At 40.5% G+C, this 54,151-nt stretch overlaps 4 protein-coding genes across 4 annotated transcripts; 2 read left to right on the top strand and 2 right to left on the bottom strand.

Annotated features, from left to right (window-relative positions):
* Positions 1–12,112: 12,112 nt before the first annotated feature.
* Positions 12,113–40,923, top strand: LOC134754621 (DNA-directed RNA polymerase I subunit RPA2). The gene is made up of 20 exons (XM_063690952.1): positions 12,113–12,295; positions 12,376–12,705; positions 14,232–14,324; positions 14,831–14,977; positions 15,312–15,484; positions 24,491–24,740; positions 25,586–25,741; positions 27,306–27,472; positions 28,687–28,834; positions 29,216–29,276; positions 29,539–29,738; positions 30,232–30,385; positions 30,653–30,743; positions 31,343–31,538; positions 32,055–32,269; positions 33,649–33,787; positions 35,368–35,574; positions 35,942–36,145; positions 36,758–36,922; positions 40,672–40,923. Exons 1-20 carry the CDS (start codon positions 12,173–12,175, stop codon positions 40,885–40,887), a joined length of 3,435 nt encoding a protein of 1,144 aa, XP_063547022.1. The 5' UTR covers positions 12,113–12,172; the 3' UTR covers positions 40,888–40,923.
* Positions 16,451–20,739, bottom strand: LOC134755001 (uncharacterized). The gene is made up of 3 exons (XM_063691481.1): positions 20,701–20,739; positions 16,971–20,623; positions 16,451–16,877 (listed from the first exon to the last, which is right to left on the bottom strand). The coding sequence occupies exons 1-3, from the start codon at positions 20,701–20,703 to the stop codon at positions 16,451–16,453; spliced, it is 4,083 nt and encodes a 1,360-aa protein (XP_063547551.1). The 5' UTR covers positions 20,704–20,739.
* A 551-nt stretch (positions 40,924–41,474) lies between the features above and the next one.
* On the top strand, positions 41,475–51,927 carry LOC134754623 (uncharacterized). The gene is made up of 7 exons (XM_063690955.1): positions 41,475–42,621; positions 43,565–43,738; positions 43,959–44,168; positions 44,610–44,849; positions 49,827–50,030; positions 51,516–51,633; positions 51,751–51,927. Exons 1-7 carry the CDS (start codon positions 41,611–41,613, stop codon positions 51,858–51,860), a joined length of 2,067 nt encoding a protein of 688 aa, XP_063547025.1. The 5' UTR covers positions 41,475–41,610; the 3' UTR covers positions 51,861–51,927.
* Positions 44,880–46,327, bottom strand: LOC134754631 (neuronal acetylcholine receptor subunit alpha-5-like). The gene has a single exon (XM_063690967.1). The coding sequence runs from the start codon at positions 46,310–46,312 to the stop codon at positions 44,963–44,965; it is 1,350 nt and encodes a 449-aa protein (XP_063547037.1). The 5' UTR covers positions 46,313–46,327; the 3' UTR covers positions 44,880–44,962.
* Positions 51,928–54,151: the final 2,224 nt, after the last annotated feature.

Raw genomic sequence — 54,151 nt, 5'->3', positions numbered from 1 at the left:
TTGAAAATTGAGACTGGTTTAGAGGGCTGGCGCGGCTGCATAGCTATTATTGAGAAATTGCGGCGCAGGTTTCTGTCATCTACCAACCGACGACGGCACATTTCAATCGCAGTCCAGCGGCGCGGGGGTGCATTCTGACGGCAGGTGGTTAACTTCATCGTTATGGAAAAAAGTCTTAGTACCGTCGCCCCATGGGTACTTTTTGGTGCGTCTACGCATATACTCGTATTCACGGCACTCTCCTTTAGGATGGGGACAATGCCCTAAGCAATTAATCGTATGGGCGATTATTGCAGGAAAAAGGAGAAGGAATAGGTACTTGTATTTTTTCCAGGTATCATGGCCATGGTGGAAATGTGGGCAGCAGGGGTTGGGCGCGATCTTGGAGGGGCGGCAGTCCCTCGGGGACGCGGGCTGGCGGCCGCCGCAGCCGCACTGGCCGGGCGGCGTGCGCGGCGGACAACTCAGGCTATAGGCCCGGTAGGTGCTCGCACTTTGCACCCGTCTTATTACATGTTGAGTTAAGTTCATTGCAAATTTTACTATTTTCTCTAATCAAAAAATCGTGCTAAAAGCTGTCATCTACTTTTATGACATACTGGATCATTTATTTGTTCCAAAGGTTTGTTTGCAGAATATAAACAACCAGTACAGACAGGACAAACAAAAAAGGTGACGGTTGGTTAATTTTTAGGGTTCCGTACCCAAAGGGTAAAAACGGGACCCTATTACTAAGACTCCGCTGTCCGTCTGTCCGTCCGTCTGTCCGTCTGTCTGTCTGTCTGTCACCAGGCTGTATCTCAAGAACCGTGATAGCAAGACAGTTGAAATTTTCACAGACGATGTATTTTTGTTGCCGCTATAACAACAAATACTAAAAATAGAATAATATAAATATTCAAGTGGGGCTCCCATACAACAAACGTGATTTTTTGCTATTTTTTCCGTAATGATACGGAACCCTTCGTGCGCGAATCCGACTCGCACTTGGCCGGTTTTTTTTAATTTTCATGACACATCAAATAAAAATATAAAAAATACACAAGTATAATAAACAAATAAAACGCCGACACGGCCAATCTCTCAATCATATGGAGATTCGGCCAGACAGACCACATATTTTTAAATGGCCGCTGACGATTTTAGAAAACAAGTCAAATAGGTAATAGGTATAGTATGACAAAAATTCGCTCTAAAAATTTTAATTGATTAAAATCTGAAGAGAAACGTCAAAGTAGGGCACCGGAAGTGACCCATGAAGTTATAAAATCTAAATCCGTGAATAAAACGAATGTCAACCACATTTTTTATTAGTTAATCACATATTTAAAAACAACACTTATAATACCTGACTCGAAAAACTCCTTAATTTACCTACTCATGTTCAAAGAAATAAATGGTGACAAAATTCAAAAAGATAGATTTAAAATTAGTATTTTCACCTTTCTTCGTCTCTCGGCAATGAAAAAAACGACAAACTTTCCTTTGTTTTTTTTGACTACTGAACAATAATTACGTGGTTTTGGCATTTCGAAGTGTAAGCACGGGAAACGTGCGGTGCGAGCGCTCAGGCAGGCGTTCGGCGGCCCTCTGTCGGTTGTATCGTCGACGATACGCCGAGCGGTAGGCATATAGCGCGTGGCCTTGAGCGAGTGACGGAGGCCTGCCTGAGTCACTTGGAAGAATAATCTAAGTTTTATCTTATTTGATTCACCCTAGAGTTACACGAGAAAGCATAGTTTCAGCTAGTTCTTAACAAAAAGATAAGAGAGTGTGGTATTGCTCTCGGCAGTAACCTAATTACAAAAAACCGGTCAAGTGCGTATCGACCCACGATATGGAGTTCCGTAGTCAACGTTACGAAGATGAAGCGTAGTCGTTATAATACATACCTACTCGTAAAATATAAAGTCAAATTTACGTGCCGTTGCTTAGCGCTACCTAGCTTGATATATGTTGAGTGCTTGAGTTGCTAAAAATACACATGGCCAGATGTTTATTATATTGATAAGGATGTTATATTCACACATGTGTTTGCGGTTCAAGGCGCACTAGTATTTTTGCGGAACTTACGTTCTTGTAGGTACTAAAAAGAGATATCCTCTGTACTCTCTTGATAGTAGCTAAGGGGAACAGCGCGCAAAACCAACAAAACTTCGTTAATTTTGATTCTCCATTACCGGATTGGAAGGTGCCACTGTTTATTTTTTATTTTTTTAAGTGCCTTAATTAAGTGGTTTTTTAAGTGGCTTTTGTTGAGTAACGGTTGCTATCTAAGATGTATTTTACGGGAACACCCAAATATTCCGAAATATGTTTTTCCGATTTTTATAACCACGATTTTAATAATCCCGATTTTTTATAAGTCCGAAATAACATAATTACGATTTTTAAAAACACGATGGAATAAAATCACGAATGTGCTATTTCTGAAAACTTAAAATCCGATTGTCACTTCACCGAAAGCTTAAAGTTCCGATTTTACCCTTTTCCAAAAATATTATTTTCCGAATTCCGAAATTCCGAAAAATCGTTGTCCGATCGGAAATAAAATAATTCGGTATTCAGAAGGTATTTGTAAGGTCGGAAAAATGAAATCCGTGATATTCAAATGAAGACTGCGAACATGCCAACCCGAACTGTTGCTAGAAATGGGTTAGGTTAGGTTAGAACTGCGACCCCCAAGAAAACGAACTGTTGCCAGAAGTGGGTTAGGTTAGGTTAGAACTGCGACCCCCAAGAAAACGAACTGTTGCCAGAAAAGTGTAAAGGTTAGGTTAGCACTGCGACCCTCAAGAAAACGAACTTTAACAATATATTTGGAATATCGTTATTCGCAAATTTAAAAATTGGGATTTTAAAATAGGAATCACATCAATTCGGAATAAGGGCAATTCGGAATTCGTGATTTCAAAAATCGTAATTGTTAAATTCGGTGTTTGCCACCATCGGAATTGTTATAATCGGAATTATGTAGTTCGGAATTTACAAAATTCGGCTTTTTGGGTTTTCGGAAATATAAATCTTCGTGATTTTCATCATTCGTAATTACGACAGTCGGAATTTTGATGGGTAAAGAAGTTAAAAATCGGAATGATAAAATTCGACATTCTAAAATTCGGAATAAAATTTTTCGGAATTATGTAGTGTACCCGTATTTTACACAACGACCAAGGGAGAAAATGTTTCACCACACCAACACAAGGAAAATACTAACTGTAAAATATAAAACAAAATCAAAGCAAATCGTTTCAAAATGAATGTTATTCATCATTATTATTGTTGTTGTTGTGTGTGTGTTTATGTATAAATCTTTACTCTTTGGTCGATCCAATGGGGTTGGCAACTGTCAAAGGTTTGCAGAGATGGCGCTATCATAGCTTGCGCTTGCCATGCGCTTGCCCATTTTTCTATGAGATTTGGCTTTCAGCCCTGTAGGCTGGCATCCAGGGCATTAAAAAAACAAAAATTTGACACAATTCTAGGGATTGACATTGACAGGCAAGCTATGCTGGCGCCATCTGCTAATTATTTCGACCGGCCAACCCCATTAATAGAAATCTAATGTTAACTACATTTCTAAGTTAAAACTTCTAATCCCCTTGCCCGGGTTAGTGGAATGGTGGCGCTTTGTCCCGCAGTTCCTAAAAAAATTCCCGGGGGGGTGATAAAACATAATTTTTTTTGTATGAAAAATTTTTTTTCAAAACCTACCTATATGAGGATATCACGTATCATTTGTGGTATACTGTACAAAAAAAAAGCTATATCGTATCTGGAGGAGCCCAAACTTGGTGTTTCGAAAATTCTTTTTGTTTTAATTTAAAAAAATGGCCGAAATGTAATAATGTGATATATCTTTCATCGCCTCAAAAAGCCCTTTCGTATGATACCGCACACGGTAGGTTTTGTATTTTTTTTTCATACAAAAAATAATGTTTTACCACTCCCCCCCCAGCGGGAAATTTTTTTAAGAACTGCGGGTCAAAAATTTTGTTTTGACCTCTTAGTATGCGTGTGCCAAACGGCTGGCCTGTACATCGATTTGCGGTTTTTTTAATTCGAATGGGTTACACTATTAATAGGTCCCGATTCACCGGATTCTTGATTCGCCGGATTTACGTACGACACAATCCGACTAAACGAGTAGGTATCCGACGAAACAGGAATCACGCGAAACAAGAATCCGGCGAATTGGGAACTAATCCTATTGCAAGCATAGATTATAAGCATAGAGTAACTTATACTAGAGCGGTACTGTCATAGTAAATTTTGTAACCCCAGTAAATTCACTGCCATCTGTCGACACACTTTAAAACTAAAAATGAAGATTTATAAAAATACGATAAAATGTATTTAAATATGGATAAATGATTTTTTTTATTTGCATTATTTTTATGATTTTGACCCATGTTCTTTCACTGATATGCGTTAAAATTGTTAAATAACAAACGAAACCATCAACGCCATCTATACGACAGTAGGCCAAAGCTAGTAGCGCCTTCTGAACGAGAATCAAATTTTCTTGATTTTCGAGGCACGTTTTTTCCTTAGACTGTATCCATCTACGGAGTTATATCTATCTTTGTTATAAGGTACCTAGCTTCCCAAGGCTATAAAACAAATTAGGCATAGATTGTATTGTAACAAAATCATTACAATACAAAACATAATACGAAATCGTAACAATACAAAAACATCACAAATCAAAATACAAAAACAATACAACATTGACACTTATTTTAGCAGCGACGTCGGCGGCGGCGGCGGCGATATCGGCGCCTGCGACAGCAACAAGAACGGCGGCGACGTCTGCGGCGGCGGCGGCGGCGGCGGCGCCGGCACCTATCAGACGGCTCCGATTGCATATCCCTGGCTTCATCTGGGTCCGCTATAGACTGCTCTCTAGCGTGGTTTATAGAACGAGTCATACAAAACGACGACCCCTTCCTGTCCATAAACCCATGAGCGCACCCTACATCCAAACACGAAGCAATATTGTGGATCAATTGCTCCGTATGCGTATCACAGATCTTCCTCAGATGCGACAATATATCCGCAAGTTTAGCCCCATTCCGCTTCCTCCTGTAGATCCATCCTCTATTAGTTATGACCAAAGATAGATATAACTCCGTTAATATTATATCCTCTTTGGTTATGACGAAAGCCTAGGCCGGGAAGTATTTTTATTTTATTTTAATGTAAACATGGTGTCTGTGTTCATGAACAGGCTAAAGAGCCGAATTACATATTTTTTTCTTCTTTAGGGGTCATCCATTAATTACATGACACGTTTAGGGAAGGGGGGTCGCAAACTTTGTGACGTCACTACAACTTATTTAAATTATTTTATTCGCTGTACAGTTAAATAACAAGTTTTTGGAACGATAATCGTTTTTAATCGTTTAATTTTCTTTTCTAATCAGTTTTGGATTATAAAATTACTGATATTTCGCTTGTCAAAAATATTTTGATAAAATATTAATAATACTTAATTCGATTTGCCGATTTCATTGAAAAAATGTGACGTCGCACCAGGGGGGAGGGGTTTGCCAAATGTGACCAAGTGTGACAAGGAGGGGGGAGGGGTTTAAAAATCTCAAAATTCGTGTGACGTAATTAAAGGATGAACCCTTATAGGGCTGTATATCTCCTAAACCGTGTGTCATAGCGCAAAAATATTCAAGTTTTTGCTCCCCACCAGGAAACCCCTAGTATCTGCTAAACCGTGCGTCGTAGCGCAAAAATAATCAAATTTTTGCTCCCGTTTAGGAAAGTTTTAGGAATTAAAAAATCTTTACGGGGTTATATCTCTTAAACCGTGCGTCGTAGCGCAAAAGTAATCAAAGACCCGGCCAAATCGTCTGGCATATTTTTTTTTATGACTATGATGTAGATATTCAATTTTCATTTGTAGAATTTACAGATTGCCTCAAGAACATGTTTTGGGAACCAAAAAAAAAATCTTTAAGAATTTAAGGGTTGATTTAGACTCGCTACCCTGCAGCCAGACTTGCAGTGCTGAGGTAGGGTAAGATAGGAGAAGTATCAGGCAAATTTTCAGCTTGCCTCAAGGACCTACTCCAAATTTCTACGCTCTCCGTCTAACTGGTATACTAGCGCGAAAAGCCTGAACTAAGTATAGTTAATTAATATATTATCGCTTTGTGTGAGAAGCCGATGTCGGCCGGCTGGCTTGTTATAGAAAATTAGAACACTTTATAACCACGTCTCTCCGGGGGCGCCAATAGATAATAAATATAACAATAGGTATATCTACAATTAACATCTAGCGTGATGAACATTTTATTTGTTACAATTTTTGAGCAATTATTTGTTTGTTAGGTTTAGTTATCGCCTTATTTCGACCGACAAACGTCAACTGCTGGCCATAGCTCTCATCCTAAGTTCTCATCTAACGGTCCCCGGGATCATTAAATCGCATCATAATTTTTGTAAAATAAACATTAGCCGTAGGAGCTTCAAAATCTCCAATGTTTTCACTGAAAGGATTTTATTAAAGTCGAGGTTAAAAAAGTCTATAAGGACTTCTACAAGTTCTACCTACATGGGCGGTCACAGGCGTAGGCTAGTTTTTATCAGAAATGCCGTCGCAGTACCTAACTACTCGCCTACGTCGCTCCATCTCCGCTTTGAATTTGGCCCTAATGGACAACATAGCATGTAAATTGTGTTATCTAATTCTCGTTCGCTCGATGCACTTCTAATATGTTGAAGCGAATGTCTGTTAAGTTTGAGGCCGTCGGATATTCGTAACTTCTGCCAGTGGCTCCGCTCAACTCGCCGGGCTTGAAGACTTGTAATAGGAACAAAATACGAGATATATTTTACTGAGTAAAGTAGTAGGTACCATTGTACCTTTTTTAGGGTTCCGTAGTCAACTAGGAACCCTTATAGTTTTGCCATGTCCGTCTGTCTGTCCGTCCGCGGCTTTGCTCCGTTATCGTTAATGCTAGAAAGCTGCAATTTGGCATGGACATATATACCGAGAAAAGATATGCACTGCCTTTTGCCCTTTGTCTCGTCTTGGCGGGGGCACGGCCGTGCCCCCAGATATATAATGCTTTCAAATGATACCTATCACGATTTGATTCGTAAAATAGAATCCGAGAAATAATGAAAATACGAAGACGGTCAGCCGCCATTCATATGACGATGCGCAGTGACCCATGCTGAACAAAAAACATCATTACTTGGTTATATAGTACTATATATACAAATAAAACTTATGTTTTTGGAAAGCTCATAAAATTTCCCGTATATTTTGTAATAACATTCATTGCGGTAAAGTTATAATTTATTGAGTTATAAGCATGTTTTATCGGTTTTATCAGTACTTATGCAAACGTCCACGGTAAAAAAACGATATTTTTTCAAATATTTTGTAAACGACTAAAGTGATGACTACGGTTATTTAGAAACAATTATAATACGTTTAATTGTCTTTCAAATGACATCTCACACGACCCGAGATGTGAACAAATTTCGATGACAGTCGGCCGCCATCTTTGCCCCCCTTTTGTAGCACCAGTCCCCCCTCCATAAACCACAACCGGTCAATTCGTATTCTGGAGACAACGAGGAACACATCCATACCAGTTGTAGGTATTTATAAGAGATGTCGACGACTTTTTTCCAAACAGGCCGGTTTCCTCCAGTCTATAAAAAGCGTTGCGTTGTAACCTGATGTTAGAAGTTCCGTACGCTAAATTCGATTTAACGGCCAACGCTCAAAGTCGAAATTCCAACAAAATTCACGACACGGGTATCCATTTGTGTAATTCAAACGCTTTTTCTTGTTTTTCTCAGAATAATGACTAAAGCATAGAAGTCGGGCAAAAATGCTTCGCAAATATGTATACCCGTACTTTACTTCCTTACGAATTAGATAATGTGCCGAAAAGAGATGCATATATGCGTTATTTCTCATTTACGTATGGTGTCATAAGTTTGATAATTTGCTAGGGATGTAACTGTGTCGACTTTTTATATCGATAAATTATGCATAAGTTTATGTGCCGTGTAAAAGAATAATAACGAAATTGGCAAATTGATAATAGTCTGGCTAATGAAAGTTGAACCTGAAAAAACGCGGCAATTTCAAGAAATCTGTAGCAGGCGGCTCGTTGAATACAAGGATTGCATAACTTTTATACTTTTTATAATTTTCATATTCTAAAAATCATTAAAAAGTATAAAAATTATGCAATCCTTGGAATCAAAGAGCTGCCTGATATGAGGATTAATGCATGTACCTAATATAGCTTTTATCTCATTTGCAGTCTACCCCTCAGAACCGTCTAACTATATCTCTCGTTTTTTTATCATTAGAAAGAAGGCGAGCGATCTTAACGTGTCGTTTTATCGAAAAACACTGAAAATAAGTCACAACAAATATAATATACGATCATTTACATACTTTTGCTTTCATAAGTAAAATATTGCTATATTTATAAAAAACTTGTCAATAAAAAGACACGTGGAAATGGTTTACCGTTTTTTCTAATGCTAAAAGACTAAGTATAATTTCTAGTCATGTACCAAATAGGAAATGAAAAAAAAAACGTTCGTGTAATATTTTTTTTTTATTTAATAATACGGAATATTACGCGAAACTCGGCGTAGGTGGCGCCACTATCACAATCTGAGGGTCTATCGCGAAACAAGAAAATCGAACTTTCGTTATCTAACATCTCTGTCACTCTTGCGTATTCGAGCGATAAAGAGGCAGCTAGATAACGAAATTTCGGATTCGAGTTTTCCGGTAGGTCCCCTGAAAACTTGTCAAAAACCTGTTAAAGGTACAGTATGAATAAGTTACTCTACGGTGCACTAAAAAAGCTAGTGCTGCACTCTGGTGGCAGAACATTTATTTATTTTATTTAAGAAACAAACAGTCGTTTACAAACAAGTTTACAAATATTTCTTAAATTAAGACCTGGAGTTTCATTATTGTATATAAATTGCAGTCTATAAAACAACAAAAACATAAAGTAGGTAGGTACTAGGTAGTAATAGTTTGAAGGTAGGTATAGGTAAAACTCACGAGAGCCGGCGGAAGATTTGTACTGAAACTGTAAATTATATCTAAAAGAAAATCCTCGCCGATTCTCGTGAATCGACCCATGAGTAGGTACAGGTAATAAAGTTAATAAGTAATGTAGGAATTAATAAGTAATGACATGATTTCCGGAAAGTGACATAAGTATACATAAGAAAAATTTACATAATTAATTAACTACCGAAAAACACATTTTAATGAATTAATGGAACAGTTAAACAAATCCAAATTATTAAGTTTTTCATTTTCGTTAAAAAGTTTACAAACACGTCTTATAAATACATTTCGTGCATAGCATGTTCTACTATAGGGAATGGAAAACATTTTTTCACATCACCTATTCGAAAAGGGAACTTTTCTTCCCTGCTAGGAGGGATCAAAGTGGCACTTTTCTGTTCAAGGACATTTTGTTGCCAGTATGAAATATTGACACAAAGACATATGAAATTAGTATGCAGATAATCGATTACAATTTCTTTATAATCGATTACGTGCATACAATTTTTCTAACTTAAATAATATTTTGTTGTAATTGTAAACAAAAAATGTAATTATGTAATTAACGTACTTTAAATTAATTAATATCATATTTAAATTAAGTAAATTAATTAATTAGCGTAATATTTACAAAGAAACGTAAAAAAACTTTAATTTAATAATTTAATTTTCATTTTGACATTTTAGGTCTCCTTAAACGCAGCCATACTTGTCTATGCAATTTAAAAAGTTTATATTTAAAAAAAAATTTACAAATATAAATATTTCACAAAGCATTATGCGGTTCTCTATTCTGTATAAATTTGTAAATACTTAGTTTAAATCAATAATAATAGGCCTTTTCATCTGTGTCAGATGTTTTAAGCAGCATCCCGGTAACGACACTAATAATAATAAATATAAGTGATATCAGTCTTCATAGTGTTCTTCCGAAGATTTGGTTCAAAGGGGTAAGAGCTAATTTGTTACCAGAAAAATCTACAAAAATAATGTACTTGATTTTCATTGTATCATTTTAGTTGTTTGCTGCTGTTTTTGAAAAGATATTAGGTACATAATTGAGCTGTAGGTACTTTTAATTTGTCACTACAGTCACGTCTGAAAATATCGATACGGACAAAGTGCCAGAAGTATGTACCTATACTAAGGTCGTGTACACATATTTTTGGCACTTTGTCCGTATCCATCTTTGCTTAAAATAATAATGTTTTGAAACCTAATGTTAGTATGTAATTTCCTCATAGGTGATGTGAAAAGCAGTATGTGTCACATGGTAGCAAAATTATTTTCACCTTGGGCGTTAACACTTGAATCCCTCACTACGCTCAGGATTCTATGTTAGAATCCCTCGCTACGCTCAGGATTCTATTATAGAATCCTTCGCTTCGTTTAGGATTCAATTGTACGCCCTCGCCGTAAATATGTCATTTTGCTCCCTTGTGACACAATCTACTATTTTCTTCTGACAGTGGCGCTGACGTCTACGAGGAACTCTCAAACGTATTTGATGTAGTAGTGAGGGGACATCTAATACATTGTTCATAATTTTGAAAAGTAGGACAGAATCTAAACAACATTGCAGTAATATCCCCTATTCCTCGTCCTTTGGAAATCTGAAATAAAAAGTTGAGTTTTGTGAGATAGGTAAACCAACAATATTAATAAAAGGAACATTCATCAATGATCATTAATGTCTTTTTTATTAGGGTTCCGTACCCAAAGGGTAAAAACGGGACCCTATTACTAATACTTCGCTGTCCGTCTGTCTGTCGCCAGGCTGTATCTCATGAACCGTGATAGCTAGACAGTTGAAATTTTCACAGATGATGTATTTCTGTTGCCGCTATAACAACAAATACTAAAAAGTACGGAACCCTTGGTGCGCGCGTCCGACCCGCACTTGACCGGTTTTTAGTATTATACTATTGTGTGGCAAACACAATCTGTCAGTAAGTAAGAACAAAGAAAACTATAGGTACAGTCGAAGGCAAAAATATCGATCCAGACAAATGGCTCAAAAATATGTGAACACGATTTTATTGTCTGAGCGTACACATATTTTTGAGACTTTGGGAATAAATATATATATATTTATGCCCTTGACTGTACTCATCAATTAAAATGAGACAGTCCTGGGCCAAACTATAAGAAAGCTGTAAATGTCGATAGGTTATTGATCTGAGGTCGATACATCACTATGCCAAAAATATAACCTTTCATACTTAGCAGAAAAGTTCGAAAATATATGCAAAAATCTATATAGACTTGAATGCAAGTAATAATTACATAAACAACATATCGATTTCAATGTTTAGGGTCAGGTCCTATAAATTAATTTCTTCAAAATTGAACAAAACTCACCGATTAAAGGTTATCGGTTCGTTCGTATTTTCTTTTCTTCCTGTATGCGATTTACAGCCCTCGATCACACAAGACATTATCACAAAGGGAACTTCAAACCATTACAAATAAAAACTCAGCACGTTTTCCAACAATCTTTCAGGAACAGCAACAATATAATTAAAATAAACCAAGATGACCGCTGAAATTCCCGAAATATTTCAACTAAAATAATACGCCTATGTCAAGTTGTTACAGTTGACACCTACCTGTGAAATAACGAACATATTTTATTTGGCTGGATTATATTATAGAACCACATAGGACCATTTGACATTTTCCTCAGTTCATCTTATGACAATACTGAAAAAAACGAAAGAACTTGCGGATTGTTGTCTCATTCACTCATAGACAAAAAGTAATAGCGTGTTGTGAATACGATATCTTTTACCAAGCTTTTATTTTTGCCCGGCTTCTTTGCTTTATTCATTATTCTGAGCGCTTTTTTAACGCGCGCTGTAAAAGCGCTCTATTTCTCACTTTTACTTATGGATGCATCACACACGCAACGTTTTTTAAATACGTGCTTATTGGGTCTAATACATGCCTAATACGACATTTGGGACCGCACCGAGTTTAACTGTCAATTTTGACATTACTTTACTTGACATTGACATTTACTTTATAGATTAAACGCACGTGCGACTGTGGCTTGTGGTTATTTCATGTTGCATTTTTACGAAACTCGTTCACATGGATTCGTTAAAAGGAGAAAAACACAAAATAAAATTAAATCCAAAGAAATTTGCTAAAAATCCTTCACTTGCGTACACAAGCCATCCTGATTATCGGAAACCGCCGCAAACTGCTAATCCGGTAGGTCGTTCATAGGTTAATATTTTATAAACATTGCGTTTCTTCATGTACATTTTCTAATGTAAAGATATCATTTTCAGTATTTACAATGTCTTGGAGCGCCACATATAGACTCGTTCAATTTTATGCTAACAGACGGGCTAAAAGCTACAATCGAAAATATTGTACCCCTCGAGTTTGCGTTGACGACAGGGCAGCGCGTAAAAGTGAGCATCGTCGACGGAACGTTCGCGAAGCCGTCGGTCCCGATGGAGGCGGTCGGCATAAAGACACAAAGCGTATACCCAACAGAATGTAGGCAGAGAGCAGCTACTTATAAGGGTGAATTCAAGGTGCGGATATCAATAACCATTGATGGAGTGGAGACTACAATAGACAGATCACTTGGAAATTTGCCGATTATGGTTAAGGTATGTTATACAAAATCTTTCACTAAGGTAAATGTGGGGTAGCCCATATAAAATTTTGTTCTGGCAGACTCGCATAAGAAAAGAATCTCATATTTTATATAGGTATGTCATTCAGACTCAGAAAAACAGTGCCTTGCTCCTTTTGCTCTACCAACCACCTGTAAGCAGAGTATTTGTATAAATGCAAGTTAGAAGCGATAAAACTGCTTGTAGGCATTTTTACCATGTTGACCTTATTACCAATTATTATCAGGATGTTTCTATATTTCTGCTTGGCGAAAGTTTGTCTTTATCACTAAATAATTATATTGCATGCTCCCATGGCTGTAAAATATTTGTAAGTTCTGAGTTGCCCTAAGCTGTTGACATTTTAATCAGGATGATGAACAGTAGTTATTTTATAATATGTTCTTATTATAATCATTTTAAGGAAAAATATGAGGCCTTAAAATAGAGTAGTTCTAGATCAAACACAAACTACAAAGTAAACTGTGATGATATTTCCTAGTGCAATTTCTTGTATGTATTTGTACATAAAATGTAAATGCACCCAAAAATAATTTAACTTTTTTTTTTGTAAAACCTAGTTTTTGCAGTGTTACTTGTCACTTTTTGACATGTATCAATAAGGATATTTGGACTAGGTCCCATAGTGGCAAAATCGCCATCAAAAAGGCGCTTTGCACTAAGTAACAATAAAAAGATGTTTATTTTTAACTAGTTTTAACTCTGAAACTAGAAGACGTCCAAAAAAGTTTATAGGACCTTTTAGTCTTTAAATATGATCATTTAACTTACTCTGTTATTATTTTTTTGAGATTTACCAAGCAACAATGTACTGCAAACATTGTTATATAAGCGTTGACAGTTACTTTAAAAAGCTCATATCCCGTAAGTCGTAACTTGTGTTGTATTACATTGCGGGCATTTCTTTTTTATGGATAAAATTTTCATTGTATTTCTAAGGAAGATCTATCTATAGAGATAGACCACCATTTAAATATTCGCCCGTATTGAATTTACACACTGTATATGTGTAAAGGACCGAGGGCCTAATCGAAAATTGTTATCTGCATCTCTATCGCTTGAATGTCAGATAGTCAGATAATGATTGTTGATTTTTTTATGTTGGCAGTAGGCCCGTCTGATACTAACAATTTTTTTAGTTTTAACTAATCAGTATAAATGTGTGAATTATATGTATACTTGCTTACTATAACTTTATGTGACAACAGTCAACATAATAATATTAATAATTCCATCTGGCCCTCGCCTCTGTGCTTGCTCTGTCCTTGACTGGCCAGCCAGAGTGGAGTCGTAAGAGTGGGACCTATGCTCCAGGTTGGAAGTGTAAAATGTCAGAACACTGGCCAGGAGTGCCTGGCGCCCATCATTTTGCCTATACTTTGCTTTGGCGATTGTTTCTAGCATTTTCTGCTGTGCATAGTTGTCTTATGATAAAAACAAAACATAAAAATAAATTCAAATGATAGGAAATATATGTGATTTGTGTCTCATTGTTTTAGTCCAAAATGTGTCATCTGGCTGACATGTCGCCTGAAGAGTTGGTAGCACATAATGAACATGCAGATGAATGGGGTGGCTACTTTATAATTAAGGTAATGTCATTTATATTGTAACACAAGTCTTATGTGTATCAACATTTTTATGTCGGATTTAATAACGAAATGTACAAAAAATAATGATGATATTGTATCAACTATTGTAATGAAACTTCAAGACAGAGTGAGGAATGTCGAGATCTGACGCCGCACCAAGGTGCGAGATGTGGGTGATGTCATTACCAAGCTTAAATGGAGTTGGGTGGGACGTGTTGCCAGGCAGAGTGATGGCAGGTGAACCGAAATGTTGACGGACGGATTTCGGATGAAAGAAGCGCCTGGCGTCCGTTGGCTCGTTGGGTGGATGGCGTTCGAATAATCGTGGGGTACTTTTGGATGAGACTAGCCCAGAACCGGGATAAGTGGCGTACACGAAGAGAGGCCTATGCTCAGCAGTGGGCGACTGTAATTATGTTTACCTAGAGGTATTTCCAGCATTAAGAGTTGAGAGTGTTTTAAGTAGTGTTAGAACATATTGTTTTATCTTTTTATCTATGATGTAGGGCCACGAGCGGCTCGCTCGCATGCTCCTTGTGACGAGACGCAACTTTCCCGTCGCAATAAAGCGTCCTGGCTGGAAGACAAGAGGAAACCTTTTCTCAGATTATGGTATATTGGTGCGGTGTGTTACTTCTGACCAGACTGCTACAGTAAGTAAAATGTGTCTATTCTAAATTTAAAACGTCAAAATTGTTTGTTTGGGTGGCAAATTTAGACTCCGGGGAGTGAAGGGGTTAATTAAAAATAGACTTTTTGGCTAGTCAAATATCCCCACAGCAATATATTAAAAACAATGTTATAGGAAATCTTTAACTGTTTTAATTGTGAATTTATTATGGTTATAGTGGGTTCCTGTTTGGCTAAGCGCATAAATTGTTTTAGAATAACATTCCTTGACACACCTATGTCAACAATAAACAATCATTTGTAGTCATAAGGTTCGGTTCATATTTATGGTTTACAGAAAATATGTTTTGGTTTCAGAACAACACCTTACACTTTCTTCAAAATGGAACTTGCAAGCTTATGTTCTCTTACCTGAAGACTATGTATTACACGCCATTACTGCTCATCATGAAGTGTTTGGTGGACTGGCAGGACCATGCCATATACAGGGTGTTACTCAGTGGCAAGAAAAATGATTTGTACTACGTGAGGTGAGTTGTTGACCTTATCAACATTGAACATAGGTTGAATCAAGGGTCAGATGCAGAAGCCGGCGATCTTGGACACGGCGCGGATAGTCCGCCGGTTCCTCTCTCTGCTGCCCTGACCACCGGCAGCTTGGGCCCTTGTCGCGCCTTCTATACCCAGCTATGCATAATACAAGTGCCTGAATCCAATTGGGTATAGATTGCTCTGGGCAACAAAACATATCATCATGAATACACATAACACCATGCTACATGAGAGTAGGAGAAGGGGTCGACCTACGACCACACTGTTACATGTACAAGTAAATTTACTTCCGAGTTGGCATCGCACATCTATATCAATATGAGAGTGCAGTCTACTGGCCTATCCAGAGTGACTCTCCCGTACGATTCGGTTCGCCTCCAGACTAGGTACTACCGTCTAGTACCCTGGTGTCCTGCACACCACCTGGACGTGGGGGCGGTGCCCCCACGGGATCCTCCATATGCCTGCCCCCTAGATCCGGCCCTTATACTCCAACTCATAACCGACCGTACTACATGCCTGCCTGTGTGCTTCCGATACACACTCAGGGAAGCCCCGGGCTTCCCAGTCCAATGTCGAGATTGGACTGCACCTTAGTGAAACTACGTTAACCAAGGACCGTTGGTTAACCCCTTGTTCCACTCCCATGTAGCTAGGATGTCGATTATATACGCATAAATAAGTGTATAAACACTCACCTGGGCAGGCTCTCGTTAGAGCGTGAAGGCGCACCGTGTACCGACTCAGTACACCCAGCGCCGTCCAACACCTCATGCACGTACCTCCATCTTTTCTCTAATGGCGCCATCGTGCTTTTCCCCGCCATGAGAACTGTCATTCTATCTGCCAGTGTTGCCACATGACAAAGTAGAACCTGGTTGATACCACTTACCAACTTACATCGCGCTTGGCGCTTGGCGCGACACTCCCGACAACAATGAAGGTTACTGCAGCAAGGCGAGCAGGTGTCGCGTCCACTCCAGGATTTTATCCCTGGCACGAATGGCTGCGATCCGCTTGCTTCTCCCATTGCCTCTTTCCTCTGGCTGCTCCTCTGGTGGTGGGACTTCATTGTGACTGGTCATATCACATCCAGCCAGATGATCCGCGTCGATCTCCGGTTGTTCATCGAGCACAGGTACGTGAGCATCCACGCTGGTTGGAACTTCCAACTCCCCGCTGTCCTCTTCAATCTCAGGCAAGCCTCCCTCTACAGGTTCTACCTCAGGCGTCTCGTCATCTACCTCCAGCGGGTTGAGATGGCCAATGGAACGCGTTAAAGTAGAATCGTCAACCTTGACCCTCGCTACTCTACATTCACCATCACTTCCTCTGATCAGCTCGTGGATCTTCCCCACTTTCCAGAGGTTTCTGTTCTTGAGATCCTATTTAACCTGTACAAGGTCGCCTACTTGTGGTGATCGATGAGATTTAACTCTAGGTTGCTTGGGCGAGTTGTTGTACCTCTCTCTCAGACTAGCAAGGTACTGCTTGACGAACATTCTCTTAAATTCCTCTAGGATATTGCATCCTCTCTTCCAGCTCTCAAACAGGTCGCTCTTTGTAGCAGTGTTACAAGTAGGAATATCTGCGGCAGATGGTCTCATAGTCAAACATTGTCCTAGGCTTAAGAAATCAGCCGGGCAGAGAACATGTTCCACTTCTGTTCCGACTCGTGTCAGCGGTCTTGAATTCAGTACCGTTTCCACTTCCTTCATCACCGTCAGTAACCTGGTATCATTGAGAAGGTGTTTTTCTAGAGTTCTTTTAAGGCAATGCTTCACCAAGGCCACAAGCCGCTCGTAAAACCCTCCATGCCACGGTGCTAGTTGACAAATAAATTTCCACTGGATGTCATTCTTAACGCAGTATGGCTGTTGTACCATTTCAGCGACTAACTTAAAACAAGTCGCATTATCTGAATACATCCGTTGTGGCTTGTTTCTAGCAGCTATAAATCGTCGCAAGGCCAGGAGACATTCTTCAGCCGAAAGGTCCTTCACGATCTCAAGGTGTATCGCTCTTACTGTCAAACACGTGAATAAGGCTACCCATCGCTTCTCTTTGCCAGTCTGGGTACTCACAAATAGTGGTCCTAGATAGTCAATACCAGTGTAAGTGAAGGGTCTGTTGTAATTTACTCGTTCTGGAGGCAGCGCCGGTGTGCCTGGTAAACGATACGGACCGCCGCCGTGTTTGACACACTGGGTACATCGCTTTAACACCTTCATCACCTGGGCTTTCCCTTGGGGTATCCAATACCGTTCCCTGATGATACTCAATGTATGTGGAGCACCGACGTGGTAGTTACTCTCATGCGTCTCCTTTATGATTCTGTCAGTGAACTCAGAATTTTTTGGCAGTAGTATCGGATACTTCATGTCGTAGCTCCAGGTGGTGTTCGCCATACGCCCACGGCACCTAAGAAGGCCGTCCACATCGACAAAGAGATCTAGATTTCGTGCTAAATGTGTTCTTTTACCATCTAGTTCTTCTTGGAAGTGCTTTCTTTGCAGATCCCTTATCTCGGACACTATTTTGGAAACAATCGTCTGCTGCTGGATGTCACCTTTTTTGTGATAGTCAGGATTGTCAAGTTCCATGCTTCCATCAGTAGGATATTCACCACTCTCTGTAGGTATACTCAAATCCTGGGTTTCCATTGGTTCAACGGGATCACTGGGACTTCCTTGCTCCAGGGCCTCACTCTGGTCAGCGTCATCACCAATGGATACTTCCAGTGTCGGCTCACCTGGGTCGTCACCCAGGACCTCCCCAACAGAAAGAAGGTTCTGATGTGCCTCATAGAGTCTATTTTGGGGCCAGCATGATTCTTCCTTGGCAAGAAACTCCGGTCCGTTAAACCAAAGTTGCCTTTTCTCTTCAAACAGTTCTGGCTGTGTGGCAACATCAGCAGGATTTGCCTTTGTGTGGACATAGAACATCTCTGTGTTGGGATGGTCACGCTTGATTTCGTTTACCCTGTTGGCAACAAAGGGTGGGAGCAGTTTGTTTGACCTCATCCAACTAAGCACAACCAAACTATCTGACCACAAATATTCTTTCTCGATGTCAAGATCAAGATGGTTCCTTACGTATTTCAGGAGTCTGCTTCCAATCAGAAATCCTAGAAGTTCTAATTTAGGAATTTTCAATTCATCCTTGTCTTTGGTCTGTGACACGTGTGATTTTGCCATCAAAAGGGAGACTGATTTTCCTTGTCCATCTTCAATCACTTTAAGGTAGACAATGGCAGCATATGCGTCTTTGGAGGCATCTGTGAAGCAGTGCAAGTGGTACTTAAGCTCACTCATTGAGACATCTGTTCCGATGTACCTCGGCAACTCTGTGTTCACTATGGATTTCAGACTTTCCATGACATTCTTCACAGACTGTGTCATCTCCGTAGGTAGTTCTGTATCCCATTTGCATTTCTTTTCACAGATATTCTGGAAGATCAGCTTCATTGACAACATGAGTGGGCATACAAAACCACATGGGTCATACACACGTGCTAGAGCCCGAAGAACTTTCCTCTTTGTGTCTATCGGAGGATCTGTACTGAAGTGGTCCTCAGTCAAATTCAGTTTCAGCGTATCTTCTTCGATATTCCACATAAGTCCGAGCACTTTGACCTGTCCATGTTTGACTGACCTATGATGTTCTGGTATCTTGTCCATAAGGCTCTGGTTGTTTGAGATCCAGTCTCTCATATTCATAGACAGCTGTTCAAACACTGTTCTGGTTTGCTCATAGATCTGTTTAGCCTCCTGCTGGCTATCAGCTCCAGTCACTAAGTTATCCACATAGCATTTGTCAGCGACTTGTTTCAGCAAGGCCTTGTTTGACTGGCTTATGTAGTGTCGGATTGTTGCTGTCAGTAAGAATGGACTCGCGACAACTCCAAAAGGTACCCTGCAGAACCTCAGATACAGTAAGTTATCCTCCGTTGCTTCCTTGGTTGTGTCCTTTAACCAGAGGAACCTTGTGACATCGCGATCATCCTCTTGAAGTGCTACTTGTAGAAACGCCTTTTCTACATCACCCAGTATGCCATACCTCTTAGTTCGGAACTTCAAAAGTAACGCCGTTAGGTCTTCTAACATAGAAGGTCCGCTGTAAAGGCACTCATTGAGGCTTTTCTGTCCAGTAGTTTTGGCACTAGCATCGTATACTATCCTCCCCTTGCCGCCGCCATCTTGTTTCACCATATGGTGGGCGAGGTAGTGAATTGGGTGGTCTGCGTTCAAGTCTGACCCTCTAGTAACGACTTCTATAATTCCTAGGTCCAGCTGTTCCTTCAGGATCACGTCATACTCCTTGATTAAATGCAGGTCCAGTCTTTTCAGGTTACTCTTCAATCGACCTAAGGCCAATCCAAAATTTGATGGCAAATCTGGTGGGTACTCAATCCAGGGCCATTTGACTAAGTACCGGCCTTCCTCATATTGCACGGTCTCATTGAAGTGACGAACTGCTTCTTCCTGTCTTGTAGCTTTTGGAGAGTCCGTAATCCCTAGGTTCTCTAATGACCAGAAGAACCTTACGTCTATGTTTCTTAAAGGCAGATCTGGCTCACTGAAATATGGGCAGTTAGGAGTGTGACATTGACAGTATGTGACCACTGAGAGGACTTCGCTTCTTTCTCCAGTAGTAAGCTTTCCTGAGGGCACCCATCCAAAGTCCGTATCCAATAAACAAAAGTCTTCTGACACCTGGATCTTTCTTCCTGTGAGGATAGAGCCAAAGTAGTCATTCCCGATGAGTACATCAACAACCTCTCCAACTGTATCATCATCAGCAACAATGTCGACTCCGGGATGCTTGAAGGACGTCACCGGAACACTGTCTGTAATTCTTGGTACGACGTTTACAGTAAACTGCTTAGTGACATCACGTTTCGTCTGGATGTTGACTGTTGTTCCGGGGGTTAACGTCTGCAGAGGTTCAGAAGCTCCAAAAGTGAAAATGAGTAGAAGGTCTTCCTGGAGGGTAGGCAGGCCTAACCTTTTTGCAGCTGCCAGAGTAATGTAACTCCGCTGACTACCGCAGTCTATGAAGACTCTGCCTTTGATACTTTTCTTAGTTAGAGGGTTTTGAAGAGTTGCCACTGCGGTCTGCAAAAAGGTATGTTTGTTAGAGGTAGCACACAAGGATTTTAAAGAGAGTTTCTTCATTATGTCATGTTCCTCACCATCTGAGGCCGGATTGGGACAGAATATAAGCAGGTGGTCTCCTTTTCAGCGGAAGCAAGCAATCTTGCGCTTGCAGGATGATGCCTTATGGTTGCGTCGTAGGCAGTGTAGACACCTTCCCGTTACTTGCTTCTGCCGAGCTTCGACTGTATTGTATTTGCGACAGTCCCTGCTAGCATGTCCTTTCAGGTTGCAGAACAAGCATGCTCTCTTTGTTTGCTTTGATGGTGGTGCTCCAGCATTTCCCGCGTGTTTCCGCTTCCGGCTACTCTGAGAACTTACTTCTGTACGTACTTGCAACGCCTCAGTTGTGCTACAGCCAGGCACGGCAGTGTACTTTGGACTCGGTACAACTGTATCCGCTGACTTTTCCATTGCTGTGATAATTTTATCTAAATTATTTCTAATGGCCATCAAGTCAGTAGCTTCACCTATGAGGTGGTGCTCATGGATCACCTTTTCTGGGAATTTTGACAAGACTAATGCTCTCAAATGATTGCCTCCAACCGGTTCCCCGAGCTTCTCCAACACCCTGATATTCCGTTCAACACTGTCCAGGACACTACGGCAGCTGGCACTAGTATAGTCTGCCTTTTGGAGGTTGTTGAGGGCGGTATAATGTGCGTCAATCAGAGTGTCAGTTGACCCGTAACGCCGCTTCAAAGTTTCCACTGCAATGGAGTAGTTTGCATTGGTAGCCGCTATTCCTGAAACTGTTTCAAGCGCTGCGCCCTTCAGGCAGCTCAGGAGGTACATTAGTTTCTCAGACTCCTGTAACTGTCTATGGTCTACATTAGCAGCAAACCGGTCCCAAAACTCGCACCACTTCAACTTGTCCCCCGAAAAGGATGGAAGACTTAATTCAGGTAGTTTGGATTTTTTAACAGTTTCACTCCGCCTTTTGCCAATCTGTAATGCAATTTCCAATTCTGTCAATAGATCTTCAGCCTTAAGTTGATCTTGGGTCATCTCAACCACATCTGCCTCCGGTTCGACACTTAAATATTGAAATAACTCCTTTTCAAAAGTCCCCAAGCATTGCTTCAATTTTAAGTGGATTGCTGTGAATTCCTCTTCACTGACAGCTCCCTCCGCTTGCAACTGCTCCCAGAGGGCTTGAGAGTCCGCAGTCACCTTTTGTAATTTTTCATGGCGCAGCTTAACCCGACTGTACAAGCTTGCCATGGTGACGGCTGAAAATAATTAACACAGTTAGCCTTCACTACATTTTAAGGTATAAACAACCATCATGATTACATCCATGACTAGTCAACGTTATATTTTTATAAAATAACTAATTCAAAAATGTAGGTAGTATTCTTCTCGGCGGAGGCACTAGCGTGCACCCATTTACTTTCTTCAGCGTAATGTTGTTAATATGGTGATTTCATGTCGAATGTTCCCAACAAAATACATAAATCATTACGTATCCATTACTTCTTGTTTAAACTCACCCTGGAAACCGTCCTGCCGTACAAGTTTTCTTTTCTTTTTTCGGTCCGGGCGGTGGAATTAATACGCGCATACGTATCACAAAACTAGTCTCGAACTGGCCAGGTATATTCCCTACTTCTTTGTGCAGCTGTAATGTACACAGAATACCACAATTACCACCTTTTACATAAGAATATTAACATATTTGCTGATAATTCGAAGATAAAGTTAGTCGCCGGGAAGCCGACAACGTCATGGCGGCTCAACCCAGTACATTACAACTTGTTCGTACCTGCAATTCTGCTGCAACTCGCTTTGGAAATGATTTCCTTTACCAGAACTGAGATCGCACTTCTCACAACACTGATTTATCCACGAAGTACGAACACTTACAACCATGAACTTAAACAAGAAACCTCAGGACGCCACTCGCTCAAGTAACTTTGAATACCGCGAAACTTATGTTTTTTCCTCGTTGATTTTTTTCTTGACTTGTTGGGTCTTGCCAGAGTTGCCAGCGCACAGTGGTGCGTTCCAATTCTCATTCACGTCCGAAACATTTTTTGGCTTATCGGTAAATTTACCAAATAGTAAATCTATTTAAACGCGAATAAGAAATACAAATTATCATGAGTAATCGAATTCATAAAAGTAATTATTAAATGCCCTTCATCTGACATTCTTTACCACGCTCTTTCATTTATCACTGAAAATAAAATGATGAAATGAAATCCGAACGTACCCTTACGGGCATAGATAAGAAAAAGAGGAACAACCATTCTTTTACAATCATATAAAAGGTATGATGGCCAACATAACATAAAAAATACCTTATGGCTAAATTCTTAAAACAAATTATTACACAAGAACAAATGTATAATTATAACAATTACGCAACATTTCACAACACTTAATCTAGCCTAGCCCTTTTACCTCTAAAGTCAAACAAAGGTTAAATTAGTACTATGGAATTAAAACAACATTCATTTTATATTTCTTTATTAGACTTCGTTGCATGCTGTGAAAGAAATAATAATTAATTACGTATTTTCAAAACAAAATACGCCGAACAGGTACCTTGAGCTCAAACAATTCAAAACTTAATTTGACAATCTCAGCTACAAGGCCCTTCAAAAGGGATCTTCAGATGGAATAGCCAAACCTAATCTGGCTTCCCATCATCAGAAATCTCAGATCATCTCCACCATTTTTGTCGCGCCTTCTATACCCAGCTATGCATAATACAAGTGCCTGAATCCAATTGGGTATAGATTGCTCTGGGCAACAAAACATATCATCATGAATACACATAACACCATGCTACATGAGAGTAGGAGAAGGGGTCGACCTACGACCACACTGTTACATGTACAAGTAAATTTACTTCCGAGTTGGCATCGCACATCTATATCAATATGAGAGTGCAGTCTACTGGCCTATCCAGAGTGACTCTCCCGTACGATTCGGTTCGCCTCCAGACTAGGTACTACCGTCTAGTACCCTGGTGTCCTGCACACCACCTGGACGTGGGGGCGGTGCCCCCACGGGATCCTCCATATGCCTGCCCCCTAGATCCGGCCCTTATACTCCAACTCATAACCGACCGTACTACATGCCTGCCTGTGTGCTTCCGATACACACTCAGGGAAGCCCCGGGCTTCCCAGTCCAATGTCGAGATTGGACTGCACCTTAGTGAAACTACGTTAACCAAGGACCGTTGGTTAACCCCTTGTTCCACTCCCATGTAGCTAGGATGTCGATTATATACGCATAAATAAGTGTATAAACACTCACCTGGGCAGGCTCTCGTTAGAGCGTGAAGGCGCACCGTGTACCGACTCAGTACACCCAGCGCCGTCCAACACCTCATGCACGTACCTCCATCTTTTCTCTAATGGCGCCATCGTGCTTTTCCCCGCCATGAGAACTGTCATTCTATCTGCCAGTGTTGCCACATGACAAAGTAGAACCTGGTTGATACCACTTACCAACTTACATCGCGCTTGGCGCTTGGCGCGACAGCCCTGCCCCGCTGCTGGCGGCATACTAGGTTAGGTTTTTTATAATATATATGTTTATAAGTATTTTGTATTGTTTTTGTATGTGTTTTTGTATTTTACTTTTATATTCATATTATATCATATTATAAAAACCTAGCCTAAGATCAAAGATATAGAAAGGAAACAATAATATAATATAATGATGGACGCTACGCGAACTCTTGTTTCATTCTTTTATTTTCAAAGTGATGAGTAATATTTGGTAGTTTTCAAGCTTAATTACCTGAGCAGGCCACATCGGTCTAAAAGAACAACTTTGTGTTATTTTTCAAAGTAACCCGTATTAATTTATAGTTGCATTCAAAACATGCTGCGTGAGTTGCACGAAGAGGGTCTGCACACGGGCGCCGAGTGCCGCGCGTACCTTGGCCGCATGTTCCGGCCGCGTCTCATCGGCGTGCCGCCCTGGGCGTCCGACGACGAGGCCACCGCCTTCTTGCTGCAGCGCTGTCTCCTCATACACCTGCACGACAACAAGGACAAGTTCAATGCCCTCGTCTACATGACACACAAGCTCTATGATGTCGTGCAGAACAATTGCAAGGTATGTCGGGGCAGCGGCAGTAGCGCCTAATGATTGGTAGACACAAATGTAACAGTACGTGGACCTCCGACGACGAGGCCGGCCACCTTCAGGCTCTATGATGTCGTGTAGAACAAATCACTACACCTTATGAAACAGTCCCCCGCCGCGTCTGGCTGTTTGTGTGTATGTACCTATATGTTCGCGATAAACTCAAAAACTATCAAACGTATTTTCATGCGGTTTTCACTTATCAATAGAGTGATTCTTAAGAAAGGTATAAATTGTTACGGTTTTGTGTAACCCGTGCGACGCCGGGGCGGGTCGCGGGTCGCGGGTGATTCTGAGGCGCCTGTATATGTTTCGTTTAATTTGGTGAAAATTAGACTAGAAATTAGAATATCCTATTAATGACAGACCTACGACCAAGATGCTACTCGGAACGAATTATACACTTCTAGGAATTGTATTAGAAGTATGATGAAAAATATGTTGCCAACCAACATGTGTAAACCAAATTTTTCAAAGATAGTATGTATTATTAAAATCTTATTGTAGTCGCATGCCTGTAATGTTGATATACTTTTGTCGACAAGTTGTTCAACATCAGCCGCCCGACCTGACCACTTAATCCATCCCCTGGTATTTCAAACCGGGAGTTGTCTGGCATAAATAAAATCAAATACTCGTAGGTAGCGATATTATGTTCTGGCAATCTGATAATCCAACTGTATTCCTATATTCATCCCCCTTTTTGCCTAATGATATAATGCCTTTTTGCATAAGAAAAGACAGTATGATTATCTCAGTGTATGCTCCAGTGGCAAGCAATGCTTGTAAACCATAGATGGTATGTTGTGTGGCAGGTGGAGGGTGCTGACGCAGTGATGTGCCAGGAGCTGCAGCTGGGCGGGCACCTGTACTTGCAGGTGCTGAAGGAGCGGCTGGAGATGATACAGATCGCCTTGCGCTCCAACATCACCAAGCGCATGCAGCCAGGGACTCCTCTAACACTCAATGCGGTATGCTCTCTATTATTTGTTATGCACACTCACACTTTCTAGCAATTACACATAATGCATGGTACGCATTAATAGGAAAAGGGACGACCGGTTCTCCATACAAACATAGTCCTCATTTTCTGCTGTGGGTATTGACATTATGGATAATAATTTTATAAAATTAGATGGTAATTAACTATAGCTATGCCCGTTCGTTTTTTTTATTGTCAACACATTCAGTGCCAGCCCGAGCTACGCGCTACGAGTGTAGCAGATAACACGGGAAAAACCGTATGTAGCGAAAAGTGCCTACGAACAGAGAACTCCCCTGACGAGTCACTGGCACTGAATGTGTTAAAAGAGTTAGCGAAAAACAAATACCATAAAAAAATTAAAAGCTTCTGACTTTTATAATAAGTAAAAAATATAAAATAAACCACTGATTTAAACTTTTACGATTACTACACATTATTAAATTGTAAAACGGGACTTAATCGCGTATTTAAGTATTAAGATTTACCTCCGACGTTTCGAGGACGGCGTTGTCGCCGTGGTCTCGGAGAAGATTTGCTAAAGTTGACATCAACATCTAGCTGCGCGAGTTTTTCGAACTACCCGCACTTGGTCTTATTTATCAGCTTGAACGTTTCGACACACAACACTAACGATATTCGATTTAGTGAGGCCGTCTATTCTATTCGGCCAGCAACCCTTTACTTCACGGCCTCAAATATCAAATATTTTTATTTTGTATAAAATATGGTACAAAAGATGGACTTAGCAACTAAGAAGCACAGACATGTATACTTCACCAGCAACTGGCATGCAAAAACACAAACACGAGCTATGCTACATCTAATTAATAATGCTAATAAATCTTTTTTTATACTACGTCTGTGGCAAACACGCATACGGCCCGCCTGATGTTATGCAGTTTCCGTAGCCTATATACGCCTGCAACTCCAGAGGATTATATATGTGTACTGTGTGTGATTAATTATACTTATGTATGTGTGTGTGTGTGGTGTGTGTGTGTATGTGTGTGTGTCTGAAGTAATGTTCTATTATTGCCAAACAAGCCCAGTGAGAGTGGCCAGCATACCCATGCCACGCGGAGCCACGCCGTTTTGTTGCCTAAATAGTTTTAAGTTTATAAAATTAATATATAGCTATATATATATATATATATATATATATATTATGTTAGTCTGTAAGGTATAAGGGATTAAGGGCCTTGTTGCCTGATTTAAATTTTATATAAAAATAAATATACAACTACAAAATGCAATTTTTAGGGTTCCGTACTAGGCACCCTTATAGTTTCGTCATGTCCATCTGTCGTCTGCCTATCTGTTTATCCGAGGGTTTGCTCCGTGATCATTAGTGCTAGAAAGCTGCAAGTTGGCATGGATTTAATTGAATTCAATTTATCCGACAATGTGATAAAATAAAATCTAAACAAATTCCGGTCCTTCCCCTACACGCATAAGTAAATATTTCGCTCCGGAAGAGAAAATAAAGTGACTATGTAATATGTTGGTGAACAGTAAGTGAAGAGTAATTGAGTGTTGTTGTTTACAAACAGAAAGAGTTGAACATGATAATGCGGTCGGTGGGTACCCTCGAGCAGCGCATGGAGGCATTCCTGGCGACCGGCAACGCGCCCTCCAACCATGTGTCGCTGCCTCAGTACAAGGGGCTCACCATCGTGGCCGAGAACATCAATCGCATGAGATACATGTCGCACTTCAAGTCAGTACCTTACCTACCTGAGGCTTTCACAACACCTTGTACTCGTATGCATGCAAATGATACGCCATCGGTTTTGTTACCAGATTCTGTCTTGTCATTTGGATAAGCCTGAAGTTCTTATGCTACACACATTTTACTCAGTGCTTATGCTACACACATTTTACTGCGTATTAACTAAAACATTTTACAAAGTATATTTAACTAATATTTTTTACGCGTAACGGCCACTTCTTACATATTAATTTATTTAAATTATATAAACATATTCTAGTTATTAATTCCTATAAGCCTGTAATGTAAGGCCTGTCCCGTTAAGTCTTTTTACAAGGACTGATGCTGACTTTGGTAGGTATTTCTGGTTTATTTACTTTCGTATTTTAAAATATCATATCGTACACTCTTAAGACTTTATTTACAACATTTATCAATTATTTTATTTTGTAATGTGAGCAGGAGCGATATTTTTCCTTTAATTTTGCGAGCAATCGGATATATTTGCACCTGTCGCCAATATTTTTATTTGACTAGTTAAGTGTTCTGTAAATTCAAGAATATTACATACTAAATTCCGCTTTTAATAATGCTAAACACAAACCCCTTTGTAAAAGCTTGGCAGAATTAAATGGGTTTGAATACTTTTACATATAACATGCTTCGACTTTGTATAAAAACATATCTGTCGACAATTTTAGGTCTTAGCAATGATTTGACCTTCTTCTTTGGAACCTTGGAGCTTGTTATGACTTTGTGATATATCTTTACTAATTATCCTGCAAATACAAAATAAGTGGCAAATCGATCGAAAGTTTCGCAAAAAAACATTTTCTTCATCTTTGCATTAGGGTGCGTATGTGTAATATGTATGCATTAAAATGGTTTTTTTTTTATATGACTAGTCAAGGGCTATATAAATAATATAGTTAGGTACAGATAAAATAAGCTCATCTGAAAGTTTTGTATTGTTCATGTAAAAAAACTTTACGGGACAGGCCTTATACCTTTAAGTGATAAAAACAAAACAAGTTAATTCGTTCACTCGCTCAAGACTAAACTAGTATTAATTTCATACAAATGGCTTATCATTAACAGTACCCTGCCCCGAATGGAATTAACTCAACCCACTCAGAGTTATTACACCTTTTCCTTGGTCCGCTGCAACTGCAATATAATTCCATATTCCTTAAGGTTTACTATGTACCTATTTGGCGTGGCAGGGCCATCCACCGTGGCTCATTCTTCATGGAGATGCGCACGACAGAGGCGCGGCAGCTGCTGCCGGACGCGTGGGGCTTCGTGTGCCCCGTGCACACGCCTGACGGCGCGCCCTGCGGCCTGCTCAACCATCTCACCATGTCTGCGCAGGTAACCTTATACTGAATACTAAACTTTGATCAACATACCAGGCGGGGTGTCAAACTCGTTGAGCCTTGAGGGAAATAAACTATGGAGTGAAATAAGAGTTCTATAGAAGCCTCGTCACTGCAATATACCTGAGTTCTGATTTATTTTGAAACCATTTAATTCGTATAATATTACTACCTATTCTTTTCAATTTACAGAATGAGATCTCCACGTATGAACAATGAACACTGTTGGTTCAAGTACGAATCGTATTTACGGACAGTGATTGCTTTCGTGTAGTTGTTACTGAAACGCAAAGCCGCGATAGGCGTTAAGCATTATCTAACTTACTTTCTTCCTTTGTGATTACGAATAGTATAAACATTTTTTTTTATATTATAGGTGACACAAAATCCAGATCCCAAGAAAGTCGAACAACTTCCTTCTGTCTTAGAGAGATGTGGTAAGTTCAAATCCTGATCTGTTAAAAACTAATTTGATATGCATAGTCACAGTTAGGCCTCGGTCTCCGGTTAGATACGAATCAGCATCCACCGTCTACCTTACGCTAGCGTGAACGTCTGTATACTTGTACTAACTCGAATAGTCGTCGAACTCACTAGTATTGGTAAGGAAATATTTAAAAATTAGTGTCGTTTCGGCATTAAAATTTTAACTGACTTATAGTTTTCACTATTAAGTTCTTAACGCGGGTGTATGTACAGGAATGGAGCCAATCAGCACCATATCTCACACGCCTCTTTCCACGGACGAGTTCAAGTACCCAGTGTTCGTGGACGGCCGGCTGGTGGGCTACTTCGCCGAGGACACGGTGCACAAGTCCACTACCTACTTGCGCACGCTCAAGATCAAGGGCGACGAGGTGCCCATTAGCACTGAGATCGTCCTCATACCAAAGAAGCAGGTGACTGTAGTACTAGTTGTTCTACTATAGGTCGTCTGAAAATTTACTTCTGTGTGTTTCTCTTATTTCTATTTTAGTACTGAAAGTTTGATTTGCAATAGGTGGAAGAGTAGTTGTACTGTATTGTATACAGATTGTATGTCCATAAACCTTATTATATTTCGTTCTATCATCCACAAACAAGTCATCCAGAAAATCTAAATTTATGAACAAAAGAAACTTAGAGCTCTTTGAAGGAGTTTCCTTATTACTACAGAGTATGTTTTTACACTGACCGGGCTGCAGAAGTTGTGCCAATAGACACTGTTCTCCTATATACATTTATTACATTAGGACCATAGATAAAATATGTTACAATAAGGGTTTTTTAACAGAAAGATATTGGGGAAATTACTATGTAATTTCATAGCTTTTAACTAGTTCGTTCGTTAGTTCATGGGTATAAAATACCGCATAAATAGTAGTACTATTATTAAAACTTCATAATGTATAGAATAACGGCCAGTATCCGGGCGTATTTCTGATGACAACGGAGGCGCGCATGATGCGGCCCGTCATCAACCTGGCCACGGGGCAGCTGGAGCTCATCGGCACCATGGAGCAGCTCTACCTCGACATTGCCGTCTCGCAACACGACATCTACAGCGGTAATTGATGATGCTACCTCATGTTATGTATTCATATAAAATGTTCTTTTTATTGTTGTCTAATCCGGCAAGCATAGTTCTACTGTAACAACTTTTTTCCTAGAATTAGTCGGCATATTTCCAACAGATGTACTTTAGAGAAGTTAACCTTTTCTGAATTTAAAACGACTGAATTTAAACATATTCTAGTAATAGAACCAATACATGATCCATGACATAAATATGAAATTGAAAACAAGATCTCTTGATGTTATCCTTCATTTGTAGGTAAAACCACACACATGGAGCTCTCGAAATCGGCCTTCATGAGCAACCTGGCCCAGTTGGTGCCCATGCCCGACTGCAACCAATCGCCACGGTAAGGCTTTCTACGCATCTTTTACTTTACATTTCTAATCATGACAGACCGAACAAAAATACCTGTATAGCGCTGTACATTTGGTACATTTTGTAAAGTTTTGTATTGCAGATGCTATAATATCTTTCACAACAAAGCGCGCATACATATATTAGGTATGACAATCTATTATGACTTTGAATACTACCATGTCGAATTTTATAGCACGCTTGATAGGGGGTATAACTGCAATGTTCTGCCGCCAGAGTGCAGCACTAGCACGTATTGTAAACCGTAGATTAACTTATTAAACAATTTTTTGACAAGTTTTCACACATCACTTTCATGCATCATGGCGGCTTGTTCGCATTCGCCGCATTCGTTGTTGGCGGAGAGTCTACCGCGAAACGCGAAAATTGAAATTTGTTCCTGTCTTTCTATCGCTCGAATGTGCAAGAGTGATAGAGAGGCAGATAACGAACTTTCGATTTTAGTGTTTCGCGGTAGGCCCTCAGTTTGTGCTAGTAGCACTCTGTACACAGTTTTGCGTAATATTCCTTATTGTGCAAGATTATTAGGGCAGATGATATTGTAAAATATTGTGCTCTCCCCACCCACAGTAACATGTACCAGTGCCAGATGGGTAAACAGACGATGGGTACGCCGATTCACACGTGGATCACGAACGCGGAGACCAAGCTGTACCGGCTGCAGACACCCGCCACGCCGCTGTTCCGCCCCACGCACTACGACAACATCGGTCTCGACGACTACCCCTGCGGCACCAACGCCATTGTCGCCGTTATTTCTTACACGGTAACCTAGCTCCTCAATCCTTTGCTCGCTTTATTGTCAGTATGGTTCAGTATCACATTGGATACTAATTCAGGTCGTTCCAGGCGTAACATACAATATAGTGACATTGAATTCGAACAATTAGATATTGTTAGTGCGAAATAAATAATCACGACTATATAAGACCTACTTTTCTGATTATGAATTTGCAACATTCGTAACATCCATTTTCTATGCGTGTAAAAATCCAAACAATTTCTCATTTTTTCAAATACTTATAGGAACTACGCGGACGTAATACGTTTATTTTCCTACAAATTCGCACCTGGGTCGTCCAGTGAGTTATTCTTTAGTTTACTACTTTGAAGGTCGGGATGATCCATGCGTTTATAAAGTAACGAGTAAAATCGTACGGGATCGTTATACTGTCGGCCAACTGACAGGTTTAGGGGAGTAGCGAATATATTTGATAAGCAACAATACGAGTAGGCAAGGTACACGTAAAATATAACAAGATTGATACGAGTATTATGACAGGGCTACGACATGGAAGACGCGATGATAATCAACAAGTCGGCGTACGAGCGCGGGTTCGCGGCCGGCACGGTGTACAAGTCGGAGATGGTGGAGCTGCCCAACGGCTCCTCGTACTTCAGCCGCGACGACTCCAAGCCGGCGCTGCTCGCCCACCTCGACGCGGACGGCCTGCCGCCCGTCGGCGCGCGCATTCAGCCCGACGACCCTATTTACAGGTGAATATATGTACCTACTGAACATCTACGGTACACACACACGGACAATGGTTGTAACCTACCTAGCTTACCTTTTTTTACATGGAGTAATGCATTCAGAACTAGCCGGGGAACTAGGACGGATATGTCGGACTCGTGGCCAAGGGGCAAATACCGACTAAACCCTCCACGGTATGCCCGTCTCGCAGCAATGGTGGCGGTGACACGGACGCAGTAAGCATTCCACCGCGAACACCGCCTGGTGCCGACAGTCGAGGCTGTCCCCTCCTTGGACTCGAAGGCCCTGGAGCCGAAGCTACCCCTCTTGAAGGTAGTATGTAGGGCGACACCACACACTGGTCCCTCATGACAACTTCCACGCCGGGAGGAGATGAAAAACCCCGGGTTCCACCCCCTCAGGTTGCCTTAGCAGATTTTTATAAAGGTGGTCATTCTCGTGGCCACTACGCCGGCGCCGGCCAGCAGTGGCAACCTCCCCGGCCGTCAACATAGGCCCTTTGTCTAGACAGTTACGGGGACCTCAGTTATGTACAGGTCAGGGGCATTCCTGTGCCCTCACGCGCCCGAAGGCGCCTTTACCGAAGGCCGCAACCGCTACCGCAGCCGCCCGGCCCAAATGCCCCCCTCCAGCACGCACTCGGGTGAACTCTCCCTCAATAAGGAACCCCCCTAACCCCCCACGACAGAACATTGGCTGCACCGGTAAGCAATTACCTGGAAACCAAGAGATTACTTACCGTTGCCCCCGGGGCGCATCGTCCAAGAGCACTTCCATTTCCCCCGGATCAGCTGATCAAGAGGACTGAGAAGGAACTCGACACTCTAGAGGTTTCCTGTCCGTAGCACCCGTACCTAGCCTACCTAACCTTTAGTAACTGGAGACCTAATATTGTCCGTTTCGGAATTCTTGTGATATTTACTTTCGATGTTCGAACTAACACCGGGAAAATCCAGTCTCGTCTATTGCCACTTGCGCTCGGGACGCGAGCATGCAACTTTGTGTGACAATGACTTAATATCTTTAAGGCTAATAAATCAACAATAACGCCAATCAAATTTTCAGAAACCACTAATTTTAAACGTGTGAAATATTCGATGAACGAAACATAAACGTGACGAATGTTTCGCGATACCCACATTGCCCACATGAGCTGAATTTTATTATTAGCACGCTTACGCAGTGTGGGAAATTGTTTACAAAACAAACTGTTTAAGTTCCACAGTCCATAGCGATATTAGCGATTGTCCTTTTGTAGATTGCCATGTTTAAATAAGTAACCACTTACAACGGAATTCGACGTAGCGTATATGAAGTATCTGTCATTTATTTTGCTGCGTAAACAGTGTATGAATGTCTTAAATCTATGTTTTGTGTACAGCTACTACGACGGCGACAAGAGCCAGTACGTGGTGTCGCGGTTCCACGGCAAGGAGGAGGTGTTCGTGGACAGCGTGCGGCTGTGCGGCGAGTTCAACCCCAACGCGCCCAAGAAGGCGTGCATCATGCTCCGGATACAGGTGTGTAGACAATAACAATATGTGTGGTGTGGAAAACTGTTACAATGATAACAAGATCCAGAACCTGTTGCCCCGGTTTCACGGTAAGGAGGTGTGCAGATAAAAATTCAGTCAGAAAATTACAATTTATAGCCTTTAACTTGCGTATGTCCGCAGTAGACGTGACCGTATGCTGTGTCTGAAACAAATACGGGTCTATTTCTACACTTCAAGCTATTTAATTAGTGTAGTCGATTTGTTTAGTATCGGTTAATTAATATTAGAATTTAATTGCTTTTCACGTTAAATTTATATGCGCATTTAAACCAGTAATTAAAATAGCACATTTTCAATTATTACGATTACATACATGCCTAACTAGAATAAATATCTGGGAGACCAAGCGTTGCTCGGAAAACATATAATAACTCAAAAATGCGCGTATTCTCAGAGATAAGACCTAGGTCGATTTTTCGCCCTCGAAAATCCCCCATATAGCAAATTTCATCGAAATCGTTACAGCCGTATTTGAGGTTCTCATTTTACGCGCGGGAGGCACAGGGGGTGCGGCGTGGCCGGGGTCGTTCCGACATCAAACATCATGTGAACAGCGCCGCCGACACGATTTTTTTCCGGACGGAGGGCTGACAAAACGCACGATAATTTATGTCACAAAATCGTTGTCGTTCGTGTGTGAACAGCTTCATATAAAATCCGACATCCGACATAGTGGGAACGAGCTCTTAAGATGATGTTGGGACTGTCCCGCACCCGGCGCACCAGGGATGCGGCGCGCCTGCGCAAGGTCGTCTGAAAACAATCAACGCGCGCCTCCGCAAACATTCCTGATGCGCTACAGAAGCGAGGCAGTCCCACAATCACCCGGAACGCGTTATTATATTGGACACGGAGAGCCCCATAGGCCCGCTGCGAATACTGAACCCAAAGGCTGCATGTATACAGGGCATATTGAACAACCCATATTTCCTATCGGAATCTTAGTAACCACTTAAGATTGAAATCGGTTGTTATTTTAATTTACTGGCTTCGATACGGCTTTTTTTTTTGACGCGTCCACTTTGCTATGTAGCAGGGATGTTGCGAATATTCGCATCCGCATCCGCAACCGCGGAACTTCCGCATTATTTTCATCATCCACATCCGCATCCGCATAAATTCGATGCGGAGCTTAATGCGGATGCGGATGTGGAACAGGTACAGGAACGTCTTAGCGGCGGCGTAAATGCTAGGTAATTTTGTCATTAGCCAATAGGAATCTCGTTTCGTTTTTGTGATTCGTCGATCGAGCACTTTAGCCTATGACGGACAGTGGCAAGAAGTGAAAAGTTTGTTTTATTTGGACTTTAGTATAGTAATGCGATTGTAGGGCATCTATATTCTTGTTAAAATACCGAGTTTCGTTTTTTTTTAAATAAAAATTACTAGTGTAATATTTGACGTTTTTTATGTGCCTTATCTCGACATCCGCTTCCGCGGATGTGAGCCTTTAAGAATCCGCATCTGCATCCGCTTCCGCGGATGTCAAAAAATCGGCATCCGCAACATCCCTGCTACGTAGTAACAAGTTATGTTATTTTCAGCGTAACCCGACGGTCGGTGACAAATTTGCGTCCCGCGCCGGCCAGAAAGGCATCTGCTCGCAGAAGTGGGTGGCGGAGGACCTGCCCTTCACCGAGTCGGGGCTCATCCCGGACATCCTATTCAACCCGCACGGCTTCCCCTCGCGTATGACCATCGCTATGATGATCGAGTGCATGGCGGGCAAGGCGGCGAGCGCGCACGGACATGTAACTATAATTTTTGCTAATCTCATCTCGGAGTATTAAGAATTTTTGCTTCCGTAAGAACTTTACAAAAGGCTTCTCCAATGACTTCAATGTTTTGCAATACGGACCCGGCCAGACCAATCTGGAATTGGGTGTTCTTGGTCACATACACATACCATCTATATTTTATATGTGTACTTGATTATAGACGTTCACCGTAGCCTATGGATGCCTGCAACTGCTTAGACAAGGAGCGAATCGCTTTGTTGACAGCTGAAGGGACCACTTTTGCCTTCACCACAAGTTTGAAGTTACGTTATATCCTGCCGCCCTTAAATGTAGTATCGTAACGCATCATATCAATTAACTAAGGCAAATAATAATTCAGGTACACGACGCGACCCCGTTCCGTTTTAATGAAAAGGACACAGCCATAGAATACTTCGGCAAGCTGCTGGAGGCGGCCGGCTACAACCACTACGGCACCGAGCGCATGTACAGCGGCGTCGACGGCCGCGAGATGCAGGCCGACATCTTCTTTGGCGTCATACACTACCAGCGGCTCAGGCACATGGTGTCCGACAAGTGGCAGGTGAGCCTAATAGAATTTGAACCTTATAGGTTAGACGGCGGTAAGATCGATATTTGAGCGGACTGGGCCTTCTGAGGGTTGGATAAAGCCGACATCTTCTTCGGCGTTATACACTACCAGTAGGCTTAGCACAGGAGTGGCGCGACAGTATTTCGCCCGCGAGGTACCCTGCCTGTCCCTCTCTTACTAATACTGTTAGAAATAGACGGGTAGTCTATTTCGCGAGCAAGATACTGTCGCGCCACTCCTGTGCTAGGCCTACATCGGCTGCGGCATATGCTTTCTGACAAGTTGCAGGTGAGGCTCGAAAGTCGGTTTGATTTGAAAACACGATAATATCGATATTTGATCGGCCTGGGACTTCTGAGCTGAGACAAGTAATTGTATTTACGACACATTTATCAGTTTTGCTACAAGTTACAAGTGGCATCGGATTTTATTGACGCATGTCTGTTATTACCTGCACCTTGATGTTTGGTAGTGAATAGTTAAATAATTGTCCAAAAAAACCCTACATAAACATAGTGTAGGATTTTTTTCCCACGCGCACGTCTAAGCACACGCAGCCGGTGTACAGAGGTGATTATATCATATTGATGGTTCCTTACGTAGGTCCGTACGACCGGCGCGGTGGACCGCCTGACGCGGCAGCCGGTGAAGGGTCGCCGGCGAGGTGGTGGTGTGCGTTTCGGAGAGATGGAGCGCGACGCGCTCATCTCACACGGGGCGGCCTTCCTGCTGCAAGACCGCCTGCTAGAGTGCTCCGACAAGAGCCAGGTCAGTATATGCCTATACATGAGCCCATTTTATTACATATTAAGTACAATTTCAGGTGTAAAACGGCAACGTTTCGAGCGGCTTAATCGGTTTTCTTATTCTTCCACTCTTAAATTGATTCAATGTGTTTGTGACCTACAATATTTGTATGGATAAAACGTATATTCCAGGGATTCTCAAATTATTTTGTACTGAGACTCTCTTTATATACTCTAACTTTTTTCCGACTCCCTCACCCCTGGATGAGCTAGTTGCTGACTATTATTAGTTGTTGGTAAATAAAGGTAACAAAATAAATTCGCGATAGACCCGATTGTAAATGTGATTTAATATGTGTTCAAAACGCGAAAATTTTAATTGTTATAGTTGCTGACTGTCCATTAAGAGGAGACGTAAAGTTAGGAAATTAGAAGGAAACAAAAGATAAGGCGAGCCGAACAAAACTTGTGACAAGATAGGGCTGTCACGCGCGTTTTTACCTTTTATCTCAATTGCTCTTAAAATATACTTCTGTATTAAATGTTGCTCGTCAGGTCCCTCGGCTATATCACTAGCTAAATATTTTATTCTAAAATTATGCTGCTATGGTATGCAGGGCGGGTAACGACACTAACGACATACAACTGAAAATAAAAACATTACACATGTTTTACGTGTTTATTTCTATCGAGCCAACTTTAAAGGTTTAAAGGTTTCGGTTCGAATTTGCCCTTGCAAATATAGTCTTGTTTTCGTATGATTTTTTCATGACATTTGCTCTTGATTAAAACGTGTACAAATCCAATATAAAAATTACACATGTGTTAGCGTTAGCCCCCTCTGGAGATACACGCGCGTAGCTTTAAATATAGAGCGTCATTTCAGGATCATCATCATCATCATCATCCATTCGTTAATATTGATTCCATATATCCAACATCTTGAATCCTCGATGCTTGCTTAACCCATCAATGTGGAATGCTAATACCAGACACGAACCCTGAGTTTAGTATAATTTGCGTCACCTATTTACTTTGTACATGGGTGACGCGTTCGTCGGCTCTATAGATTCTAGCCGTGATGGGAGTCACAAATAAATTACAATATGTAAAGGGAGTCAATCTAAAAAAAGATAAACTTTTGTCACAATCACAATGTATAGAGCGCGAACTTCATTGTTTAGAAGTAAACTCGTACATAAATATTTTTTGACACTAAATATTTAACACTAGTTATTTATTCAGTTCGATATGACACGATTCGTGCTGGTAATAAATAATATATTTATTTGATTAACATCAATTTGTTCCTTCTAATGTTGATTTAACCCTTAAATAAAGCATAGTGATGTATGTATGTATGTACACAACAAAAACATATAATTTTATGCATAATTAGATAAAATCTATTTGGTGCTGTATAATTATTTTGATCGTAAATGAATACACTTTCCGTTGTTTTATTCAAATTTGCGCAGTATTTAAGGTTAAAAATAAATACATTTCTTTTAAGACGAAATGGCGGAAAATTGGGAAAATTTGGAAAAGTTGATGATTTTTAGTATTTATAATCTGTATCTTTAGCATTTAGGTAGTTAAATAAATGTAAACAATGTGTTTTTAGCTTTTCTAGTACTTGAAACATTTCCCTCTATTGATTAATCAAATCATTTTGATTTATTCTTATTAATAAAATAGCACGATTGTTACGTTGAGTAAGTAATATATCGTTAAATTCTGTAAGTTTTGGCACATCGAATTAAATTAATTGACCTGAAGAATTTTCTTGCCCAATGAAATACCTAATTGTTGTTTATTTACATTCTTTTAAATACCTCAAGATACAGACTATACCTATAATTTAGGAGGTTTTTTCGAGGTTTGCAATTATTTATATTTAAAATCTTTATCATAGGTATATTACAAATCGTATAAATTTCTAATGGTAGTAAGATTTTTTATATCTTTTACCTATAATTGTATAAAATTAACATAAATTATGATTTTCCCTATGTAAATTCTAACACTGGTTTAGCAGTCAAAATTGATGTTTTAATCTTTTTTTATTATTTTTCCCAGAATCAGTAAACGATTATGTAAGACATATATTAATTTCAGGCAAAAAGAAAAATCATGCATTGAAGGGTTCGATTCGGTGTTGCTGAAAATATATTTATTTTTAATGAGAAACGTGTGATCGAAAACTAGCGTCTAGCGTAGGCGACACGTTCTCTTTTTATTGTTAACTCAAGTCTGAGCGCCGTAAACCGATAAATCAATATTTATTATAAGTATTATTAACCAGATTTAATATATAATATTGTTAGCTAGGTTATATAATATAATATAATATATAGCGTTGGCCTTGTTTCGGCTTAGGATGGTATTCCATCTGTCCAATATCTTGTTCCAAGTTCCAATGTGTATTTGCGTCTCACATTTTGCTTAATGAGAGAGTGAGACGCAATGCACATTGGACAAAGAAATTGTACAGGTGGGTAACCACCCTTACACATGAACAATCAATAACTTGTTTTACAGAGTATAAGTCGTATACGTACTACATCTCATATTTAATGGTCTTCACAACCAGTAACCAGAATTTTTAACCGACAAACTAAAAGGAGGTTATCAAATCGACTTTATTTTTTCAGAACTCCGACATTTGTCAACCGAGGAAGTAAGGGAACTCTTCAAAAGCTTTAGACATGCATATAACTAGTTATGTCGACATGGACACATTACCGACACGATAACATTATCGACAAACCAAGCATTTGCATTCAAAACAGTGCAATTTGATAACTGTAACTGCTGATGGAGACCAGGACCAGGACGGAACTCTTCAAAGACGCGTATTTTACATTTGGCCATTTATCATCTTTGTTAGTTCATAAGTAATTACAGATCCAGACATTGAAACGTACCCGAGCGCGTTCTTATGTATGGTACTACCCCTTTCGGCTATTTAGGGTTGTCAAAACTCAGGTTGTGCCAGCTGTCCTAATATTAGCTCGGAGCAATGCTGAGCCGAACGGAGCCATAAGTAGACAACTTTTTTTTATTAGGGTTCCAGTACCCAAAGGGTAAACACGGACTTCTGTTGCTGCTATAACAAAAAATACTAAAAACAGAATACAATAAATATGTAAGTCCCATACAACAAACGTGATTTTTTTGCCGTTTTTTGCGTAATGGTACGAAACCCTCCGTGCGCGAGTCCGACTCGCACTTGGCCGGTTTTTACAATGATAAAAAGTAGCTACTCCATTCGACTACCCATAAAGAGTACGTAAATAGATGATTTGGCCTTTGACATTAGTCTATAAGAACCAAATATGAGCGAGGTAGTGAAAGGGTTCAAGTGGTTTTCCATTAGTGCGCGCGATTCTATTGGCTCCTCTGTACTATCGGCGATGATAGACGATGACTGGCGGGCGCGGGCACGATAGTGTAGCTGTAGAGGGCAGAGGGCATACCCGCCAATCATCGTCTATCATCGCCAATGATCGCCTGCGATCCGTGTGTTGTCGGTTTTTTGGGCACGCATCAAAGGAATCGCCGGGTGGTTGCGTTGTACAGGCGATCATGTAGATGCTTGCACGATGATCTTGCCGATGATGGACGTAATACTATCAACGATCATCGCCGATAGTGTAGAGGAGGCGTATGGTTTTCTTTTGTCCTCACGTACCGCTCTGCTGCGTTGCTCATTTCTAGTGTGAACTTGAAAGATGACCACGGTACTGACACAATGCTTGTTCCTATCAGGCGATAATGTGCGTGAAATGCGGGTCGCTGCTGGGGCCGATCGTGGGCGGCGCGCTGGGCGCCAAGGAAACGTGCCGGCTCTGCGGCGAAGGCCACCTCGTCGCGCTCGACATACCCTACATATTCAAGTTCTTCGCCACGCAGCTCGCCTCCGTCAACATCAACGTCAAGATTAACTGCGATATAAACCTTGCTGTAAGGAGAGAGAAAATTTAGATGTACCTAACCCAGTTTAAATTAAATAAAACTATTGTTATATTTTCTTTGTTTTGACTTTATAGGGACTAACACCACTTTTTGCGATGGATGGTATTTCACCTATCCAGTTTCTTTGTCCAAGGTGTATTGTGTCTCACATTTTTCTTAATGAGAGTGAGACGCAATGACATTGGACAAAAAAATTGGATAAGTGGTATACCACCCTAAGATACAATATAGGTAAAAAAGTTAGCTGAAGCCTCTCTTGCATGTATGTAGTTGTGTACAGTGATTAGGAAAGAAAAATTAAACGAATAAAAACGATTATCGTTCCAAAAACTTGTTATTTAACTGTACAGCGAATAAAATAATTGAAATAAGTTAAAGTGACGTCACAAAGTTTGTGACTCCCCCCTCCCACTTGTCACATTTTCTTGACCCCTCCTCCACCCTAAACGTGTGATGTAATTAATGGATGACCCCTTACTGATTACTCACTCAAGCAAAAGGGGCTTTAGCTAAGTTTTTTACCTTATACCTATGTCATATTTATTTTATTTTGGGTATGCTATTATTGTGTAGGTACCCAAATTAAGTGTTAATAATCAGAATGCTCTGAAAAATTACTGGGCACTGAGGATCATGCCATCGTACCGTATGACGCATTCCTTTATTAAGCATATCAAAACGAAAGATTACTTTAGCCAATTTCTCGGCAAAACGAATGCAGTCAGATAAGCCATGCGGACGGCCGCGGTGGCGTTCAGTACGCTGGCCGTGATACCACGCGTTACAAGTCTATATTCATACTTGTATCCCTGCAGTCCGCGCAGGCATGGTGCGCGGATCCGTATGTTCTTAATTGTTGCCTACGTTATATCAAGTTTAATTGTCGTGAAAGGCCAACGACTACTCACTGCAAACCCTTTTGCACGGTCTATAACTCCCTCCAAAATGCACCGGTACCCACAATCTGAATGGAAACATTGTTATGTGTATAGTGCGTGTCCTAAGTGTTGCATAAATTGGTACTATCCAAGGTTTGGAACGGGCTCAACCCCTTTAAAAATCATACCTGTATGGGATTCGACCTTGGCCGTGCCAATGAATCGCAAAGGGCAAGTATGGCCGCTTAGCAATTACCCCATGCTGGGAGTAAATAAAATTAATTTGCCTGTACATTCAGAGCGAATGGACCATTATAGGCTTTTATCACTAATTACATCTACAGTCTCCATCCGTCCACACAGTGCACATTTACCGATTAACAATTTATCTCAAACTACAACTGTGACGTTAAACAGCTTAAATAAAACAAGGGACTCTATGATCACTTACCAGAAGAATTCAGCTAAATTTAAAATGAGTTCTGACAAGCCGAGATCTTCTCACAATAATACTTTTAATGGAAGAAGAATAAATGATGAAAATCGTAAAGGGGTCACAAACACAAAACCAATATTGCTTGGAGTCACAAACACAAAGTCAATGTTACTGCAAAATAAGACTGATCGTGATCATATGCAAAATGCTGAGAATGCATCCACCGCTGTCCCGCCCTTGGATGTGGCAACTACACAATCGATGCTAAGTTTAATGCAATATCACTATGGAACAACCTCAACAACTTTCTTTAACACGTCTTCCCACAGCAGTAATAAATCTGGCCAAAAAAATAGTCCAACAAAAAGAGACATTCTTTTTAGAATATTTAGGAAAACACTAGATCGAGTTGAACGTAAGTTTCTATTGGTAAGTAATGAACTAAGTCTTTACCTTTTCTGTACTTCTTGATCCTATCTGGTCACGTTTCAATGAGGGCTACCGTTTTTGTGATCACCAGTTAGCGCCACTGTAGATGTAGGTGTAGGTAGGTTCTAAAGTTTTAATATAAACAAAGGTATTTTAACGTCTAAATGTGCCATTTTTTAACCTGTTTATTTTTGCATATATTTTAGTTGGCACTTTTTTTAAACCACTAACATTTATTAAGCTGTATCTATTGTTCACCATGATTAATCAAAGATGGACAAAGATTTACCACAATTATGAATAAGGAGTGAAAATTCCCGATAAAAAACCTCCATCTACACTAGCGCCCCTAGCGGCGAAATTAAACGCGGTAACCCTCATTACCTAGTCCTGTTCTGCCTTCTGCTAGTACATAATATGTAATGTAAAAAATACGTATAAGTACCTACATTAAAATTATGCATCAGCCGCAATAGTGTCCATGCAATGCATACTTGCATGCTTGCTTGGTTAGATTCGAAATTTAATTGTTTCATTTCAGAACAAGTAGTAAAATATTTATGTAGGTAGTATGTACCTAAGTCATACCGTAACTCATGCATAATATGCTATGCATTAAAAATATCCGTGAAATTGTACCGAACATATTCTTCTAACACCAAGGCTGCAGCTTGGTTGCAAATAACTACCTACCTAGGGTCAGGTAGCGTAAATATAAGACACGGGTAAAACTATGACAAAGTTTTTAACATTCAACAACTTATTTTATTTCACTCCTATTTCATTTAAAAAGAAGCCTTGTATGTAAACTTTTTTTTAAATGGAATAGGAAGGAAATAGAATAAGTTTTTGAGTGTTAAAAACTTTGTTTTATTTTAACTCGTGTCTTATATAATTACCCCACCTGACCGTATATAAATATTTATATAACTGTTGTTTGCAGTCGGCGTTCAATAAGTTGACCGCTGTCAGTCCAGATAATCGGAAAGAAAATGGAATTAGCTTTTTACAATCGGGGCTCTTCCTATACCATCTGCTAATGTCGCTGTCTATTACAATGGATCAAAACGTAATTCGAGAAATAGAAGAATATATTGGTTTAAATATGTCGGAAGCAGTAAGTAACATGAGAATCTAATTATTTCTACTTTCTATGCTTATCAACTAGGTGTAATCAATGTATATACAATTAACAATATCTGGTGCTAATGGAATTAACTAAATTAAGAACGTATGAGTGGTTAAGTCATTCGTCCCTTCAACCTTCAATGGCCCAGGTTTAGTGATCTGTACCCAACTGGGTTTGATATTTATCAATAAGTTGTATTTGTTCGTAGGATAAAATCGAAATATTAGAACGAACAGTATCGTGGCTTCCAAAATCCAGCGCAGAGCTGAAATTCAGGTGGTCGTCGCGGCTGGTGCTGCAGCGCGCGGCGGCCGGGGACGCGTTCCACAGCGCCGCCGCGCGCGCTCTGCCGCTGCGGCTGAGCTGGCTCGACGGCAACGAGACCTCGGCACAACTTACCGAAACCCTTAACAGTATGGTAACGTAACTTCTAACCGTAATAACGAACAGCTATTGTTTGACATAATTGCTTTGCAAAATCACAATCGCCGCAACGCATTTATTGTTATTTACTCCTAGAAATTACAGTAGTCACCTATACCTACTCCCTACGTAAATCTTACTTTGTAGAGCAGGTGGCGTGGTTTGGGTTTACCTATTGAAAAGACAGAGATATTTAGAGAAGGATATAGAATAACTTTTATCCCCGAAATCATCCCTTCATCCCAAAATGGGGTGCAGATGTATAGTGTGGACCAATTTGGGGGTGAAAAAAGGATGGTTTAAAAAGCAGATTTGTTTAAGAATTAAGGTATCCAAATTACTAATTCCACGCAGACGAAGTCGCGGGCAAAAGCTAGTAGGTAATATATCTTTGATTTGACATTGATTGGTTACATTGGTTGGTGTACTGTTGAAGGTGTTGTCGGAGTCCGGAGGCAGCATGCACGACACGTTCTCGGAGGAGGAGGTGGAGGCGGGCGTGTGCGCCGCGGCGCTGGGCACGGTGTATCTACGCGGCACGTGGCGCGCGGCGCCCACGCTGCTCAACAACACGCTGCCCTTCCGCGACTCACCCGCCGCGCCCAAGCGCTCTTCGCGCTACTTTCGCCTCAACGACCTCATGGCTTACTCCTACTTGCACGAATGGGACACAGAGGTCAATAATCAATTGTTTTATTTCGTTACCCACACAATATTATTATTACACATGCATGCTATATTGAAAGCGACCTATAGAGGTACATACAATAGTGATACACAGAAGAAAATTTAATAAGGGTCCCTCGGAATGTAAACGCCTATTAACACTGCGTAAGTTATCGCCGAAACAATGAACACGGCGCTGTTCATAATATTCGACAGCTGCAGCCAGGTTGATACTTGCTTTGGTTCCTCGACCACACTGGTTCCGGCGTCGTCTTCTGAGAGCGTAACCTTCTCGTCCGGGGCGCGATCAGGGTCGAACTCGGTGAAGACGGCGTATTTGACGGGGCCCGCGGCCACGAAGCGCGTCAGCCGCAGCAGCCACGCCGGCGGCGGCGTCGCGCGCGTCCGCAGCGACATCAGCCCCAGCGTTAGCAACACCGCGAACAGCGATACGACCATCGAGTCTCGTATGAACAATAGAATAATGGGCGTGTCCGCGCTCTCCTTCGGTATGTCGTAGCCGATTTCCGTTAAAAATATAAAGTGACAGAAAAGACTGAAACACGCCACTATTAACCTCGTATTATCCTTGATATCTAACATTAACGATATCAACGTCAACATGACGATGGCTATAGAAGGGACGACAACGATGGCTGCGGGGCCCGCCGCTTCGCGCTGCATGACGAACGTGTATTTTAACATCGGATAAGTATCATTCGGGCAACAGGAATATTTACCGGGAAATCTTTTTTTAGCCACGTGCAAAAGTCTCCAGCCGGGTCCATCCTGGTATTCGTCAGTATTGACAGCTTGGGCGGCGTCAAATGTAAAGTTGATCTGCTCCCCTGTGTGCATCCAGGATCCAAAATATAAAGTGCAGTTTTGCGCATCGTAGGGCCAGCGACGCAAGGTCGTGCGGCAGATGCCAGAGTGCGCCATGTGAGGCACGCACGTCACCGAGCCGTTGTTGCGCACTTTGCAGGTCGTGTAGAATGAGTCTGACTGGTACCTGCTGGCGTCTGCATTGAACAATGCCAGTCGCGGGGTCCATATTTCGTGACTCTCTAGTAATGTCATGTTTATACCTCCATAGTCACTAGGTTTCCATTTCAAGAATTCGTCTTTCCACGTCATCGTCACCCAGCTGTGAACTGTGAAGGTTTCTTCTAGGTAATCAAAGCTAATGTACTTAAGTAGGAAGCCGACCTCTACGTTGACCGTGTCCTGATGGTGGAGAACGGGGCGGTAGTCACTGTTGTACGCGCATTTGAGGTCTTTCCGGAGGCGCGCGTCTTCGGTGACCTGATCGTTCTTGTTGGGGCAGTAGTCCGTGTCCGCGCGCGCGAGGAGAACGCACGTCCATAGCGCCAGTGCGCGCACGGGGTAAGCTCGAGGGAACATTCTGGGCCGCATTCGATTCGACGACTGGCCGCCCACAGGCACAGACTCGGCCTGCCATTGCTGAAACATGATAGGGTGCTACGCCCCCTCGATAAGCGTGTAATGGTGAGCTTTTTTTACGACGCGATAATAAATAAGGTACGGTATTATTCTGGCCTAATTGTTTATGTATGATATGGGTGCCCTGATTTGTTTTTTTTGTGAATTTTAATAGTGACGAGTACATAGTTACTTATTGTTCTAATCTACTTTCACCTGTAGGTATACTACTCTTAGTTAACCGTAGATTTCATTTACTTACTGATAATGGCTAAGTAACGTTTATTTTTCACACTAATGTATTTTTAACCGACTTCATAAAAGGAGGTTATCAATTCGACCGTATTTTTTAACCGACTTCAAGATTTCAAAGGAGGAGGTTCTCAATTTGGTTGTATGTTTTTTTTTTTTAATGTTTGTTACTCCATAACTCCGTCATTTCTGGACCGATTTTGAAAATTCTTTTTTTGATTGTAAGTATATACATACAGATTGGTCCCGTTTTTGTCAAAAAGCAGTTCTGATGATGGGATCCATGAGGAATCGAGGGAACTCCTCAAATGTTAAAGGCATACATATAGTGATTTTAGTATTTTCATCAACAAATCAAGCACTTACATTTAAAAAAGTGACATTTGATGAAGTGGAACTGCTGATGATGATCAGAACGGAACTCTTCAATGACGCATAGTTCACGTTTGGCGATTTGTCCTCTTCGTTATGTTTGTTAAGCAAGTTAGGTTTTCAAGAAACATTTTTGTCAAGCTCGAGTTCTGATAATAGGATCCATGAGGAATCGAGGGAACTCCTCAAATATGAAAGGCATACATATAGTGATTTTTGTATTTTTATAAACAAATCCAGCACTTCCATTTTAAAAAGTGACATTTGATGAAGTGGAACTGCTGATGATGATCAGAACGGAACTCTTCAATGACGCATAGTTCACGTTTGGCGATTTGTCCTCTTCGTTATGTTTGTTAAGCAAGTTAGGTTTTCAAGAAACATTTTTGTCAAGCTCGAGTTCTGATGATGGGATCCATGAGGAATCGAAGGAACTCCTCAAATGTGAAAGGCATACATATAGCGGTTTTTGTATTTATATCAACAAATCCAGCATTTCCATTTTAAAAAGTGACATTTGATGAAGTGGAACTGCTGATGATGATCAGAATGGAACTCTTTAATGACGCATAGTTTACGTTTGGCGATTTGTCCACTTCTTTATGTTTGTTAAGCAACTTAAGTTTTTAAGACATATTTTTGTCAAGCTCGAGTTCTGATGATGAGACCCACGAGGAACCGAGGGAACTCCTCAAATGTGAAAGGCATACATATAGTGATTTTTGTATTTTCATCAACAAATCCAGCATTTACATTTAAAAAAGTGACATTTGATGAAGTGGAACTGCTGATGATGATCAGAATGGAACTATTCAATGACACATAGTTCACGTTTGGCGATTTGTTCTCTTCCTTATGGACCGAAACCCAAACTTGGACCCGGACTCGGACCCGGACCCGGGTCTGAACATGGACCCCAACTCGGACCCGGACCCGGACCGAACTCTGACCCAAACCTGGACCCGGACAGCTGAACACGGACCCGGACTCGGATCCGGACCCAGACCCGGACCCGGAAATGCTACTAGAAAAGTGGGTTTGGTGGGTGGGTGTGTTTTGAACTGCGATTCTCACAGAAGAGAACTGCTATCAGAAAAGTAGGTTAGGTTAGAGCTGTGACCCTTACAGAAACGAAATGCTACCAGAAAAGTAGGTTAGGTTAGAACTGCGACCCTTACAAAAACGAAATGCTACTAGAAAAGTGGGTCGGTTTACCTCCTTTTCTACATAATTAGGCAAAAGATGTTGTCTTTTTCATTTCATTGTCTGGAATCTAAGAATGCTTTCAGCGGCATCCCCCATTGAAGTCGGTTTTTTTTTCTTAAAAATTATTATATTTTGTATGTACTCAGAACTCCGTCATTTCTGAACCGATTTGGAAAATATTTTTTTGTTTGAATGATAGTCCCAAGTTGGTCCCGTTTTTGTCAAAACCCAGTCCTGTAGATGGGATCCGTGAGAAATCTAGAGAACTCGTCCTCAAATCTTATAGGCATATATATAGCGATTTTAGTATTATCATCAATAAACCAAGCATTTTCATCCTAAACAGTTAAGATGAAGTGGATCTGCTGATGATGACCAGAAAGGGGGTGATTAACACAGTATACCTATTTCACTTTTGGCGATTTGTCCTCTTCGTTTTGTTTGTTAAGTAAGTAAGTTCTGAAGGAAGATTTGTATTAAGATCTAGTTCTGATGGTGGGTTCTTCTAAAATATTGTTAGATTCAAATCCAGATCTTGAAACTTGATACGTACCCGAAGCGCAAAAATGTTTAGTGACATAGCAGTTTGGCCAGACATGAACGATTCTTACAGAATGATGCATCACTTATAAGAAAAACTTAAAATATAAAAAATTTTGTCTGTAAAAAAAGTTACCAAAAAGGACAAAATAAAATATTAATCCGTTTTATATGCGTTAAGCCAAATTCTAAAAGCATCAACAGCCCGTCAAATCGAATGCCAACCCTGGTGTAGTTTGATAAGAAAGAAAGAACCATAATATAACCAGTATTGTAACTATTTGGCTTGGCGCCGACTTCAAACGTTTCAGTTGCTAGAGCATATAAAACGGGATAATATTTTATTTAAATCATTTTACGGTTTAGACTCACTTGTAATAATAATGTTAGTATTAATGTTAGTGTTAGTATTAATGGTGTGTGTGTTAGTGTTAGCTTGTTTAATGTTAGTATGTCTCACAACAGTTTAAATTCGAATATTTTATTTTATCCTTTTTGAAGTCGGTCTACCTTTTTTCTAGGATTCCGTACCCAAAGGGCAAAAACGGGACCCTCTTATTAGGTACTAAGACTCCACTGTCCGTCTGTCACCAGGCTGTATCTCATGAACCATGATAGTTAGACAGTTGAAAATTTCACAGATGATGTATTTGCTGTTAACAACAAATACTAAAAATTAAATTTGTACGGAAAAAAATTGTGGGCGAGTCACTCGCACTTGTCCGGTTTTTTAAATGTTTACACGTGTTGTGTTGTGTTATAGAAACGAAAATAAAGTGTTAGTTTTTAATATGGGCCTTAATAGGTACGCTAGCTTAAATTTGTATGCATATCAAACACCTACCTATAAACGCTGTAACTATAACTAAGCAATAAGTACCTAGTTTTGCAGGTATTACCTAATTCTTACACGACGGTACCTAGTGGTCTAATTGGTTGTATTCCCATTTGTTCCCGCCGGGCACAGATGGAAATAGGCGCTTCATATAAATAATTCCCATTTGTCTCCGCCTCATTTGTCACGTGGGGCGGGGACAAATGGGAATTATTATATTAATTATTGTAAATAATGCAAGATTCAGCAAGATGTTTTTCTGCTTCATACGTTCCTTAGGGATGATTATTTATTGTAATAATTGGAAATGACAAGGGGATATATGTGTTCATATTCCAGGCCATAGAGATACCGTACGCTACGCCTGGCCTCACGCTACTGATCCTGGTGCCCAAAGAGCCGTCGCTGCGGCCGCTGGTGGAGCGCGCGGCCGCCGTGGGGCTGGATGACGTGGTCGCCGTTATGCACACGATGAGGGTAGCCGTCACGCTACCGCTCTACACGTTGCGCATGACTTTGCTGCTGCCTAATAAACTACAAGATGTAAGTTCCTTTTACAAGTCAACACAACGTTGTTCGTGTTCTCTTTGCTTTATCATCACACACCGAGATTTCCTTAGTACACATAGTACATATTACGATACAAGTGCGAAAAATAGAAAATCGCAACGTGTGGCAATAAATTAAAACACGACTGAAGGGAGTGTTTTAAATCGACACGAGCTGTGAATTACCTATTCGCACATGTATGTGCAAGTTATACAAAAAAAAATTTTCTATTACATTTATAAATTATTCTATTCTATTATGTACATACGACATAGTTTTACATAATATGCTAATTATCGCACTAGTGCGGGAAGAAGCACATTACGTGTACTGTGTAATTATATTTTGTGCACTGCCACAGCCCAAGAGGGGATTTTTGCAGTTACTCGAGCGTGTCAGATTAAGATATGAGTGATGTCTTGCTACCCGTGGAGTCTACCCTAACCACTTTTAGCCGTCTATGTTGGTCCGTTGGTTGGTGGGCAGTTAAAACAATCGTTAAGTACGAGTAGATTGTGGATTTGATTAGTTTGGTACACGTTGAGGCTAAAATTGTGCTATAAACTTAATCTACAAAAATCCCCTCTTGGGCTCGCTTACTGTAATCGGTACCTAATAACTAGTGACCCTGCCTATGAAGCAGGGGGTCCTGAGTTTATATCCCGGGAAGGGATTTTGTTTGAGTGTTTATCATGAATATTTGTTCCTGAGTTATGAATATTTTCTATATAAGTATAAGTAGCTAGGTATGTACCTACAGTCGAGTTCACAAACATATTTACAGGCCAAATCCCAAAATTTAATTTTTCTACTCATCGACTGTAATAATTGAATTAAGATTTAGTATACAAAACTGTAATTGGGTACTTTTAATATATGCGTTGAGTTGGGAGCCCTTTCAAATCAACTATATAATATTAATTACGAAACGGTTGTCAAGAATAATGAAATTGACCAATCACAGCTCGCCAAAATCGAGAAAAAAACTGTCTAAAAATTGAATTTAGTCTTACACGCCTCTAAGACATTGACAATAAGGTCGTGTATTTAAAGATGTTTGTGAACTCGACCGTACATGTATCTACTTATCTATTACATTTAATTATAGTTGTCTTACAGGTATAGTATGGGTACCCACAATACAAGCCTTATTGAACTTACTGTGGGACTAGGTCGATAATGTAAGATTATCCCATATTTATTTGTGTTTACTTGCGTACAGTAAGCTTCGTAACGCAAGCATCGCTTCATTAAGAGCCACCTGTTTTTCTCCCACTCTTCTTTAACCCCTTAGGTACCTACATACTATAGTTTAATATGTGTCTGCCTGTGGCATCGTAGCTCCCAAACGGATGAATTGATTTGAGTGCGGCTTTGGGTAAACGATTTGTGATACATCTGCGATGGTTTTTAGATAGGTTTCAACTCACTGGATGGCGAATAGATTGGTACTAAATGGAAGATCTATACAATTTCCAGATGGGCATGCAAAGTTTGCTAACGAATGGCACTAACTGCCAGCCTGTGAGGCTGTCCCACGGCGTGCAGCGGCTCATGTTCTGGGCAGAGGCTGGCCGAAACGCGTTCAAAGACGATGGTAATGTAATATGTTGTCCCCTTTTCCTATTTGTGATCAACTTGGCGAGTCTGCTTGATCGAACAGCACTGAAATATATATAGAATTTGTTCATGTGTTATTATTATGGTTTTTCAGGTATAGAATGGGACCCGCGTCCAGAATTGGAAATTGTCGTAGACCGTCCATATCTGTTCTTCGTTCGTTGGGATAACATAACCATTATGAATGGAGTATTCGTACTGTGACTAGTATTGGTCGCAGTTGCGTGGCTTATGAGGATCAATGAGATCAGGCCGCCGGTGATGTTTGTGCTGAGTAACCATGCACGTGAAAAATAATCAAAAGGAGTCGGGAATGTCGTATGCCGTGCTATCCTACACGATACGTATTTTCGGGAAATCATCATACCTGCTGCACGGCGCAGCGTACCTACGGCAAAAACAGAAATATGGCATGCAGTGATTTACCATTGGGAGTAAATAAAATAATTTGATTTGTTTCCTAGTTGACGTGATGGGTATTGTAAAGTAAGGTCAAAAAAACCACCATATGTGACATTGAAAAATTAGTTTTAACTCGGAATTTGTAGCGTCAGAACACGGATATTGAATGAGTTTACGAATGTCACTTGTGATTATTAATTATGCCTGGTGGGGCAGTACGAGTATAACCCTTGAATAATAGGTATTAAGTACTCTCGTTCCTCTATGTAAAAACAGCAATACCTCTATTTATATCATATTTATTATTTAATTATAGGTTAAGTAGTTTAGGTAATTTGTTTTATTTTATTAATCCTACTGTGATGGTCGTCAAAATACAATTGAATTAAAAACGATTACTTATTCATTTCCAGGAATAAAACCAGTGAAAATGTTCTTTACACTGCCTGCTTATAATAGTATTTTATACAATCGTGATATAATAGAGAGCTTTTCAGTCGAGTACCGTGTTTAAGCTGAGTTGCTTAAGTTAAGGTACGAGATTGAAAAGCTTGATTATATCACTATTGTATACAATACTTTTTCTACGAGACAAAAATAATACTTTCAACTTGTAGAATCATATAGGTAAACTAACCAAAAGTATACAGCTAAGATTCGCGAGCTGCCGCAGCCCGCGATACCTTCATACTCGTACGCGCCCCGGCCGCCGGGCCCGGCGCCCCCGGCGGGTTGGTCAACGACACCTCCTCGTAACTCATGAGGCCCTGGCTCCTTGCTAAATTCAATTTTAAAACAGTTTTTTTCTCGATTTTGGCCACTGTAGCCTATGGAGACTAACAAGCAACGCTAAGCGGTTTTCTTAGGGTATGGATGTTGCTATATGAAGGGTGTCACATGCGCGTTTCTGACTTATAAAGCAATTGTTTCTACTACAACATAAAATAAATATATTTTTTTTTATTTCAATACAAAAAAAGATGTCATAACTCCTCTCCTTTTTTCTTGGTGCTTCGGGTCACATTGATTTATATGGACTAAGATCAATCGTGCCGATTTTCATAGCTTTAACATCATTTGCAGCATTTTACTGAAGTTCAGGGTGAACCGCCAGGACTAAGATAAACATAAAGAATAATGACAAAAGACTATGAACTCTATTTTACTAATCTTTGCTATGTACTAGCTTTTGCCCACAACTTCGTCTGCGTGGAGTTTGGATAAAAAATAAGCTACCCAAATTAATAAACCTACTTTTTATCGATTCACCATACAGACTTCCACCCTCCCCCCTTTTTCACCCCCTTAAAGGATGACTTCTAGGATTAAAACTACCCTATGTCCTTTCCTGGGACTCAAACTATCTCTATACCAAATTTCAACTAAACGGTTCAGCGGTTTAAACGTGAAGAGGTAACTGACAAACAGACAGACACACTTTCGCATTTATAATATTAGTATGGATTAGTATTGATTTTGACTGATTTTATTTGAATTTGACAGAAGCCCACCGTATTTAAGGTTAATAAGTTCTAGCTTTAACTGTTAATTTCTAGCTTCTAATATTATACGATTTAAAACATAACTAAATTAGTCATTTATTGAGCAAACAACGAGTTTTCTATTTTTAGTATCTTAAGGTTCAAATGTAGGTCAAAGTTACATGTAGAGGAATGAAAAAATTGGGTGTTTATTGTACATATAAAGAAAATTATTACCTTTATAGAACTGTTCATAGAAGAGACATACACTTTAGGCCCTATGTTACAACCTTGCATCTACAGATATTCGAAAACAACGCCACATTTTTGGTAAACCTAAAACACCGATTTGCACGAAATGCGAGAATGACCCTATATTGTCTTGAAAATATTTTCTCGTGATAAAAATTTATTTCCTTTATCAATAATATGATTCTTCGCTTAATAATGTCACGTTTTCTTAATTTAGAAATACCAAATTGTATTGTTTCAAGAGTATATACAAGTCGATATGGAGTTACATTTCAAGCGCCTAGCGGTAAGAGCGTGCGACTTGCAATCCGGAGGTCGCGGGTTCAAACCCCGGCTTGTACCAATGAGTTTTTCGGAACT

This window comes from Cydia strobilella, chromosome Z, assembly GCF_947568885.1.
Source record: "Cydia strobilella chromosome Z, ilCydStro3.1, whole genome shotgun sequence".
In the NCBI taxonomy this organism is placed as follows: domain Eukaryota; kingdom Metazoa; phylum Arthropoda; class Insecta; order Lepidoptera; family Tortricidae; genus Cydia; species Cydia strobilella.
The sequence above is the reverse complement of the archived record's forward strand: the minus strand, read 5'-3'. Positions and strand labels throughout refer to the sequence as shown.

What these genes read in the sequence shown, in the direction of transcription:
- LOC134754621 (XM_063690952.1), top strand. Translation starts at nt 12,173, where the DNA reads ATGGATTCGTTAAAAGGAGAAAAACACAAAATAAAATTAAATCCAAAG. An exon ending in AATGATTTGTACTACGTGAG is followed by an intron (nt 15,485 to 24,490) that starts GTGAGTTGTTGA and finishes ATTAATTTATAG; the next exon opens with TTGCATTCAAAACATGCTGC. An exon ending in TCCTCATACCAAAGAAGCAG is followed by an intron (nt 29,739 to 30,231) that starts GTGACTGTAGTA and finishes CATAATGTATAG; the next exon opens with AATAACGGCCAGTATCCGGG.
- LOC134755001 (XM_063691481.1), bottom strand. An exon ending in CTTGCTAGTCTGAGAGAGAG is followed by an intron (nt 16,878 to 16,970) that starts GTACAACAACTC and finishes TCTCAAGAACAG; the next exon opens with AAACCTCTGGAAAGTGGGGA.
- LOC134754623 (XM_063690955.1), top strand. Translation starts at nt 41,611, where the DNA reads ATGCGGACGGCCGCGGTGGCGTTCAGTACGCTGGCCGTGATACCACGC. An exon ending in GTTTAAATATGTCGGAAGCA is followed by an intron (nt 43,739 to 43,958) that starts GTAAGTAACATG and finishes ATTTGTTCGTAG; the next exon opens with GATAAAATCGAAATATTAGA. An exon ending in TGCCTAATAAACTACAAGAT is followed by an intron (nt 50,031 to 51,515) that starts GTAAGTTCCTTT and finishes TACAATTTCCAG; the next exon opens with ATGGGCATGCAAAGTTTGCT.
- LOC134754631 (XM_063690967.1), bottom strand. Translation starts at nt 46,312, where the DNA reads ATGTTTCAGCAATGGCAGGCCGAGTCTGTGCCTGTGGGCGGCCAGTCG.